The 72089-nt window shown below is 49.2% G+C and overlaps 1 long non-coding RNA gene across 1 annotated transcript; it reads left to right on the top strand.

Moving 5' to 3' along the window:
- Positions 1 to 13494: 13494 nt before the first annotated feature.
- On the top strand, positions 13495 to 56127 carry LOC140425809 (uncharacterized). The gene is made up of 3 exons (XR_011948022.1): positions 13495 to 13591; positions 30224 to 30323; positions 54805 to 56127. It is a non-coding gene; the product is annotated as an uncharacterized lncRNA (long non-coding RNA).
- Positions 56128 to 72089: the final 15962 nt, after the last annotated feature.

Below are 72089 nucleotides of genomic sequence, written 5' to 3'. Positions count from 1 at the left end.
CAACATACACAACACCACAGCCAATCACCAGTGAGAGCACACGCACTATAAAGACAGGGGACATCAGAGTTCCCGCTCATTCGAGTAGCAGCTAGTTAGGAGCACAGAGCTCACAGCCTGCAACGCAGACATTCACCATGTGCTGAGTGCATCAACTGGTTAGGACAAGGCAAAGGTCTTTAGTTAAAGCTGGTATCCTATTTACCCACAGTTCAAGTATGTTTAAATAGTTAACCTTTTAATAAAATAGTGTTGCACTACTTCAAGTGTTGGTGACCTGTATGTGATCCAGAACACCCAACACATCACTTACTGTATACATCTGAGCATGCTCCAGAATGAGTTTTCACCTCATTCTATAAACGCGATAATTGTTGGATCCTGGCGACCTTACATTCAAGATGGTAGCAGGCAGCAACCAGGTAGCGCTCTCATCTCTGAGTCACGAGGTTGTCAGTTCAAGTCCGATTCCGGAGCCAAAGCACTTTGTGGTGCCTTGAGGTTAAGAAAGGCAACATATAAATGCAGAGGATTGTTCATAAAGAGGATTGCTTTCATCTTACAAATAAGTCAGGTTAACGGTTCGGCATGCTAATACCGCCACAGCTTTGAAGAACAAATGCATGGTTAGTAGTTTGCTGTAGATACTTAAACATTTTGGGCAAGCCAAGCAAACAATTGGCTCTTCTTGCCATTTGGTTTTTGACAAAGCCTACATTTGAATGAAATAGCCCTTCTAGAAATTGTACAAAACTTTGTCAAGGGGCTGGTGTCAGCCTTGGCTCAGTGGCGACACGCTCTCCTCGGCATCCGAAGATTAGAAATTAAAAGTCCTCCTCCAAGACAACAGCACATAAACTGACATTCGAGTGCTCCTCTGAGGGAGTGCTGCACCGTTAGGGACACTGTATTTTGGATGTGAAATCAAACCGAGGCCTTGTCTGCTCTATCAGGCAAAGAAGCCAAGTTGTTATTCTGAAGAAGAACAGACCAGTATATAAAGTAAAAAGTGCTGGAAAAACTCAGTGTCGTGTTGGGTGTTCCGCTATACAAACGAACCAACACGGTTGTAGATGGTACAACTCTGTTTTATTATTCTGGATAACAACAACTGTAAACGTCTGGCTGTGGTTCGTACTTCACCAGTTAACCTGTGGACCCAGCCCTAGCAGTATCTTAGAGAGGCACTCAGCACATGGTGTATGTCTGAGTGGCACGCTGTGAGCTCTGTGCTCTGAGCTATCTCCTGCTGGAATGAGCGGGAACTGTGGTGTTCCCTGTTTTATAGTGCGTGTGCTCTCACTGGTGATTGGCTGTGATGTTGCGTGAGTGTTGATTGGTCCGTCGATCTGTCCATCAGTGCGTGTGTGTGATTGCACCATGATATGTTAATATGGATATCATGACATCCCCCCTTTTCACAAGAATATGTGCCTACATGGTAATAAATATTGGTGTGTACTGAGTGCATCTGAGTATGTGTGTGCAATATTTACAACATGTACATGAGGCTAAACTATATACATAGGAAGGTGTCAGGTGCAACAGAGCAACGAGGTTGTACCACAAACAAAACAAGTGCAATCATCAAGTATCGAAAGAGAACTCCTGGAATGATAAAAAAAGAGAAACACATTAACATTGTTGCACAACAATTCAGTGAGTCCAATGTGCAAACAGGCTCATAAGTCCAGCCTAGTAGGTGGGCGACGAATTCGGGTTCACCGCCTCAAGGGTGGGTCAGGATCCACCGGCTGAGGAATAGGCCTGGCCACGGGCGAGAGAGGAATAGGCAGAGTGGCAGGAAGCTCCACGAAGCCGACATCAGGGACAACAGGAGGGCGTGGCACCGGTGCATGATCACGGAGCGAGCGCGGAAGCAGCCGAAGGGCCCGCCGATTACGCCGGCGAATGGAGCCATCAGGCATGCGAACCAGGAACGAGCGGCGAGCCATGCGCCGGAGAACCTCGGCGGTTGCCGACCAACCACCTTCTGGTAGGTGTAAGCGAACGTTGTCTCCAGGCGCCAGGGCAGGAAGATCAGTTGCCCGAGTGTCATGTGCCACCTTATGCTGAGCACGCTGCTGTCACATCCTTTGCAGTACTGGAGCATGGTCGGGTTTGGGAACATGAATGGACAGTACAGTGGTCCTGAGGGTGCGACCCATCAACAGCTGGGCTGGTGAGAGGCCTGTGGACAGTGGGGCCGAGCGATAGGCCAGCAGGGCTAAACAGAAGTCAGATCCGGCATCAGCAGCCTTGCAGAGGAGCCGCTTCACAATATGGACGCCCTTTTCCGCCTTGCCATTCGACTGGGGATGCAGAGGGCTGGACGTCACGTGTCTGAAGCCATATGAAGCGGCAAAAGAAGACCATTCCTGGCTCGCAAAACCATAGAATAGAATTTACAGGGCTGAAGGAGGCCATTCGGCCCATCGAGTGTGCACCGGCTCTTGGAAAGAGCACCCCACCCAAGGTCAACACCTCCACCCCGTCCCCATAACCCAGTAACCTCACCCAACACTAAGGGCAATTTTGGACACTCAGGGCAATTTATCATGGCCAATCCACCTAACCTGCACATCTTTGGACTGTGGGAGGAAACCGGAGCACCCGGAGGAAACCCACGCACACACGGGGAGGATGTGCAGACTCCGCACAGGCAGTGGCCCAAGCCGGAATCGAACCTGGGACCCTGGAGCTGTGAAGCAATTGTGCTATCCACAATGCTACGGTGCTGCCCTATAGGGGCCCATTGTCCGACATGACGGTAAGCGGAATGCCATGGCGAGCGAAGGTTTCCTTACATGCTCTGATTACAGCTGATGATGTCAAGTTGTGCAGGCGTATGACCTCCGGATAATTGGAGAAATAGTCAATTATGATGACGTAGTCCCTGCCAAGCGCATGAAAAAGGTCCACACCCACCTTTGCCCAGGGGGACGTGACCAACTCATGGGGCTGAAGTGTCTCAGGGGGTTGCTCCGGCTAAAACCTTTGGCAGGTGGGGCAGTTGAGCACCATGTTGGCGATGTCGTCGCTGATGCCCGGCCAGTACACAGCTTCTCGGGCCCTCCGCCTGCACTTTTCAACCCCGAGATGGCCTTCTTGCAATTGTTCGAGGACAAGCCGGTGCATGCTGTGTGGGATCACAATCCGGTCCAACTTTAGGAGGACACCGTCAATGACAGCCAAGTCGTCCCTGACATTGTAGAATTGTGGGCACTGCCCCTTGAGCCACCCTTCCGTCATGTGGCGCATCTCACGTTGTAGAACGGGGTCAGCTACAGTCTCACGGCGAATACTGGCCAGACTTGCATCAGTAGCCGGCAGATTGGCCGATGTGAAGGCCACATGTGCTTCGACCTGACAGACGAACCCCCCCCGATTCGGGCAGTGTGCTTACTGCTCTGGACAGGGCATCCGCGATGATGAGGTCCTTTCCCGGAGTGTAGACCAGTTGGAAGTCGTACCTCCGGAGCTTGAGCAGAATGCGCTGGAGGCGAGGGGTCATCTCATTGAGGTCCTTTTGTATAATGCTGACCAGGGGGCGACGGTCGGTTTCCACGGTGAACAGAGGGAGGCCATACACATAGTCGTGGAATTTATCTATGCCGGTTAACAAACCCACGCACTCCTTCTCAATCTGCGCATAGCGCTGATCTGTGGGGGTCATGGCCCGCGAGGCATAGGCGACCAGGGCTCATGATGCAGTGTCATCCCGTTGCAGGAGTACCACCCCAATGCCGGACTGGCTGGCATCAGTCGAGATCTTTGTATCTCGAGTAGTGTCGAAAAACGCCAATACCGGGGCGGTGGTGAGCTTGATCTTGAGCTCCTCCCATTCCTTCTGGTGTGCGGGCAGCCACTGGAACTCCGTAGTCTTCTTCACCAGGTGGTGAAGAGCCGTTGTGCAGGAGGCAAGGTTGGGAATAAACTTCCCCAGGAAGTTGACCATCCCGAAAAAGCGTAGCACTGCCGTCTTGTCTGCCGGCTGCGGCATGGCTGCAACAGCTGCCACTTTGTCGGCATCCAGACGCACCCCTGACCGGGATATGTGGTCCCCCAGAAACTTTAGCTCAGTTTGGCCAAAAGAACACTTGGCTCGGTTGAGGCGCAGGCCGTGTTCTCGTATCCGTGCAAAGACACGCTGGAGACGACTGATGTGCTCCTGTGGTGTGGTGGACCAGATGTTGACGTCGTCAACATAGACGCGCACCCCTTCGATGCCCTCCATCATCTGTTCCATGATTCGATGAAACACCTTGGATGCCGAGATAATGCCAAACGGCATCCTATTGTAGCAGTACCTGCCAAAGGGAGTGTTGAAAGTGCACAGCTTCCTGCTGGACTGATCCAGCTGAATCTGCCAAAAACCCTTTGAGGCATCAAGCTTGGTAAAAATTTTAGCCCGGACCATTTCGCTCGTGATTTCTTCCCGTTTGGGTATGGGGTAATGTTCCCTCATGATGTTATTGTTCAGGTCTTTCTGGTCGATGCAGATCCGGAGTTCGCCAGAGGGCTTTTTTACGCACACCATGGAGCTGACCCATGGCGTAGGCTCCGTGACCTGGGAAAGCACTCCTTGGTCCTGGAGATCCTGCAGCTGCTGCTTGAGGCAGTCCTTGAGTGGTGCTGGGACTCTACGAGGTGCGTGAATGACCGGGGTGGCGTCCAGTTTGAGCCGTATTCTGTAAGTGTAGGGTAGTGTGCCCGCGCCCTCGAAAGCTTCCTGCTTGTGGGCGAGGAGCGAGTGGAGCTGTGCCCTAAAGTCTGCATCCGGGAAATCGGACGTGCCTTCTGGAGACAGAGTGTGTACCCGCTGAACGAGGTGGAGGATCTTGCACGCCTGTGCGCCTAACAGAGAGTCCTTCGAGGATCCAACTATCTCAAAAGACAGTGTGGCTGTGTATGAATTGTGTGCAACCTCGAGCTGGCAGGACCCCATGGCTGGGACAACATTACCGTTGTAATCGACCAACTGACAGCGGGATGGCCGAATCGGTGGTTTGACCTTCAAGGTGTGGAAGGCTGACCATGTAATGAGATTGGCGGAGGCACCAGTGTCTAAACGGAATGTGATTGGTGATCGGTTGACCGTTAGGGTGGCACACCATTCATCGCCCAGATGAATGCTGTGCACTGGCATCGGCTGGTGGGTCCTACTTGGGGACATCCGATTTCGGTCTATTACCGCAACGCAGAAGGCTTCCCGGTCGTCGGTATCGCCGGTCTGTACGTCGTCAGGGCATGACTCGGTGTATGGAGGCTGAATGGCCCGCACGTCCCTGCAAGGCTGGCGGAGTTGGGGAGCGTTGGCAGGTTGAGCTGCTCGACAGCAGGCAGCGTAGTGGCCCACCTTGCCACAGCGGAGGCATTGTCAAGTTTTGGCTGGACATTGCTGCTTTAAGTGTGCGGATCCACAGTTGCCGCGTGTCGTGACGTCATGGCGTTCATTGCGCCACCACGCATGCGTAGTTCAGTCCAACGTAGAGCGCGCCTGCGTATCACGTCCCTCTGCGTCAATGTCTCTTTTGGCGCGTACAAGCGCGCAAAATGGCCGCCCTCATCCGGGCCGCGGGCCGGGAGGAACACGATCGACTGGACCCGCTCGGCCTCGTAGGGTCCCTGCAATGCCGATTCAGCTGCCTGGAATTGGGAGTACCGGCTGGTCGCGTTTTCGTGGAGGACGCAGGTTTCGATGGCGGTGGCTAGGGTGAGGCTCTTTATTTTGAGGAGCTGCTGGCGTAGGGTGTCCGAGGTAATCCCAAAAACTGGTCCCGAATCATGGAATCGGAGGTGGCCTCATAGCCGCAGGACTGCGCGAGGATACGGTGTCAAAAAAGATTGAAAAGGCTCATCCTTACCCTGTAGACGCTGCTGGAAGAGGTACCTCTCGAAGCTCTCGTTCACCTCGATGCTGAAGTGTTGCTCAAGTTTTAGAAGGACCGCCTTGTACTTTGTCTTGTCCTCGCCTTCCGCGAATGCCAGGGAGTTGTAGATGTGGATGACGTGTTGCCCTGCCGTGGAGAGGAGGAGGGTGATCTTCCTGGTGTCCGATGCATCCTCCCTGTCTGTGGCTTCTAGGAAGAGCTGGAAGCGCTGTTTAAACAGCTTCCAGTTGACGCCGAGGTTTCCAGCGATTTGGAGCGGCTGCGGCGGGCTGATGGTGTCCATGGCGCAGGATGGCGGATCTCTGAAGATGTGCAGGTAGGTCTCACAGTTGCTGGGTTCCAATCCTGGTACTATGTCGTGTTGGGTGTTCCGCTATACAAACAAACCAACACGGTTGTACAACTCTGTTTTATTATTCTGGATAACAGCAACTGTTAACTTCTGGCTGTGGTTCGTACTTCACCAGTTAACCTGTGGACCCAGCACTAGCACTATCTTGGTGAGTCACTCAGCACATGGTGTATGTCTGAGTGGCATGCTGTGAGCTCTGTGCTCTGAGCTATCTCCTGCTGGAATGAGCGGGAACTGTGGTGTTCCCTGTTTTATAGTGCGTGTGCTCTCACTGGTGATTGGCTGCAATGTTGTGTGTGTGTTGATTGGTCCGTCGATCTGTCCATCAGTGTGTGTGTGTGATTGCACCATGATATGTCAATATGGATATCATGACACTCAGCAGCTCTGGCAGCCATCTGTGGAAAGAGAATAAGAGTCAGCGTTTCTGGTCCAATATGACTCGTCATCGGAACTGCGGTTCGTAACTTTAGTCCTGATTATCATAGAATTTACAGTGCAGAAGGAGGCCATTCAGCCCATCGAGTCTGCACCGGCTCTTGGAAAGAGCACCCTACCCAAGGTCAACACCTCCACCCTATTCCCATAACCCAGTAACCCCACCCAACACTAAGGGCAATTTCTTGGAGACTAAGGGCAATTTACCATGGCCAATCCACCTAACCTGCACATCTTTGGACTGTGGGAGGAAACCGGAGCACCCGGAGGAAACCCACGCACACACGGGGAGGATGTGCAGACTCCGCACAGACAGTGACCCAAGCCGGAATCGGACCCGGGACCCTGGAGCTGTGAAGCAATTGTGCTATCCACAATGCTACCGTGCTGCCCTCAAAGAGTTGTATTGGACTTGAAGTCTGAACTCTGTTTCCCTCATCTCAGATGCTGCCTGGGAGCTTGCCCAGCACTTTATGTTTTTATTTCGGATCTCCAGCATCTGCAGCATTTTGCTTTTATTTAAGTTTTCTGCAGTGCGCTGGCAATTATTTAACCCTAGGCAATCATCACTAAAATAGATTAATTATTTATGTATCAGGCATTGATGTTTGTGGGATCTTTCTGTGCACAAATATGCTGTCACATTTCCCCACATTACGACAAAGCACTTTGGCACATCCTGAGGTTGTGAAAGACACTATAGAAATGCAACATCTTTCTTAATTAACATTTGGAGACTTGTACATTGAGGTTCTATGTCAAATTTCCATGTAATCTATGATGTACAGTTAACTTGATTTTGTAACGAGTAGGAGCGAGTGTTAATGTGGGTTCCAGAGTCCAGAATCAGTACAATGAGTTATTCCTTCACTGAGGTTCGAAACCAATGCAGTACAATTCATTTTTCTGGTGATTTTGACTTCACACGATGAGATGGGCATGCAGAGATGAATCAGTCTTGTAGGCAATGGTACAGAATTCCCTGTAGTAGCGGCGTAGTGTCCAAACCTGGGAAGAGCTCCTTTTCTGTGAGGTTGCTCGCAGAATGGTAAACTGCAAGCTGAGATTTTGTAGTAGAGCAAGGCAAATTTACTGGTTACACAAGCTAGAGGTCCATGCCACATGACGCCCACATTGCCACACTATCTTTGGCAAGGGATGTGTGTCCCTCATCTGGGTTCACAAGGTGGTTAGATATCCCAACCACTAAGAATTGAAAGGAACATCCTTTGTCTTAGCAAACGAACAGACTCCGGTTAGCCAGCCTAATTATGAATGCAGGCGATCTTTGTGTAGCTTGCTTGGAATTTGGTCTCTCCAGCCAACAATGTTAGTATCACTTCAGAGATAGGGAGGTGCAAGTTTCTTTGCTACTGTCATGATAGTTCCCTTTCTACAAGGATCTCAGATTGACATAGCCTCAGCCATTTTAAAAGGTATTTGTCCAGTTTTGAAAATTTTAGAAATAGCCATGAGAATCTCTATCTATATTATAAAAATATACAGGGTGAGTTCTTAGTCCCCTCACAATTTCTACTGAAATTTCTGACATCAAGCAAAAATATGGCGTACGGCATAGAGTGCGTTGAAATAGTTGAGTCTGGAGGTTAAAAAGGCATAGGCGAGAGTTAAAGCAGCAATTGGGTTGGCACAGGGGTGAGAGTGGACGATGGTACAGAGATGGAAGTATTTGACGGCGATCCAGGGTTAAAAGTTAAGCTCATAGCATTGAAATTGTGAAGAGTCTTGCTCTCCCTGAGAAAATCCCTCCTCACACTTTATTTGCAGCAGCAGCTATCCACTACTAATGCTCCAAAGTTAGAGGAGCGCATGGATCAAGGCTGTAGCCGCTACACTTACATTGAATTAGCACAGTAAGAAATGGCTTCGAACAGGTAAACATGTTCACCAGTAACAAGTCTCAAGTCAGGCCAAAGGACCTGAGAGGAGCTGTCGTGTTCATTGAGATAAGGATATGGTGCTGCAACAGCGTAAAGATTAGGAAAAAAATTAAAACAATGGGGCGCGATTCAGTGGACTTAAAACAAAGTCCGCTGTCGGGCACGCTGAGCAGGGTGTTTCTCGGTGGCTCAGTCGCTGAGCCACCCCGCTATTCAACGAGACTGCACTTAAAGAGATTTCCTGCTGGTGAGTTGATCTCGCCAGCAGGAGTGCTTGCTCTCAGATCAGGACGCCATTTTGTCCGGCAGCCCCGATCACTCCCCCACCCACCCGCCTTTCAGGCCCCCATGCTTTTTGACACTACCACCCAGCCCCTCAACCTTCCTAGGGCCCCTGGGAGTACCCCCTGACCCCAAACCCTGGTTGTGCCAACCTTGCTCCCGGGCACCCTGGCATTGCCAGCCTGACAATATGGTCGTGTCCCTGGAACCCTGGAAGTGCCACCCTGGTGCTGCTGGGATACCCAGGTGGCACTGCCATAGTGCCAGGTTGGGTGTGCTAAGGTGCCCAGGTGCCAGGGGGAGTGCCAGGGTACCATCCTGCTCCACCACTGACCATCCAAGGGTCTCCAATTGCCTGGGAAACCCCTGAGGCAACATTGCACCTGGTCCACGTTTGTGTGGACCAGTACTAAATGGCACCCTGGAGAGGGCTCGTAGGTGCGCCTATTGTGTCCCAGGTACCGGGTGAATGTGGCCTCCTAGAATTTAAATGAGCCACTCGGTTCATTTAAATATACAGATCTGGATCTCGTTCAGCAAGGGCGAGGTACAGATCGTGCCGGTGGAGCAAGTTGGGTGACTCACAATCGGCCCGGCACCCAGCACAGAGCCCGAATTTGGGTTCTTGTGCGATTCATTCTGGTCTGATATTTTTAAACTCTAAAGTGGCCTACTCACATTGAACTGTCTGTGCAGAGTCTGCACGTTCTCCCCGTGTCTGCATGGGTTTCCTCCGGGTGCTCCGGTTTCCTCCCACAGTCCAAAGATGTGCGGGTTAGGTGGATTGGCCATGCTAAATTGCCCTTAGTGTCCAAAAAGGTTAAGTGGGGTTACAGGGTTACGGAGTGGGGTGGAGGCGTGTGCTTGAGTAGAGTGCTCTTTCCAAGACCTGGTGCAGACTCGATGGGCCGAATGGCCTCCTTCTGCATTGTAAATTCTATGATTCTATAATTCTATGAACTGATCTGCCTGACAGCTGATGAGCAGATCAGACAGTTCAGTGAAGAATCAAGTCAGGAACGCTTTCCCTTTCCTCACATCTACTGCTCAGCCCTATGCTTTTGAAACAGTTGTCTTTTGAAGTGTGAGAGCCTTCTTAGGAAGTCCGTAATACTTGAACAGGCTTCAAACCCCCCCCAAGATCCTTTGAAATGCTAAACATTCATTCCATTTCACAGCATTGTACCTTTAACTTGCCTTTAATTGACAGCTTAATGGTTCAATCACAGCTGTGAGGAGATTTGTTTATCTATCTTTCCCTTCATGCTTGAATGCATCTGAAGTACATCCAATGATTGAAACCACAATGTCTATAAACATTCTTGTTATGGTTGACAGCTGCTGAGCAGTTTAAAGCAGCTAAGTGTTTTCACTTCCTCTTTTTTAACCACAAAAAGCACTTAGCATTGTTGAAGTGGTCAGTAGCGTTAATCATAACTGTCTGGATTGCCCATCAGCTGTCAGGCAGAACAGTTCAGAGTGAGAAGACCATTTCAGAGTTTAAGCAGGTCAGACCAAGATGAAGATCTTGAATAGAGGGTTGCCTGAGATCACTCTGCCAAGAATGATCTTCAGAGGCACATGGGATATGGGCTGACTCCACTAATCATGCCAGGGTGTCAGTGTCATAGTGCCAGGGGGCAGTGCACCATTGGCAATGCCAGGGGCTGGGCTCTGAAGGGGGACTGAAGAGGGGGTAGCTGAAGAGGGCTATGGCGGGCTTTGAGGGGAGAGCTGGGGGTTTCTGAGGGGGGACTGGATGGGGGGCTGAAGAGGGGTGGTTGAAGGAGCTGAGGAGGGCTGAGGGCTGAGAGGGGCTGGGGGGCTGAGTGAGACTGGGGGGCTGATTTGGGAGCTAGGGGATGGGGTGCAAGGGAGTCTGAGGGGGAGTCTGGGGGGCCTGAGGGAGACTTGTTGAGGGAGTCAAATGGGGGGGGGGTCAGGTCACCCTCATGCATGCGTGGTGTGGGAGGGTTGTCCCGTTATTCCCATGGTGGGAGTGAGGATGCCCATCCTTGATGAGGGGTTGGAGTGCTCCGCTTGTCAGCAGGGTGGGGTGGCCGGGGGGAGTCAACATTTGCTTTGCTGGGCAGGGAGTCTGTCCTTGGACGCTGGGATCGAGGTGCCCATTCAAAATGGCGGCCAACCTCAGTGAGTGCCGGGGAACTGGCGTGCTCGGCGCTATGTATATTTTTGCTCAGTGAAGCCGTGAGAATTGCAACCAAGCGGCACTCCTAGCGCCAGCGGAAAACAGTTTTGATTCTCCGCTGGCGGGAGCATTTAGACTCCAGAACAGAGAAGCCCAGCCATTGATTGCCTTTGTTCTGAAAGAATGTTATGCAAATACTTTGTGTAGATCTTGCCTCATATGACATGAAGTTCTACTCCTGTAATATCGTAGTCATTGAGTCATAGAGGTCTACAGCACAGGAAAGGCCCCTGGCCCATCGCATCTGCGTCAATCAAAAACAACCACCTAATTATTCTGATCCCATTTTCCAGCACTTGGTCCATAGCCTTGTATGCCTTGGCATCGCAAGCGCACATTAAAATATTTCTTAAACATTATGAGGGTTGAAAATGAAACTTCATCCCATCGTGAGGTGAATTCTACACGATCATAGAATCATTGTCACGTAGCCGATACTGCTATTTGTAGCGCCCGCCAGTTCGCCTCCATTCCTAACGCCATTGCGGCCTAAAAACCCTGCCCTTGTCTCTACAGTGGGACTTAACCTCACAACCTTTGAACTCGAATGCAAGAGTTCTACTAAGAGACATAACCGTCTGAGCCAATCACCATTTTAAAAATATGATCATACCCAAGCATTTAAATGTCACATTTTATCAGGTTCAGTATGCTGCTGTTTCTGCTTTCGAATGAATAATGTATTCAGCACTGACTGTGGCAATATTTGACTGCACTAGTTGCATATTGTTTAACAATACAATCAAGTTGCATAGTTTCACAGAGCACACCACCTGCACAAACGGAAAAAAATCACATGACCTTTTGAGGATTATCTTTTATCCACCTCACAGTGACCATTTTAATTCATTATCCATTATGTGTTCTCATAGAGAAGTACTCAATAACATGGCAGATAATTATAAATGGTACTGTCAGTTTATAAATAAGGACTGTAATAATATAGTGTTCATTACGAATAATTTTTAATTATAGCCTTTTATCAAATTGTAAAATAATTGCATTAATGGAATTCAATGTCTCTTTCATTACTGAAAAATATAATTAGTAGTTGGATTATCCACTTTATCAGTTCTGATTGGTTATCAAATAGACATTAATCCTCCAATGAGTCTGAATGAAACGACTAAACCTTGACCCTGATTTTAATTCTCCCCTACTTGGTGAGGAGGGGCAGTTACACTGATGGCAGCAGCTTGTTCACTATGAAATCCTTACCCTTTCGCCATGACTAATGTTAACCCGGGGATTTTCACAGTAACTTCATTGCAGTGTTCATGTAAGCTTACGTGTGACACTAATAAAGATTATTATTATTGCTCTCGTGAGCAGGTGATTGGACATCTGTGGAAAGGCAGTGGGATCCTGCTTTTCATAATGATGGGAGAATTTATGAGACTGCAGAATGGCTTGAACCTCTCAGCTAGGACCGGGTGTGCCACCAGCTTCAGGGTTCAAGACGTTGTTCCCTCAACCCCATCAACATCCCCTACTGAATGATTTGAGTTTGAAGCCTGTATTGCGAGCAAGCTGTCCTCGATGTTCACATCCCAGTCTCCAGTAAATAACTAAAAAAAAGCAGACTGTACCCTCCCTGGATGGAAACAGCCATTGGTATACTGTTCGTCTATTATACACCTTTCAATTCACATAGCATACTGGGGACAGCTTTCTCCTAACGCAGGGCCCAATCAAGGATTAGGTTCCTCACCGTCTAAGCATTTGTCAGATCCAGTACAGGTTCTACATCCCAATCACTTTACTGAGTAATGAGATTCCCCTTGTATGGGAACCACATATCCATGTTGGTTGATACGAGATTACACTCCCTGTATAGCAGTCATTCACTGGGGCAGCAAAACCCATTCCTTTGATGTACTGTCTGTCTTTTGGAGCTTGCAGTTGAAATGAAAAAGGCTCATTATACTGTTCAGAGTTTCTGCTCAATGCAATTTTTTTTTGTCATTCCCTTAATTGCTCCAACTCTTCATTAACTTTTGGAAGGGTATAACATCCTGAGGATACAACTTATGGAACAAAGGAAGCAGCAAAATAAAAAAAATCAAAGATAAGAAGAAAAGAATATCCACATGCACTCATTTAAGTATTTTTGCAATTCAAAGTGACCTGAATGAGAAACCCCCCTCTCCATTTTGGTGACACAAGAGCTCCACTTAGAGAAAGGAAGTTCTGCTCTTTAGGGCCATTCAAATTCTCAGGCTCCGCTTTGTGAAGTCCCAGTGGGGACTGTCACTGATCTTTAAGCCGCACAAATAGATTTTCAATGGCACCAAGATGCAGCAATATTACTGGCAAGATGTTGGAACGAGTACAAAAAAATTGACTGCGCAGTAATGCAGCAATGAATCATGAACCAATTGCGCTGCCACCAGCAAGTCAGAGAGAACAAAACCCTGTCTAGGTTCCCAACAAACTCCCGCAGACACTGTTGTTCCGTTAACATTTTGGTGCCGCCACACAAAACAGAGAGAGAGAGAAAAAAAGGACACAGCACGTAAGTAGTAAAACAATTTGCCTCCTGTTTCTTTCCTTCAGATACCCTGTCACAGAGTTTCCTCCGTGACCTAAATCCTCCTTATTTCTGTAACCTCCTTGAACACTACGAGAACTCTGTTTCCCAAATACAGACTGTCTTCATTCACCCATTGTCAGCCATGCCTTCAGCTAGGCGAAGATCCAAAACTTTAGAATTCACCCTCTCCATCTCTACCTCGCTTTTCTTAAATCTTTCCAATTAAGTGGCAATTTAGCGTGGCCAATCCACCTTCCTTGAACATCTTTGAGTTGTGGGGGTGAGACCCACACAGGCACGGGAAGAATGTGCAAATTCCACACGGACAGTGACCCGAGGCCAGTATTGAACCCGGGTCCTCGGCGCCGTGAGGCAGCAGCGCTAACCACTGCTTCACCGTGCCATCCGACCTTTCTCCTCTTTAAAACAATCTTTAAAATTTTACCATTGGAGCAAGTTTTTGGTTATCTCTCCAAACGCCTTCTTTAGCTCGAACCACCAGAGGAGGTTCTCAAGAATGATCCCTGGAATGAAGAGCCTGTCGTATGAGGAACGGTTGAGGACTCTGGGTCTGTACTCGGTGGCGTTTATAAGGATGCAGGGGGATCTTATTAAAACTTACAGGATACTGCGAGGCTTGGATAGAGTGGACGTAGAGAGGGTGTTTCAAATTGTTGGGGAAACTAGAACCAGAGGACACCATCTCTGACTAAAGGGAAGATCATTTAAAACAGAGATGAGGAGGAATTTCTTCAGCCAGGGGGTGGTGAATCTGTGGAACTCTTTGCCGCAGAAGGCTGTGGAGGTCAAATAACCGAGTGTCACTAAGACAGAGATAGAAAGGTTCTTGAATAATGAGGGGATCAGGGGTTATGCGGAGAAGGCAGGAGAATGGGGATGATCAAAATAACAGCCATGATTGAATGGCGGAGCAGACTCGATGGGTCGAGTGGCCTAATTCTGCTCCTATGTCTTATGGTCTTATGGATGCTAACTTTTGTCGAAGATAATGCCCCTGTGATGCATCTTGGGATGGTTAACTATGTTAAGATGCTGTATACAGCCAAGTTATTTTGCATGTGGAACTGGCTTGTCAGAAAAAACACCGAGATCTTGGTGAACTAACCCATTTAAAAAGAAAATTTGAATATCGGGTCAGGATTAGAACTGAAATTTATAGGGCAAGTATAAATATAGATACCATGGAAATGCAATGATTCCTATGGGTTGGGATTATCTCTGGAAAGAAACCAGATATGAACAAAATGAATTTGACCTGCTGAAATAAATGGGACAAAAAATTGTGTCAAATTGGATAGTTTCATTATTTTTTAAAAAATAATATTTTATTAAGGTATTTGAAAATTTTTATAACAGTAACATAAACAATGACATCAACAATGTAAAATAAACATTTCCCCCCCCAGCCCAATCTTCATGCACCTCAACCATACAACAACAATCCACCCGCACCACCCCCCCTTTGGAATACTGCATCGGCTGACATTTTAATTTTCCCCGAGAAAGTCGACGAACAGCTGTCACCTCCGGGTGAACCCTAACATTGACCCTGTTACGGTGAACTTTATTTTCTCGAGACTGAGAAACCCAGCCATGTCACTAACCCAGGTCTCGACACTCGGGGGCTTCGAGTCCCTCCACATTAACAAGATCCGTCTCCGGCTACCAGGGAGGCAAAGGCCAAGACGGCGGCCTCTTCCGCCCCCTGAACTACCGGATATTCCGACACTCCAAAGATCGCTACCTCCAGACTCGGCACCACCTATATTTTTAGCACCGTGGACATTGCCTGAGCAAAGTCCTGCCAAAACCCTCTAAGCTTCGGGCATGCCCAAAACATGTGGACATGATTTGCTGGGCTTCCCGCACACACCTATCCTCTACTCCGAAGAACTTACTCATCCTAGCCACTGTCATTTGTGCCCGGTGGGCTACCTTAAATTGTATCAAGCTAAGCCTGGCGCATGATGATGAGGAATTAACCCTGCTTAGGGCATCCGCCTCTATCTCTCCTCCTAGCTCGTCTTCCCACTTGCCCATAAGCTCCTCCACCGGAGTTTCCTCCGCCTCCAAAAGCTCCTGGTAAATATCCGATACCTTCCCCTCTCCCACCCAGGTACTGGAAACTACTCTGTCCTGTATTCCCCATGGTGGCAGCAGCGGAAAGGCCGGCACCTGTTTTCTCAGGAAGTCTCACACACTTGCAAATACCTAAAACCATTCCCTGCTGGCAATTTAAATTTATCCTCCAAAGCTTTCAAGCTGAGAAAGCTCCCATCTATAAAGAGATTCCCCCATCCTTCTAATTCCTGTCCTCTGCCAAATCCGGAACCCGCCATCCAGCCTACCCGGTACAAAACCTGTGTTTTTTATGAATCGGGGTCCAAATCGATGCTCCCTCCACTCCGTATATCTCCTCCATTGCCCCCAGAACCTCAGAGCCACCATTACCACCGGACTTGTTGAGTATCGGGCCGACAAGAACGGCAGAAATGCCATTACCAATGCTCCCAGACTGGTGTCTTTACATGACGCTGCCTTCATCCACTCCCATGCCGACCCCTCCCCCACTCCCCACTTCCTAATCATGGCTATATTAGCCGCCCAGTAGTAATTGCAACGCCAACCCACCCTCCCGCCTACTGCACTCCAGCAACACTTTCTTCACAAGATCCGTCTCCGGCTACCAGGGAGGCAAAGGCCAAGACGGCGGCCTCTTTCGCCCCCTGAACGACCGGATATTCCGACACTCCAAAGGTTTTACTCGCCCACACAAAGCCCGAAATAATCTTATTCACCCGCTTGAAAAAGGCCATAGGGATGAAGATGGGGAGGCACTGAAAGACAAACAGAAATCTGGGGAGGACCGTCATTTTCACGCTCTGTACCCTCCTCGCCAGTGATAGCGGGAGCATGTCACATCTCTTAAAAGTCCCCTTCCATTTGATCTACCAACCGGGATAGATTTAACTTGTGTAGTCCCTCCCATTTCCGGGCCACCTGGATTCCCAGATATCGAAAGCTCTTCCCTACCATTATAAGCGGCAGCTCTCCCAGTCTCTTCTCCTGTACACTTGCAGGATTGCAAACATCTTGCTTTTCCCCATGTTCAATTTATACCCCGAAAAATTTCCAAATTCCCCCAAGATTCGCATTACTTCCTCCATTCTCTCCAACGGGTCCGCAATGTACAAGAGCAGGTCATCTGCGTAGAGCGAGACCCGGTGCTCCAAACCGCCCCCCCCCCACCGAACCAGCCCTTTCCAGTTCCTAGAGGCTCTTAATGCCATGGCCAATGGCTCTATGGCCAGAGCAAACAGTAACGGGGAGAGGGGACACCCTTGCCTAATCCCTCGGTGTAGTTTAAAATACCCCGACCTCAGCCGGTTCGTACGCACACTCGCTACTGGTGCCTGATAGAGCAACCGCACCCAGTCAATAAAGCCCTCACCAAACCCAAACCTTCCCAGCGCCTCCCACAGGTAATTCCACTCCACCCGATCAAAAGCCTTCTCCGCATCCATCGCTACCACCACCTTCTCCTCCCCTCCTTCTGAGGGCATCAAAATAACATCTAAAAGCCTTCGAACTTTGGCCTTGAGTTGCCTGCCCATTACAAATCCCGTCTGATCTTCCCCTATCACCCCCGGGACAAGGTCCTCTATCCTTGTGGCCAGTATCTTAGCCAGCAGTTTGGCATCCACATTCAGTAGAGAAATCGGCCTGTATGACCCGTATTGTTCTGGAACTTCTCCCATTTCAGGATCAATGAAATCGAGGCCTGCGACATTGTTGGGGGGAGGACTCCCTTCTCTCTTGCTTCGTTAAATGTCCTCACCAGCAATGGGCTCAAAATCTCTGAAAACTTCTTATAGAATTCCACCGGGTAGCCATCAGGCCCCGGGGCTTTGCCCTACTGCGTGTCCTCCAGCCCCTTGATTATTTCCTCAATCTCAATTGGGACACCCAGCCCCTCCACCAGGTCCTCCTCCACCCTCGGGAACCTCAACTGATCCAGAAATTGCCTCATCCCCTCCACCACAGCCGGGGGTTCCAACTCATATAATTTACTGTAAAAGTCCTGAAACACCTCGTTCACACCCGCTGGGTTCAGGACAGTGGGCGAGATTCTACGACCCCCCGCCGGGTCGGAGAATCGCCGGGAGCTGGCGTGAATCCCGCCCCCGCCGGTTGCCGAAGTCTCCGGCACCTGAGATTCGGCGGGGGCGGGAATCGCGCCGCGCCGGTTGGCGGGCCCCCCCGCGCGATTCTCCGGCCCGGATGGGCCGAAGTCCCGCCGCTAAAATGCCTGTCCCACCGGCGTAAATTAAACCACCTACCTTACCGGCGGGACAAGGCGGCGCGGGCGGGCTCCGGGGTCCTGGGGGGGGGCGCGGGGCGATCTGGCTCCGGGGGGTGCCCCCACGGTGGCCTGGCCCGCGATCGGGGCCCACCGATCCGCGGGCGGGCCTGTGCCCTGGGGGCACTCTTTCCCTTCCGCCTCCGCCATGGTCTCCACCATGGCGGAGGCAGAAGAGACTCCCTCCACTGCGCATGCGTGGGAAGCTGTCAGCGGCTGCTGACGCTCCCGCGCATGCACCGCCCGGAGATGTCATTTCCGCGCCAGCTGGCGGGGCACCAAAGGCCTTTTCCACCAGCTGGCGGGGCGGAAATTCGTCCGCCGCCGACCTAGCACCTCAAGGTTGGGGCTCGGCCCCCAAAGATGCGGAGCATTCGAGCGATGCCCGTCTGATTTGCGCCGTTTTGGGCGCCAGTCGGCGGACATCACGACGTTTCCGGAGAATTCCGCCCAGTATTCCCGTCTCTACTCTTTACTTTACCTATCTCCCTGGCCGCCTCTCTTTCCTGAGCTGGTGCGCCAACATTCTGCTTGCCTTTTCCCCGTACTCATAGATCGTCCCCCTTGCCTTCCTGAACTGTTCCACTGCTTTCCCTGTGGTCAACAACCCAAACTCCAACTGTAACCTCTGCCGCTCCCTCAGTAGCCCTGCGTCCGGGGCCTCCGAGTATCTCCTGTCCACCTGGAGTATCTCCTCCACTAATCTATCCCTCTCAGCCCATTCCACCTTTTCTCTGTGGGCCCATATCGAGATTAATTCCCCTCTGACTACTGCCTTCAAAGTTTCCCAGACCATCGCTGCAGAGACCTCCCCAGTATCATTTGTTTCCAGGTACTTCTGGATGGAACTTCGTCCGCTAGCAACCCCACATCCAATCTCCAAAGCAGGCGTTGCCCTCTCTCCACACTAACCCATAGATCCACCCAGTGCGGGACATGATCCGACACTGCAATTGCCGAATACTCAGTACCCACCACCTTCTGCATTAGCGCCCTGCTCAGAACAAAAAAGTCGATGCGAGAGTATACCTTGTGGACATGTGAAAAAAAGGAAAACTCCTTTGTCCTCAGCTGTGCAAACCTCCATGGGTCTACTCCCACCATCTGTTCCATAAAACCCTTCAATTCCTTTGCCGCAGCCGGCCTCCTCCCTGTCCTAGATTTTGACCGGTCCAATTCCGGATCAATGACTGTGTTGAAGTCCCTTCCCATGATCAGGTTATGTGACTCTAATTCTGGGATCTTACCTAACATCTGCCTCATAAATTCCACGTCGTCCCAATTTGGAGCATAGAGGTCACAGGTACCACTCGCAACCCCTCCAGCTTCCCACTCACCATTATGTACCTACCCCCCTTGTCTGACACGATTCCCCCTGCCTCCAATGCCACTCGTTTGCTGATCAAGATCGCTACCCCCCTGGTCTTTGAGTCCAGTCCTGAGTGGAACACTTGACTAATCCACCCCTTCCTCAATCTCGTCTGGTCTGTAACCTTTAGGTGTGTCTCTTGTAGCATTGCCACGTCCGCCTTCAGTTCCCTCAAATGCACGAACATGCAAGCCCTCTTGACTGGCCCATTCAGTCCTCTCACGTTCCATGTGATCAGCCTGGACGGGGGGGGCTTCCAATGCCCCCCCCCCCACCCCCTGCCGACTAGTCATCACCCTTTTTAGGCCAGCCTCGAGCTCACACCCTCCGCTTCCTCGAGTCCCCATTTGGGCTGTCGCTGTTCCCGAACTCCCATTTGTCCCTTCGTAACAGTTCCTCCCCTGTCAGCAAAGCAGCACCCCCCTCCCTCCTCGCCTAGCAACTAGAAACCTAATCCCCCAAGTCAAGCTCCAACTTAACACCTGCTCACCCCCTACCGCGCTTCCAAGAGTCAGCTGACCCATGTTGACTCGATAGCTCCCGCCCCTGGCACCAAGCAGTCTGTCTCCCTATTGTACTCTCTTCTCTCCCCCCCACATGAATAAACATTTTAAAAGCATCACATTCCCCAGTAAACAAACAACAGAAAAAACAGTGAAGAAACAGTCACTTTAGAAAAATAGTCACCCAAAAAGCAGAACTAAATTCAAAGCCCCCCCCCCCCCCCACACACTCTAACAAGATCCCTGCAAGACAGATCAACCTTTAACCATACACACAGCCCATTATTTCACATAGAGCTACTTAAATTTATACAATCCAGCAGCACAAATCGCTGCCACAGTACTTCTCCAAGGCTTAAGTGTCTTTTAATTCGCCTCGAGCTTCATTTCTTTATTAAAGGTCCATACTTTGTCTGGCGTTTCAAAGTAGAAGTCCCGTTCCTCATGTGTGACCCACAGACGGGCTGGGTACAGCATCCCGAACTTCACCTCCTTCTTAAAGAGGGTCATTTTTGCCCGATTGAACCCAGCTCGCCTCTTGGCCAAATCCGCTCCCAGGTCCTGATAGATGCACAACTCACAGTTCTCCCACTTGCTGCTCCGTTCTTTCTTGGCCCACCGCAAACGAGTTCCTTGTCCATAAAACGGTGAAAACATACCACCGTGGCCATCGGCGGTGTCGTGTTATTCACCCTGGGGTAACACGGACTGCAACAGGATGCGATGAACGGTAAAGCACACACCAAACGTAGGCATTGGTTCAATACGATTTATTGAACTTCTGTAACAATGAACACTGCTGGCTGTGGGTTGACACTCTACTACTCTAAATGTACTAACTCTAACTTACTAGTTCAGGCTAGCTCTGATCCATGTGTAGAAGGTGCTGACTGATATATACAACCTGACTGTCACTCCAGTTATCACCAGTGGAAAGAGGCAGAGTGCTGATGCCTCGTGTGTTTTATAGTTGGAAGCCCTCCTCTGGTGTTCTGTCTGGTGATTGGTTGTGTTCTGTCCTGTATGTTGATTGGCTAACCTGGGTGTCTGTCACTGCCTGTTTTTACCTCATGATGTGCATGGGTGCATATTATGACATTCCCCTTTTCAAAAAAAATTTGTCGGTTGCTGAGAGCATAGACGACATATTTACAGATATAACTATTTCCAGCAAATGGCGAGTGAATGCATATGTACATGTAAGGTGTCTAGAGTGCAGATAAAGAATAATATGTACAAAGGAAATATTTATAAGTCCAATCTCTGGGGCTGGCGTCGGATCCTTGTCGACCGCCTGAGAGGTGGAGGTGGGGACAAAGGTGCCTTGACAGGCGGGATTGCAGCCAGATTGGTGGCCTCATGGAGCGAGGTGTCCGGAAAAGGCAGAACGACAGCTGGGAACGTGAGATCCGGTGGTGGGCAGGTAAGTTTGCGTAGTGCCCTTCTGTTGCGCCTGACAATGGATCCATCAGCCATGCGAACCACGAATGACCTGGGAGCAGCCTGTCGAACAACAACAGCTGGAGCTGACCAATCTCCACCAGGCAACTTGATGCGAACAGCATCTTCCGGAGAGAGCACAGGCAAATCAGTAGCATGAGCATTCTATGTCAGCTTTTGCCGGTTTCTGAGTTGCTGCACCTTTTGCAGCACTGGGAGGTGATCCAGGTCAGGTAAATGAATGGCCGGAACAGTCGTCCGCAGGTCACGATTCATAAGGAGTTGTGCCGGAGACAAACTGGTGGACAGAGGGGTTGCCTTGTACGCCAGGAGCGCGAGGTTACAGTCAGAAGCTGAGTCCGCAGCCTTGCAGAGCAGTTGCTTCACGATATGGGCCCCTTTTTCGACCTTCCCATTAGATTGCGGGTAATGCGGGCTCGAGGTGATGTGCTTGAACTGGTATAGCTTCGCAAAGTTGGACCACACTTGGCTGTAGAAGCAGGGACCGTTGTCGCTCATGGCCGTGAGCGGAATACCATGCCTGGCAAATGTCTCCTTGCAGGCCTTGTTGACAGTCCTTGATGTGAGGTCAGACAGTTTCATCACTACGGAGTAACTCGAGAAGTAGTCAATTATAAGCACGTAGCCACGCCCATTGGCGGGAAAAAGGTCGATTTCCACCTTAGACCATGGAGAGGTCACAATCTCGTGTTGCTGGAGTGTTTCTTTGGGCTGAGCAGGCTGGAAACACTGGCAAGTCGCACAATTGAGGACCATGTTGGATATGTCCTCGTTGATGCCAGGCCAATAGACAGCCTGCCGGGCCCTGCGCCTGCATTTCTCGATACCGAGGTGCCCCTCGTGGATCTGTTTAAGCACTAAGCTCTGGAGGCTGCGAGGAATAACGATACGATCCAGCTTGAGGAGGATGCCCTCGACAACTGTTAGGTCATCCTTGACATTAAAGAACTAGGGGCATTGCCCTTTCTGCCAAACATTTGCAAGGTGATGTATGACTTGCTGCAGAAGAGGGTCCTTGGCAGTCTCTTCTCGAATGTTGACGACTCGTTCGTCTGAGGCCGGGAGGTTGCTGGCACACAGTTGCACCTGTGCCTCAATTTGGTGGATGAAGTCGACCTGTTCACAGGGCGAGGTGATGGTGCGAGACATGGCATCCGCAATGATTAGCTCCTTGCCCGGTGCGTAAACCAATTCGAAATCATACCTGTGGAGTCGAAGGAGAATGCGCTGAAGCCTGGGCGTCATGTCATTCACGTCCTTGTGAATGATAGGGACTAGGGGTCTGTGGTCAGTCTCTACTGTGAAGGTTGGAAGACCGTAGACATAATCATGGAACTTTACAATACCGGTGAGGAGGCCCAGGCACTCTTTCTCTATCTGAACATACCTCTGCTCAGTGGGAGTCATGGCGAGATATGTGTTCCTCTGGGGTCATGGACCATATAATGACATCATCACCATAAACTCGCACACCCTCAATGCCCTCCAGCATCTGTTCCATGATCCTGTGAAAGATTTCAGAGGCTGAAACAATACCAAACGGCATGTGGTTGTAACAGTACCTTCCGAAAGGTATATTAGACGTGCAGAGCTTCCTGCTAGACTCATCCAGTTGTATCTGCCAGAAGCCACGCAATGCATCGAGGTTCGTGAAGAAATTGGCATGTGCCATCTCACTGGTTAGCTCCTCCCGCTTCGGGATCGGGGAGTGTTCCCGCATTATGTTTCGGTTAAGATCCTTGGGATCTATACATATGTGCAGTTCTCCAGAGGACTTCTTCACACAGACCATCGAGCTGCCCCAGTCAGTCGGTTCCGTCACTTTAGAGATTATACCCTGATCTTGGAGCTCCTGCAGCTGCGCCTTTAAATGGTCCTTCAGAGGAGCCGGCACCCGGCGTGGTGCATGGATCACAGGCATGGCATCAGGCCTGAGTAAGATTTTGTAGCGGTACGGCAGCGTGTCCATCCCACTGAACACATCCGGGTATTGTGACAGGATTTTGTCAATGTCAGCCTGAAGATTCATATTGGCAGAGGACATGGCATGTACGCGCTGGACGAGATTGAGTAGCTTGCATGCATGGGCACCAAGCAGGGAAGCCTTGTCAGGCTTGACGATTTCGAATCGCAGAGTGGCTTTGATGGCCTTGTTGGAGACATGCAGGTGACAAGACCCTAACGCAGTAATGGCATTGCCATTATAATCAAGCAGCTGGCAGGCCGGCGGAAGAATTTCTGGCTGCCTTTGGATGCGAGCAAGATCTGCTTGAGATATGAGATTGGCTGAAGCACCAGAGTCCAGCTTGAACCGGATGCTGCATTGGTTGACAAGTACGACAGCACGCCATTCGTCCGCAGAATCCATGTTGAGGATGGGTAGGCGTGTTGCTGAATTTGAGGAGGCCTTGTCATACGTGGTAATGATGCCCACACGAAATGGGGGCTCCAGGCAGTCGTCCTCTGGATCCGCGGTGTTACCAGGTTCCGAATCCAGCAGCGCTTGCTGCACACTTCAAACTCGGCCCACGATCGGAGGTGCAGATCTGCGCAAGGCTGCACAATGGCCAGGCTTCCCACAATTTAAACATTGCCTGCCTCTTGCAGGGCATTGCTGCTTTAAGTGGGCGGTGCCGCAGTTCGGGCACGTCATGACGTCGTAACGCTCCGTGCGTCGTCGCACATGCGCAGTGCAGTCAGCGCCGCTCGCACCTGTGCAGTGTGGTCTTCGGCCGCTTCGTTCTCCCGTCTGTGGTGCGCATGCGTGGGACCCCGGGAAAAACGCGTGAAATGGCCGCCTTCATCGATGCTAAGGCGCCGCATTCGGGCGATGGCCTGTACACTCTCTGCCTCGTGGGAGGCATGTTGGTCCTGTTCTGCCAATTTAAGGTGGGAGTAGCACCCTTTCGCCTGTTCATGCACTTTACACATCTCGATGGCTAGTGGCAGGGTCTTGTTTTTTATTTTTAGGAGCTGCTCCCGCAGGGCGTCAGAGTGGACCCCAAACACGATCTGATCCCTGATGAGGGAATCAGCGGTGTCACCGTAGTTGCAGGATTGCGGAGATGAGTTAGAGAGGATTGGAAAGGCTCATCCTTACCCTGAAGGCGTTGCTGGAAGACATAGCGCTCAAAGCTCTCGTTCGTTTCGACTTCACAGTGACTGTCGAATTTGGCTAACACGGTCTGGAACTTGGTCTTGTCCTCGCCATCGGCAAAAGTGAGCGAATTGAAGATTTGGATGGCCTGGTCCCCCGCAATCGATAGGAGCAGCGCGATTTTTCTGGCGTCGGACGCATCCTCGAGGCCCGAGGCCTCAATGTACAGACTGAATTTCTGCTTGAAGACCCGCCAGTTGGCGCCGAGATTTCCGGAGATCCGGAGCTGTGGATGGGCCTGGATCTTCTCCATGCCGCTGGAAGGCACTTGCTGGGCGTCACTGAATTATTCAAGGTAAATTACTTAGATGAAGTAGACTCCTGGTATCATGTCGTGTTATTCACCCTGGGGTAACACGGACTGCAACAGGATGCGATGAACGGTAAAGCATATACCAAACGTAGGCATTGGTTCAATACGATTTATTGAACTTCTGTAACAATGCACACGGCTGGTTGTGGGTTGACACTCTACTACTCTAAGTGTACTAACTCTAACTTACCAGACCAGGCTAACTATGATCCACGTGTAGACAGTGCTGACTGATATACACACTCTGACTGTCACTACAGTTGTCACCAGCGGAAAGAGATGCCTCGTGTGTTTTATAGTTGGAAGCCCCCTCTGGTGTTCTGTCTGGTGATTGGTTGTGTTCTGTCCTGTATGCTGATTGGCTAACCTGGGTGTCTGTCACTGCCTGTTTTTACCTCATGATGTGCATGGGTGCATATTATGACAGGCGGCCCGTTCGCTCTGGGCTTCCTCGCGAGGGCTCTGTGGGCTCTGTCCAATTCAAGGGGTCGAGGGAACGCCCCAGCCCCCATCAACTTCTCCAACATGTCCGTCACATAGGCCCTCTCATCCGATCCCTCACTGCCTTCAGGGAGGCCGACAATTCTGAGATTCTGCCTCTGGACCTATTCTCCAGGTCCTCCAGCTTCTCCTGCATTCTTTTCTGGCGGTCGTTCATCATCTCCACCTTGCTTTCCAACACGGTTATATACTCCTCATGCTCGGACAACTTTTGTTCGACCTCCTGGATCGCTCTCCCGTGGGTTTCCTGATTCTGAACCACTTGATCAATCGAAGCCTTAATCGGGTCCAGCATGTCCTTCTTCAGCTTGGCGAAGCAATCCTCGAAAAACTTCACCAGCTGCTTCGTCGCCCACTGTGCCGTCTCCCCGCGGCCCTTGCCCTCCGCCAGGCTGTCCCATGTTACCAGCTCTGCTTGCTTCTCCCTTATAGGACTTTGTCTTCTCACACGGCCACTTCTGGTCTAATTCTCCACACACCGGAGGGGGATTTCTCCTTACTGTCTCACTCTTCACTAATTTATCGCATAAAATCCGAAAAAAACCTGGGGGAAAAGGTCCAAAAGTCCGTTACAGGCGGGAGCTATCAAATGTGCAACCTACTCCTCTATGGCCACCATCGGAAGTCATAGTTTCACTATTAGCCACTCAAATTAGTGCAAGTATTAAGTTAGAACCATCAGTGTATTTATGGAGAAGGTTGCCTGAGGAGTAGGGTAAAGCCTTAGTCAGAGCAGATTATACATGGCCGAGAAGCGAAGTGGGTGAATTAAAGGGCCTTTTCTTGTTTTGTACTCTGCTGGGTGCTTTCATCCCACCTGAAGGCCCTTGTTATATAATAGTATGTCACTTCAAAACATCATTCATGGGAACATATTTCAAAAGTCCAAAAATAATTCAAACATACCAAACTTGGAGGTGTGGCAAACCGTGAGAGTGATACCAATTGTACTGCGACAGGACATGGATCAGCTAGCAGTATGGGCAGTGAAGTGGCATGTGGAATTTAAGATGGAGAAGTGCGAGGTGATGCGTTTTGGCAGAAGGCAATTTTGAATAAATGGCACAGTTCTAGATTCTGTACAGGGACAGAGGGACTTGGAGGTTCAAGTGCATGAACCTTTGTAGGTGGCAGAGCACACAGGAAAAGTAGTTAGCAAAACAGATGGGATTCATCAATACAAGTTATGTGAACCTTTGGTTCGGCCATACTTAGAGGTATTGCATTCAATTCTGGTCACTACACTTTAGGAAAGATGCGGAGATTCTTAAGAGGGCGCAGGGAAGAATTAACCAGAATGGTTCCCGAGATGAGAGATTTTAGCTCCAAGGTTAGGTTGGTGAAGCTGTGCTTGTTCTCCTTCGAATTGTACAAGTTTCTATAAAGTAGACAAAGAGGTGTTCCCGTTAGCTGATGGTAGAAAGTCTGAGGGACACTCAGTTTTGGACAGGACAAGAGTGATGGAAGTCAAGATAACAGGAACATAGGAGCAGAAGTCGGCAATTCAGCCCCTCAGGCCTGCTCCACCATTCTATCAGATCATGGCTGATCTCTTCCTTGTCTCAAACCCATTCCCTACCTGTTCTCCATATCCCTTTAACCCATCTTTAAAATCAGAAATATATCTATCTCCCTCTTGAAACCATTTAACAATTCTGACTCCACCGCACTATGGGGCAGAGAGTTCCACAAATTCACCACCCTCTGCGAGAAGTAGTGCCTCCTCATTTCAGTTCTAAATTTACCGCCTCTCAACCTATATCTGTGACCTCTTGTTCTAGGTTGTCCCATAAGGGGAAACATTTGGTATACATTTACTGTATCAATCCCTTTTAGTATTTTATACACCTTGATCAGATCCCCTCTCTTCCTTCTAAACTCCAGCGAGTGTAAACCCAAACTGTTTAATCTCTCCTCATACACCAATCCCTTCATCCCCTGAATCAATCTGGTGAACTTCCTCTGAACTGCCTCCTATGCCACCACATCCTTCCTCAAATAAGGAGACCAAAACTGGATACAATACTCCAATTGTGGTCTCACCAACACCCGATACAATGGCAACAATACTTCTCTATTTTATACTCCAGTCCTCAATTCTTTAAACAATTCTTTCATAGAATATCATAGAATTTACAGTGCAGAAGGAGGCCACCCGGCCCATCGAGTCTACACCGGCTCTTTGAAAGAGCACCCTACCCAAGCCTCCACCCTATCCCCACAACCCAGTTACCCCACCCAACACTAAGGGAAATTTTGGACACTGAGGGCAATTTTGCATGGCCAATCCACCTAACCTGCACGTCTTTGGACTGTGGGAGGAAACCGGAGCACCCGGAGGAAACCCACGCACACACGGGGAGAATGTGCAGACTCTGCACAGACAGTGAACCAAGCCGGGAATCGAACCTGGGACCCCGGAGCTGTGAAGCAACTGTGCTAACCACCATGCTACCGTGCTGCTAAATTTTCAAAGGAAAATTGTTTGGGTACTTGAGAGAAATATGCTTACGGGGATAGGGTGGGGGGAGTGAGATTGACTGGATTGTTCTACAGAGAACCAGAATGGAGTCGGGACTTCCGGTGACGGCGGGCGGGAGGCGGCCGCACAATGGAGAGCCCCCGCTCGGGAACGGCAATTTCGGGGCTTTAAGCCCGGTCCCAGGGTCCGCAGAGGCGGCAGAAGAAGGGAGAAGGCACGGAGGAGGCACTGAGAAGACACAGGAGGAAAAAAAGAACAAAGAAAAATGTCGAGGGTGAGCAGAAAAACGGCCGAAAAAAAACCAGCTGGAGGTCCGTCGGGGAGTGGAAAGGTCACCGCGGGGTCACCAGGAAAAATGGAGGCTGGAGCACCAGGGAAGGCCGCACTGCTTACGGCTGAAGAAATAACCAATGTGATGGCTGCGGAATTTGAAAAGCAGTTGGCACAGATTGCGAAATGCATGGAGACGGCGAGGAAGGAGATGAGTGAAGTTTTGCGTGTGCTGGTGGAGGAGGCGGTTTCCCCGGTGAGGATGGAGGTGGCGAGCGCAGTGGCGGAGGTGCGAGAGCAAAGGGAGGCGCTGAAGGAAGTGAAGGAGACGTTATTGCAGCACGGTGATCAACTTGCCTCGATGGGCAAAGAGATGCGGAAGGTGATGGATACTAACAAGGATCTGCGAGGAAAAATGGAAGACCTGGAAAATAGATCCAGGCGACAGAACTTGAGGACTGTGGGGCTGCCCGAAGGAGTTGAAGGACCGAAGCCGACTGAGTATTTTGCCGCGATGCTGGCAAAACTACTGGGGAAGGGGGAGGACCCCTCCCGATATGAACTGGATCGGGCTCATCGGTCGTGGAGGCCTGTACCAAAGGCGAGTGAGCCGCCAAGGGCAGTGACTCTATGCTTCCGTAAGTACAGGGTGAAGGAGAAGGTCCTGAGCTGGGCCAAGCAGAAGCGGGTGGTGCAGTGGGCTGGAGCTGGTATATGTGTATACCAGGACTTTACGGTGGAGCTGGCAAGGAGGCGGGCTGCCTTCAACCGGGTGAAGAGGGCACTGTACATTAGCAAGGTGCGGTGCGGCATTGTATATCCAGCGAAGCTGAGGGTGACTTACAAGCTCGGGGACTTTTATTTTGGAACGGCGGAAGCAGCGGAGGAGTTTGCGAAAGCAGAAGGACTGTGGCAGAACTGACAAACTGAGGAATGGCCATGTGCCGATGTAACCTCATGACTGTATTTTCTTCTTTTTTGTATCACTGCGCGCGGGTGTAGAGATTAAAGGAGCCAAGGTGGTATATATTTGGACGAGGGAAGGGACAGGACTTTCACGCGAAATGAGAGTTCTTTGGGGTGTAGGTGGATAGGCGGGGTTTGTGTGCTAAAAGGGGATCTTTGGGCTTTCCTGGGGCCGGGCAAGTGGGAAAGGGACCCGGGCGGGGGCCTCCACACTGGCCGGTGTGTGCCGGCCAGTGAACGGGAGTGAGGTGGGGGGAGGGGCTGCGGCCATCGGAGCCTGGCAGAACAGGGTCCAAGTGGTCTAGCCGGGGTGGAAAGTTGGGGGGGAAGGAACTGAGGGTAGGGGGAGGAGTTTTACAAGAGGCAGTGGACGGGAGGAGCTTGAGGCCTGGGGTGGTGGGTGGGGGGGTGGGGGGGTGGGAGATGTGTAAGATTAAGGGTGACTACGGGTAATCCCTGATTTATTTTTGTCATTTGTTTATGTAAACATGCGGGTTGAGGTTTGGGGGTTGGTGGGTAGATGGGATCGTTGTTGTTATTACGGGGACTGACATATCTTGCTGATTATTGTTTATCGTTGATGGATGTAAATGTGGGAGAAAATGTGAAAATGGAGGAGAATTTAAAAAAAAGAGAACCAGAATGGAGTCAATGGGCTGAATGGCCTCCTTCTGGACCATAATTAGACTATGGTCAAGATAGGGGCTGGTTTAGCACAGTGGGTTAAATAGCTGGCTTGCAGAACAAGGCAGCAGCGCGGGTTCAATTCCCGTACCGGCCTCCCTAAACAGGCGCCAGAATGTGGCGACTAGCAGCTTTTCACAGTAGCTTCATTGAAGCCTGCTTGTGATAATAAGCGATTATTATTATCATTTCAGTGGAAGGGACTTAAAATGACAATGGCTGCCTGACCCGCTGGCCCCATGAAGACAGGATTTTTATTAAGACACTTTGGAGGCTAATCCTGGCTGGAATGTTGGTAGGATATAATTTACTCCCAATTGTGCGTCAATCCCATCTGCTGTCAACCCATTGTGTGAACATCAATACTGGTATCACATGACTGAAACTGGGTTAGAGATAGACAACACCTTATTAATCTATAAGGACAGCCTAGCAGGTCAGTCTGGGATATGAAGTCTGGGATGGGAAGCCATCGCTTGCCCAGCATAAGGTTACCTTAGAACTGGAGTTATTCATTTTTCCTGCAGGATTACATTTCTTCATTACATTGGCTTGACCATAGCTGCCTGAAAAACCAGAAACTTCCAGCCTTCATTTTCTTCAAAGAAGCAGGAGAGAATCTTTCAGGTCTGTAATATTTCAGCCACCATCTTAAGTGCAGTGTAAATAAGTGACCTGTTTCCTTTTTTTAACCCTTCAAATAATTTAAGTGGATGTTGAACCTTTAACAATCATCCTTTCTTTAGTGTGTGTGTGTCTGTGTGTTTGCAGAGTCCATATTGTTGCATTTATGCTTTGGGTGTTGTGATAAATAGATTTAAACTTACAAGAAAGCTTGTTTTGTGTCTGTTCTTTAATGTCTTAGCACTAAAAAGTGCAATAAAAACTCCTTTTCAAAATTACATCGGGGGCAATTCTCCAAAATGGAGACCAAATGTTTGCGCCGTCGTGAACGCCGTCGCGTTTCACGACGGCGTGAAACGGGCCCGGGTACGACTGATTCTGTCCCCCACAGGGGGCCAGCACGGCACTGGAATGGTTCATGCCGCTCCAGCCTCCCTTCCCGGCGCCAAATGGGCGCCGCGCAGTTGGGCCGAGCCGGCCCCGACTCAACATGGCGTCGGTGTTCAGGGGCCCGCCGCGCAGGGATGTAGGCCTGGGGGGGGGGGGGGAAGAGGCCGGCCCACCGATTGGTGGGCCCTGATCGCTGGCCAGACGTCATCGCAGGCCCCTCCCGGTGAAGGATCACTTTTCCCCGCCTCACAAGCCGCCCCCACGACCCTCCGCGCAGAGTTCCCGCCAGCAGCGACCAGGGGTGAACGGCGCTGGCGGGACTCTGTCGTATCTGTGCGGCAGCTCGGCCTATCTGGGCTGGAGAATCGGCGGCCCCACTGATTACAGCGGCCCGCGGCCGGCGCCGCGTCAAACACGCCGGCGCAAATGGCGCCGATTCACCGCACCTCGGAGCGGGCCTCGTGGTGTCGTGGCGCGATTGCGCCGATTCTCCGGCCCGCGCGGGTCTCGGAGAATCGCCCCCATCTTGTTGCAGTTAGCTGAGAGGTAAGAAAATGAGGAAAATCATTCCATATTCCCCCTTGTCTATAACACCATTGAATAGGTTAATACCTCCATTCACATGGCGGGCAAAGGGATTCAGTGTGGATAGATTAAACACACAAATGCTAATATTCATACAGGGTAATCTCATAGAGAGCCAATATTCTGTTTTGCAACAGTAACATTCCTTCAAAGAACTATCAGTTTAAAAATCCATTGAAATCTATTGAAATATCTCAATCCTGCATTGAATGAGTAGGACAAATCGATTGTCCTGTGCTACATTTACATTTGCAATTAATGTCACTCAGACCACAGGCTGATCTCATCAAGTTCCAAGCAAGAAAATCTGCAATTGCAGCTTCCAGTTGTGAAGTACTCAGCACAATGGTTATAATATTCTTGTATTAGGTAAATGAGAGGTTCTTACATGGATTGCAGAAAATCGTCACTGTGATTTGTTTGAGTAATTGTAGATACTGGCGGCACTCAAAAGCTCATTACCAGGCTAAGGGAGGCAAGAAGGTAGAAGTAGGGATCTTAAGGACTGGTTCTATAATCATAAAGACTGAATAAAATAATGTGATCTCTTAGTCAAGTTTTCAGCACATTAAGGGTCTGAAAGTATTCCTTTTTGAACTTGTTTGAAGCCCAACCTGTTTGATTACAAGCACTGCATATATCTGGCAGTTGTTGTTCTAATAAAATAGGTCAATGTTTTTCTTGGAAATGAGAAACTAGCCTATTTTCCACTCAAGGACCTGCCTCACAGTCCAATTATTCAAAATGGCCACCGACTTGTTCGATTCCTTGTGTCGTCTGTCCTGAGACACAGAACCAGTAAAAGATTTGCATTTGTGGAAAATGTTGGGTGCGCTTAAATTAAATGGGAACGAAGGCGCTCGTAGCATCAAGAAACACTTGGCTATAAAACACCACTCACGTTAGATAAGGGGCCTCAACAGGGAATGCGCGGCCGAGGCCGCACATAGCCCTGTTTTTTACACTGAGGAGCTCCGCTCAGTGTAGCGAAAGATTGGGACTTCATTTTTAAATTTCCAAGGCCTCCGACCCCCCCACCCCACCAGCCCCAACATGCTATGGGAGGGTCCCCAGCCCCCCTCGCACCTCCCAAAACTCGTTAGAGCTGGAGGTTGAGACCCTTCACCTTGCCGCTTCCTCTCTTGATCGTAATCTACTCGAGGCATTGTGGTAACCATCTGAGTGGTCGGCTGGTCTGGCCAATGAAGGGCTTCTGACGCCTGTAACAAAAGTGGACAAACCTGCTTTGCAAAGAGAGAAGACAATTCAGAGCTAAAGTCCAAGTCGAGAGAATCTTATTGGAGTTCTCGTGAATGTAGAATTTATGACAGCGTTTGTATTGTCATCTCCACAGACATTTCTACCCAAGAGAGAAAAAGACTGGTTATGGATGATGCATATCCGTTTGATCTTTGTTTGCTGCCATACCTTAATGATTCCAGAATCGTGCCTATGAGCTGAAGATAGATTCCTTTAGGCTCATAAAGTGCTGTGCCTGTTGTTTATAGCCGGAGGTCTCTCAGCCACAGTTTTTTGTCTGATAGGCCTGAAATGCTGGCTCTTGTATCCAACTCAAAGTTTGTAAGGTGGCCATTAACCGGGACGTCCTCATTCCAGAACAAAGAGGATCTTTGACCACACCCAAAAAGCAGGGTTGTGTGCCCTGGTGTGCTGTCTCATCCTTGTGAATTATTCTGGGATCTTCATTGCGTTATAATGTTTTGGCTTTGCACAGCTTGCCGCTGTGCCATTTTCAGTTACATTGAAAGTATTGAGCTTAAGTTGCAGGACATTGATCCTGCCTGTGGGGGTCACTCTATTGGTCAGTTAGGGTATTGCTTCCCTTGCCCTGGAGCATCCCTGCTTCTGTACTGTTTCACAAACTGGACAGTGAGGGTTTACTTTATACCATTGTTTGCTTTTTCCACTTAATATGGGTCTAAGCTGCAGATTTCAGAATACCTGACAATTTGGATGGCCTTCTCAAGGGTTGGATCTCCCTTCATTTGAAGTATGTCTGAGAGTATGTTGTCCACCGCTGCTGCAACTATTCTGTCCCTGGTTCCCTCAGATGTCAGGTGACTGTGCTCACAGCCTTCAGCCATTCTGTACGGTTCATTAATGAAAGAGTCACCAAGCTCTCCCAGCTGCTGGGCACATTTATTCAATTCAGCCCTTTCAAGAATTTATTACATTACTTCTGAGGTTAAGCATTGAACGATTTTAAAACTTGGTAAAATTTTGCAGATGATTTGTTGATTCCTTGTCTAACTATTATGTTGTTGGCTATCGGGCCTTTTGAATAAAACAGTGTGTTAACCTCTGCCATTTTATCCAGACGTAAAGCAGTCATGTATCTAAGGAATCTCTTTCTCCAAGTTTACCAGTTTTGTGATTGATCTGGTTGTTGGGTAAATTCAAACTGATCTGTAAGAGTGTATTTCTAATCCACGGTTAACATTTTTAAGTTGCAGGTTCAGCTTTAAAGAGGTTTCTGAAAATCCAAGATGGCGCCGCTGTACATTTCTGCTCAAAGGGTTTTCCTGTGCTTGCTGGTTTTGCTGGGTTCCTCCCGTGATGGTGTTCGCGATTTCTTTTTTCAAAATAAATTTAGAGTACCCAATTCATTTTTTCCAATTAAGGGGCAATTTAACGTGGCTAATCCACCTACCCTGCACATCTTTTGGGTTGTGGGGGCGAAACCCACGCAAACACGGGGAGAATGTGCAAACACCACACGGACAGTGACCCAGAGCCGGGATCGAACCTGGGGCCTCGGCGCCGTGAGGCAGCAGGGCTAACCCACTGCGCCACCGTGCTGCCCCGTGTTCGCGATTTCAGCGGCAGATACTTTTCAACGATGGCTGCCTGGATCGACTGGCGAGAGTCTATCCTGATTTAGTACAAGGTTCTCAGGTCTTGGAAACATTGAATCCTGGTTTTTCTTGGGTTTTTAAAGATGCCTATTCAGCCGCAATTCATCTCTTAGTTAGTTATTATATTTTTCTTTGTTTGGAGTGAGCTCGGACGCCACGTGTTCGAGCGTCAATTTGGAGATCAGATTTATCAGACTATGATTTAAAAGGCAATTATTGACCACTGTAGTGTTTATCTTTCTTCAGGACTTATACTATCCAGGAATTTTAAACTTTTAGCTCACTCTTGCTGGATCTGCTGACTCTTCACACTCTGGGTATTGAAGCTGGACTTAAATGGCATTCAGTGGAGTCTTCTGCTGCAGTGAGGAAGTCATGTTCTGCCTTCAGCTTCAAAGATGACCTTTCTGCAGCTTTTCTCTTGCAATTTCCTTCTGCATCTTTGCTTCATGAGCTTTCCTTCAGGCCAGAATGCTTCCCTTTTTCCCCCATCTGTTTCTCAGGAATTTCATTTCCTTCTGAAGTCTCTGCAAGGTTCTGCGTTGCTCCACTTTCTGCACTATGTTGCCAGGTGTTGGGTGTAATTTAGTAGGTGTTATTAAAGTATTCGTAGTCTTGGGTAATTCAAAAGTAAGTATTTATTAACAACGATATGCATTGGTACAGTAAAGGTCCAAGGTCGGAGCTTAATTTCTCCATGCTTGCTTCTACACACAGCTCTGTTCAACACTACACTGCCCCCTAAGTGTGGGTCATGTGTTCTTTTACATCACTGCATGGGCTCAGTGTCATGTTAACCTTTTACATTATATGACATTATCTGCCTTATTCCCAGAAATTCCCTCCCTTAACCCTTCTGGTGGTGGACTGGCATGCACTGCCAAGTGAGGTGGTTGAGGCAGATGCGTTAGCGACCTTTAAGACTTATCTGGATAGGCACATGAACAGACGAGGTATAGAAGGATACAGACGGTTGGTCTAGATACGACACGTGGGGCGGGATTCTCCGACGCCCCGCCGGGTCGGAGAATCGCCGGGGGCCGGCGTGAATCCCGCCGCCACCGGCTGCCGAACTCTCCGCCGCCCGGGTTTCGGCGGGATCGGGAATCGGCAGCAGCCCCGCCCCCGGTGATTCTCCGGCCCGCGATGGGCCGAGTGGCCGCCCGTTTTTGGCGGCTTCCGCCGCGTAAATCACAACATGTCCTTACCGGCGGGACCTGGCTCCACGGGCGGCCTGCAGAGTCCTGGGGGGGGGGGGGGGGGGGGGCGGGGGGGTGGCGGGGGAGATCAGGCCCCGGGTTGCCCGGCCCGCGATCGGGGCCCAGCGATCCGCGGGCGGGCCTGTGCCGTGGGGGCACTCTCTTCCTCCGCACCAGCCGCTGTTAACCTCCACCATGGCCAGTGCGGATAAGAACCCCACTGCGCATGTGCTGGGATGACGGTAGCACACTCTGGCGCTCCAACGCATGCGCCAACACACGCCGGCCGGCGGAGGCCCTTCGGCACCAGTTGGCATGGCGCCAAGCACTTCCGCGCCAGCTGGCATGGCGCCAAACACTCCGGTGCCAGCCCAGCCCCTGAAGGTGCGGAGGATTCTGTATCTTTTGGGCAACCTGACGCCGGAGTGGTTCACGCCGCCGGTTCGTGGAGAATCCAGCCCGTGATCGGTGCAGGCTTGAGGGGCCAAAGGGCCTGTTCCTGTGCTGTATTGTTCTTTGTTTGTATTTCCCCTTCTCTCTCTTCTTTCAAAGACCTTAAAGCAAACATTTTTCAGTCTGAAATTTTGAAGACCTTTACTTACTAACCTCTCACATATGTTTGGAATTTCATTGTCCCATTCACCTCCATTTATGAAGCACCGTGTTGTCTATGTTAAAGATATCGGGGGAGAAACGGCGCGAAACGGGCACGGGGACGGGGACGACCAATTCTGTCCCCCACAGGGGGGCAGCACGGCGCTGGAGCTCCAGCCTCCCTTCCCGGCGCCAAATGGGCGCCGCGCCGCGCCAACCCGCGCATGCGCAGTGGGTCCACGGCAACCTGCGCATGTGCGGGGGACTTGTTCAGCGCGCCGGCCCTGACGCAACATGGCGTTGGTGTTCAGGGGCCGGCCGCACAACAAAGTATGCCCGGGGGGGGGGGGGGAGAGGCCGGCCCGCCGATCGGTGGGCCCCGAGCGCGGGCCAGACCCCATCGGAGGCGCCCCCCGGTGAAGGAGTGCTTTTCCCCGCCCCACAGGCCGCCCCCCGACCCTTCGCGCAGAGTCCCCGCCGGCAGCGACCAGGGGTGAACGGCGCCGGCGGGACTCTGTCGTATCCGCGCGGCCGCTCGGCCCATCTGGGCCGGAGAATCGGCGGCCCCGCCAATTACAGCGGCCCGCGGCCAGCGCCGTGCCAAAACGCGGTGGCGCAAATGGCGACGATTCTCCGCACTTCGGGGAATTGCGTGCCGGCATCGTGGCGCGGTTGCAGCGATTCTCCGGTCCGGTGCGGGGCTCGGAGAATTGCCCCCATCATATAAATATAGATTATTATTGTTGATCACAGAGACTAAAGTATTCTTTGGCAGCTGTGTTCTGTTGGAGTGCACTTCATTACGAAATGTCCTTTAGTCAGTCAGTGTCCTTGCCTACCCTCCTGCCCTTCTCTGACAACTGTTTATAGGGGTCATTGTAGCTGCTGGAAATTTGAATATTTGATGCAACTCGTATTAATTCACTTGACATTATTAAGCATTTCACATCAGAAATTCTAATGTGTTTCTTAATGCATTAAAGAGCTCTCATACACCCTTGCCATTTGTGCTGGCTATCTCCTGCATTTAATTCTTTTTTTTCGTTGTTGTGCATTTTTCTGTGCTTTGTATCTTAAACATTGCCTAACCTCGTAAGTGCTTCTGGTTGGTCCTGGAACCTTCGTTACACCTGCGAAAGTATGCACGGCTCTCGTTTAGACCTTAACAGGCAGAACGCCTGGTCGCAGCAGGTGGTGACTGCATCGAGCCAATGGTACAAGAGGAGGCGGCAGTACATTACTTCCAATAACAGTGCAAAAGGGCGGAGCAACAATAGGCCTAATAGTTTTCTATGTCAGTTGGGGAAATTACCCTGTGAAGGGAAAGAACATAGAACATAGAACATAGAAAATACAGCACAGAACAGGCCCTTCGGCCCACGATGTTGTGCCGAACCTTTGTCCTAGATTAATCATAGATTATCATTGAATTTACAGTGCAGAAGGAGGCCATTCGGCCCTTTGAGTCTGCACCGGCTCTTGGAAAGAGCACCATACCCAAACTCAACACCTCCACCCAACACCAAGGGCAATTTGGACATTAAGGGCAATTTATCATTGGCCAATTCACCTAACCCGCACATCTTTGATGTACTGCCGATAATACTGTCGTTTCAAATAGGCCTCAGGACTTTGATCTGCAGAAGAAAAAAAAAGATAAAGCAGCCCATGAGTCATTTCCTGCAGCAATACAATCTCGCCTTCGTATATTTGGATGCAAGAAGTAGCAGACGGAGCAAAGGCTTAGCACCAAGGCAACATGCTGCAAATGCCAACACAAAGGCTGTTTGTGCGGTGAAACCAATATGAAAATAGGCCTGCAGGGGTGAAAATTACGCTCACATTCCTGGAGGAATATGAAAAATCTGCCTGTGTGGTCCAAAGGCAAATGCCTAAATGTTCTGCGGAAAGGGAAAATACTGCCTTTCCGGCCTAACTCGTGAGTGGAGCTTCACACCCTGGCCACCAGCAGGACTATTCGCCGTTTATCTCCAAGGTCTCACTTGAATAGGGTTGGCAGCAATGTTGTCCACGGCCTGTTGGTTGTACTGCGTGGGCCCTTCAATATTGCCATCATAAAGGAACTGCTCTGGTTGGCCGGCCTATGTTTGATCCCTGTTCAGCGCGTTCCTGATTGTTCCGTGCTCGGGCACCCACTCATCTCTGAGGGAAAGGGGCTGCCGACTCTTCAGAAGTACCCTGGGCTCTCGAGGAATTAAAGATTAACCTCCTGGACACTGTTGCAAGGACCAGGGAGAAAAATCGGAGGGGCATTGCAAGGCGATTGGTTTATTTTTCTTTGTTAAATTCCTCTGAATGGTTTTGTGTATTAGTTGTGAGAATGTGGGAGGTGGGGGGGGGGGGAGGGAAGGTTTTTTGACCACATGGGACAGTTGGAAGTGTGAGGTCATGTGTGAGGTCATGTGCTGAACTCTTCAGGAACACACCCACCAGAGTTGGCAATCCTCAGCCTCTCTCCCACATCTTACTTTCTCCCACAAGATCTTAATCCATCTCCTGCCTTGGCCAATCCAATGTTCAACCCAACTGCCCAATTCTGCCGAAACTGTAATTCATCCAAAATCGTGGGGTGAATTGTTAGGCCCCAATGGAGGGAAGCAGTGGGCGGGTGGGCACACAAAGCTTGCCATTTCGCAGCTCTATCCTGATATCCGGGGTCATTTCGTTGGAGGTGGGATGGGATTGGGAGGTGATGGGGGCCGGGCAGCTGGGATACCCACTCACAAGTGGCAATTGACCTCGTTAAAGACCTATTGAGGGTCCTCCCCCCCCACATCTTTAATTGTACAGAAAGCCCACCCTCAAATGACCAATTGGCCATTGAAAATCCTGGCTGGCTGTTTCCCAACCTGTAGTCATAACAGTGGTGTTCTGGGGCCCATGGTGAAAACCCTGCTTCCCATCACATACATCCTTTTGCACATCCCATCACCCAATCCCATCACCTTTGTCCTCCTCAACGTACTTTGGCTCCCCACGCCACAATGCAACACATTTGAAATCCTTTCCTTCATCCACATTCCTCCTCCCTAAGTCATGGCCCCTCAAACTTACACTTTCATTCGTCTGATTTTGGCCTTTTTTATAACATCTTCCTTGCTCCATGCAAGTGAAACTTGAAACTTTAGCTTCTTCAGGCTCACATGCTAAACTCTCCCCCTAAATGTTATAACCGTCTTTCTCCACCTGCAAAAATCTCATTCAAACCTACCTTTCCCACTTTTGGTGAGATTTCTTATCAAGTCTCCTCTTTTCTTTGCCTAATGCACAAAGTGCTTCTGGGAAATTTATCTTGTGATAACTAATTACCAAATAAGTGCCATTGTGAGCAATCCTTTCATGACGGTGTGAACGGGCCGCTGGGCTTACCGATTCTGGCCCCTACAGAGGGCCAGCACGGCACTGGAGTGGTTCACACTGCTCCGGCCTCCCATCCTGGCATGAACTGTGCGCCGCGGGATCCACGCATGCGTGGTGACCTCCCTCAGTGCACTGGCCCCGACGCAACATGGCGCGGGAGTTCAGGGGCCGTCGCGGAAGAAAATAGGCCCAGGGAGCGAGAGGCCGGCCCGCCGATCGGTGGGCCCCAATCGCGGGCCAGGCCCCATCGGAGTCCCCCCCCCCCCCCCCCCCCCCCCCCGACAGGCCGCATCCTGACCAGGTGTGGATGGCGCCAGCGGGACTCTGCCTTTTTAGAGCGGCTGCTCGGCCCATCCCATGCCGGGAATCGGCGGCCCGGCCGCGTACAGCGTGCCGGCGGTGGGGCGGCCTGGCTCAGTTGCGAGATTCTCTGACCGCCCCGCCCCCCCCCCCCCCCCCCACCCGCCGGGCCGGAGAATCGCTGGGGGGCGGCTGCCGAATTCTCCGGTGCCATTTTTTTGACGGGGACGGGAATCGCGCCCCGCCAGTTGGGGGCCATTGGCAGCGCCCCCCCCCCCCCCCCGGCGATTCTCCGCTCTGCAATGGGCCAGGTGGCCGCCCGTTTTTGGCCAGCCCCGCTGGCGTAAATTACGCAAGGTTCTTACTGGCGGGACCTGGCTCTGTGGGCAGCCTGCGGAGTCCTCGGGGGGGGCGCGGGGGGATCTGGCTCTGGGGGAGTGCCCCCACAGTGGCCTGGCCCGCGATTGGGGCCCACCGATCTGCGGCCGGGCCTGTGCAGTGAGGGCACTCTTTCCCTCCGTGCCGGCCGCTGTAAAGCTCCGCCATTGCCGGCGCGGAGAAGAACCCCCCTGCGCATGCGCTGGGATCACGCCTGCGGTTCTGGGAACACGCTGGTGCTCCTGCGCATGCGCTGGGATCACGCCTGCGGTTCTGGGAACACGCTGGTGCTCCTGCGCATGCGCTGGGATCACGCCTGCGGTTCTGGGAACACGCTGGTGCTCCTGCGCATGCGCTGGGATCACGCCTGCGGTTCTGGGAACACGCTGGTGCTCCTGCGCATGTGCTGGGATCACGCCTGCGGTTCTGGGAACACGCTGGTGCTCCTGCGCATGCGCCAACTCGCGGCACTGGCGGAGGGACTTCGGCGGCGGTTGGTGCGGTGCCAATCCGGCGTGATGCCGGAGTGGTTCACGCCACTTTGTGGTGCCGGTACGGGCCGCCCGCCGGATACCGGAGAATCCCGGTCCATATCTCTAAGAACTAAATGCTTTTTTCAGAGAAAAGAAAAGATATTTAGTGGGATTCTCCGACCCCACGCCAGGTCAGAGAATCCCCGGTGGGCAGCGCGAATCCAGTCCCGCCGCCCCAATGCCGGCAGCCATATACTCCGGCGCCGGTTTTCGGGCGGGGGCGGGGTTCACGCCACGCCGGTCGGAGGCCCCCCAGGCAATTCTCCGGCCCCGATGGGCCAAATGGCCGTCCGTTTTTGGCCAGTCCCGCCAGTGTGGATTAGACATGGTACCGCACGGCGGGCCCTGGCAGGTAAGTCGGATGGTGTGGTTCTCGGGGGGGAGGGGTGCGGGGGGAACCGAGCCTGGGGGGCCCCCCAAGGTGGCATGGCCCACGATCAGGGCCCACCAATCTGCAGGCGGGCCTGTGCCGTGGGGGCACTCCTTCCTTCCGTGCCGGCCCCTGTAGGGCTCCGCCATGGTCAACGCGGAGAAGACAACCCCCTGCGCATGCTCAGAATATGCCGGCGGATGCGCGGAACCACGCTGGCCCTTCGCCGCATGCTCAAACCCACGCAGTCCCTTCGCCGCCTGTTGCGCGGCACCAACCCCTCCGGCGTCCACCTAGCCCTCGGAAGTGCGGAGAATTCGCACCGGTTTTCCCACCGGCGTGGGGACTTAGTCCCCGGAAAGGAGAATCCCGCCCTAAAAATTATTTGGACACTCGCCAAGTGTTTTTTAAAAGGCTGCAAGTTCACTTGGGTGTGTGAGCAAGCTGCTTTTTTCAAGAGATCACATGACTTCCGTTAGATGACCAGCAAGACACCTGGGGAGATTGTGTTGACGTAAAAAAAAAACTGCTGTTGCCAGGCCGTGGGCTGTGGCTGAAAACATCTGGCCTGGAAGATGTTCTCTATGAACATTTTATTTCAAACTCAGAATCACAAAATGACAGAATTATTGTTGTGCAGAAAGAGGCCATTTGGTACATCCTGCCTGCACTGGCTCTCCCAAAGTGCATTATGACTCAGTACCATTCTCCTGCCTTTCCCTGTAACCCTGCACATTGCTTTGATTCAAATAATCATCTAATGCCCTCTTGATTACCTCGATTGAACCTGCCTCCATTACACCCCCAACCGATGCATTCCAGACCCGAACTAATGGCTGTGTGCAAAAGTGTTTTCTCACATTGCATTTGCTTCCTTTGCAAATCACTTTGAATCTGCGCTCTTTCACTCAATCTTTTTACAAGCAGGAACAGTTCCTCCCCATCTACTCTCTCCAGCCCCCTAATGATTTCGCTTTTGAATAGCTCTATCAAATCTCTTCTAAGTCTTCTCCTCTCCAAGAATAACAGTCCTAACTTCTCCAATCTATCTTCCCAACTGAAATTTCTCATTTCTGGAACCATTTTTGTAAACCTCTTCTGCACGCTTGCCAATGCTTTCACATCCTTCCAAAAGTGAGGCACCCAGAACTGAAAACCGTCCTCCAGCTGAGGTCTACTTGATGTCTTATACATGTTCAGCATAATGTCCTTACTCTCATACTCCATGCTCCTATTTATAAAGCGTAAGGCACTGTATGCTTTATTAACTGTTCATTCCACCTGTCCTTCCACCTTCAATGACTTATGCACATACACACCAAAGTTTCTCTACTTCTGCGCATCCTTTAAAGTTGTACCCCTTATTTCATACTGTCTCTCAGTGTCCTTCCTACCAAAATGAATCACCTCACACTTCTCTGCATTGACCTTTGTCTGATGTCTATCTTCCCGCTCATCAACTTGTCGATATATACCTTTTGAAGTTCTACACTGTCCTCCTCACAATTTACAATCCTTCCAAGTTTTGTATTACCGCAAACTTTTAAATTGTCCCCTGCACACCAAGATCCAGATCACGAATATTTATCAGGGAAAGCAAGTGACCCAGTACCAACTCCTGGGGACCTCCACTACAAACCTTCCTCCAGCTTGAAAATATCCATTAACCATTACTTGCTGGTTCCTATTACTCAGCCAATTTGGTATCCATGGTGCTATTGCTATTCTCCCTCTGTATGTGACTTGGGGACAAACTGTGAAGGAAGATTGCTTCTTCTTTTCTCTCTCCCTCTTTTCCTGTCTCTCTTCCACCCCCCACCCCCCTCCTCCCTGCTCCTATATTTCTTGCAGTCAAGGTGAGTGTTCACCTTCAGCCAGAGAAATCTCATCTGAGTATAACTCATCTGAATTTGAAAGCCAGCGAAACTGTGGGAGTTAACTAAGGCAGTGTTTCGCCGAGGATCCATCTGAGAAAAACTCCAGATCATTCCTGTGACCAGCGCTCTGTCAGACCAACAGCGTCAAGGCCTTTTTGAACGTTATCCTTTTTAAGGTGCTCTCTTACACCAACATCTGCGCAGATCCTGGGCTGGATTACACATTTCAGTGGCTAAGGGCCAGCTCGAACAGACAATTCCAGGGTGTCTTACGACAAAAAATTTGGCGCCGGCCCTCACCAGTTCCGGGACAGGTGAGGGGCTAGCAGCGGCACTGGATGTAAATCCCGGCTCCTGCGCCGAAAGCGGCTGGAGAATGGCCAGTTCTCTGGCAATGCATGCGCACGACGACGACCTGCAGCGGTTGCGCCGTACAACATGGTGCCGGCCGTGCGCGGACCCGACCCACCATCCGTGGCCCCAGAGGCCACCCCCTGGCCACCCGCTGGCCATCCAGTCCCCCCAGCCCTCACGGAAGCCCCTCCCCCAGCCAGCTGCACGGATCCGGCCGAGTGTGACGGCACTGGACACAGTCTGCAGCCGCCACGCCGATTCCTGACCGCTGAGCCCACACGTGTCCTGCGCAGTTGGGAACTCGGCCCATCAGGGGCAGAGCATCACGGGAGGGCCTATTGACGCGCCAACGCGGTTACAACGGCGTGCGGCGCGTGATGCAATGACGCCATTTCAGAGGGGGCAGAGCATGGCTGGCAGGCATCAAACTGGCGCCGGCCCCGATTTGGGTGTCGGAGGCGATTCTCGGCCCGGTCGCCGATTCTGATATTGCTGTCGGGCAACGAAGAATCCCGCCCCTAATTTGTCTTGTCGTTTGTTTGGTGCTTGTGTGTGTGCATATGTGTATGTAAACTGTTACACTGCCGGATCGCAAATTGTATGTTAACCAGTTTTGCAATTTGTTTTAAAAATAATTTGTTTCATAATAAATCAATTATTCTGCATTTATTGAAAGAAGCCTGGTTGAAGTCTCTTTTATTCTGGGCCGAGCTGTAATGAAGGTAAACTATTGGCCATTTTTGAATTAAACAGCTACGCTTATGGTGCAACCCATGGAGTCATGAGGCTAGAAATAACTGTGCTCTCCTCCATCCCAGTTGCAACACGATATTAATGCAACGATTGTTGGTGCTATTGTATTTAAGTCCACTCGAGCATACTTAATGAGGAGAATTTGGACCTGGAGGAGCACATGAGTTCAGGTTGGATGAGGGGTTATTGCTGGTAAAACTAGAAATTGGGTTGGTGGTTGTGGGGCAGGTTTTAGTGATGCGGGCAGGCGAGGGGTTGGGTTGGAGAGGGGGGGGAATAAAGAGTGGGTTAAATGATGGGAGACTCTGGGAGTTTAGTGAGGTGGGGACAGTGATCGCAGGGGTGTTGGGGGGGGGGGGGGGAGTTGATAATAATGGGAGAAGGGTCATTGATGGAGCATATTAGGGGAGTGCAGGTTGCAGAGTTGGGACGGAAGACGAGGGGCAATATTTACAGTGTAGCTTGTTGATTCTGGAGGAAATATGTTTGCTTCACCTGCCCAGCGTTAAGGCACTTCCTTGAGGGGTTGAATCCTTCTCATCCTGATTTATTTGTTCCCTGTTCCATATTCCCCTGAGGTCAGAAGACCAGCCGATTAGGTTAACTTTGTTCAAATAGATACACCCAACCTCCTGAAATGGTTTCAATGACCATTTCACCTCTTGGGAGCCGATTGTCCCTTACCCATCATCCCAACCCTCTAAAGACCGGATGAGGGTGGGCTTGAGGATGTTTAGGTTCCTGTTTCAGATTTTTAACATTTTAACCTCCTTTTTGCAATTCTGTACTGTCATATCAAAGCACTTCTCGAATGTCTTTTTCTTTTTATTCAATTTTCACTACTGACCTCTATCTATGGTCCCCAATAAATAACTTGCATGATTTGCATTTTGGCAAATTTACCATTGAGCAGAACCTGACCAGAATTTGGCAAGTGTCGAGCTCAGACAGAAAACTAGCGTGTTCGGAATCTTGAGTCACTTTGCCAAAAGAAAATGAGAGGCCGTGGTTTATGGTGTCAGTCTGATGGGGGCGGGTCTTCTTGAGCCAGGAACTGTCTGCAAAGAGATCAAGGCACCATCTTTAAAGGGCACTCCAATCAGCGTTCTAGCCTAACCATCCCCAGCCCTCATCACAGAGGTATGGGGGGCTCTTCCCCACCCACCACCTACACTCATTGCCTGCAAATCCCCCGCCGCCCTACTTGCATCGCCGGTAAACCAAGCCCCCCAGACATTCATCGCCAGCAACTCCACCCCCCTCAATGTCCGCTCTCCTCCTTGCCCACCACACATTAACGCACCCCCTCTGCAGTGCCAGTGCCAAACTGGCAGTGTCGACCTATGCACTGGCACTGCTTGGGCATGTCCCTCTATCCCCCGTGGGTTATACCTACCTCTGTGCTCCCAGAGGGATCCCCATGACTGCCTCATGCCTGGCCAAACCTGTTGTAAACCTCGCCTACGTGACGGCAGGTCGGCAATATATGAATATCTGTTGAAGGGTATAATTTGGCAGGTGGGCCACGAATAGCTCAGTGGGCTAGACAGCTGGTTTGTAATGCAGAACAAGGCCAGCAGCACGGGTTCAATTCCCGTACCGGCTTACCCGAACAGGCGCTGGAATGCGGCAACTAGGGGCTTTTCACGGTAATTTCATACTTGTGACAATAAAAGATTATTATTATTAATAGCATTCATGGCTTCCAGATTTATTAATATGAAGTTCACACCTTTGTGGGCATGAATCCCGTGACATTGGCAGCGGCACACAGAGAAAATCGGAAAATGTGCAGCGGAATTCTCCGTTGGCGGGATCCGCTGGTCCGCTGGCAGTGCACCCACGCCGGCGGGTTTCCCGAAGGCATGGGGTGGCCACAATGGGAAACTCCATTGGCCGGCTGTGGAAATAGAAAATCCCGCTGCCGGCAGGGGTGCACCGCGCCGGAAAACACGGCTGGTGGACTGGAGAATCCCGCCCCGTGATCTCTCCGGCGAGAAATGCGTTTCCCGATTCTCGCAATTCTTTCCACCCGCGCCGCCGATCCTGCGGATGGTGAGTGCGGGTTCAGATCACTGCCCCTGTTTCTCGGTCTCTGGTTTTTGACTGTTTCCACCCTCCCCCCCCCCCATTTAGCTGCTTTGGTTCCATGAAATTTCCTCGTAATTTGCTCTTTTCCAATTAATTATCTTAGACTTTGTCCAACTTATTTCACTCTTGATCATAATTCTGAACCTTACTATACTGTGATCAATATAAGGCCGATCTATAATATGTTAATTCTCGGTTGGGTCAGTGGCAGGGGTCACTAATGGTCATGTTCTGGTGATGACTCCCAGGACTGTGGCATGGTGATGGCTTTGGCTCAGTGGGTAGCACAGTGGGTTGTTGGGTTCAGGATCCATTCCAGAGACTTTAACACAAAATTTAGGCTGACATTTCAAGTCAGCATTGCTGGAGTGTTGCTTTGTCAAAGGCATAAATAATGTTAATAAAATATCTTTTGGATATGTTATTAACCTGAGATCCTGTCTGCTCCCCCAGATGGACAACAAAGACCTTCAATGCGAAAGCTGACGGGTTTTTCCTGGCCTCCAGGCCAATAATTATCCTTCAACCACTGACACTAAAACAAAATACTGTAATCTTCTCATTGTTGTTTTTGGGGCCTTACTGTGGGCAATTTGGCTCCCATTTTTCCTGCCTCACAATGCCAGAGACCCGGGTTCAACTTCTGCCTTGAGCGACTGTGTGGAGTTGGCACGTTCTCCCCATGGTTTCCTCCGGGTGCTCCGGTTTCCTCCCACAGCCAAAGATGTGCTGGTGCGATGGATTGGCCATGCTAAAGTGTCCAAAGATGTGCAGGTTAAATGGGGTTTAGTGGTTACAGGGATAGGAGCTGGGGAGTAGGCCTAGGTAGGGTGCTCTTTTGGAGGGTCGGCGCATACACAATGGGCCGAATAGCCTCCTTCTGCACTGTAGTGATTCCTTGGCACTGTTCTGGTACTATGGTCCTATTATAACAGTGACAACACTTTAAAGGTATTCCATTGGCTGTAAACTGCTTTGGGATGATCTGAGGCCATGGAGGACACCAAATAAATGCGAGTTCGTTTTTTCTTGAACAACTTTAGTGACATTACTTGTTCATTTCCGTGAGGAAATGATGAAGCTCGCACTGATGACAGATGCAACACCAGCAATGCTGACAGCAGATCCATCTCTCTACTCTGGAAACACTTTCGCGACTTCAGAAAATTACCCTGTCCACCATCGCCCCATCTGAAAACAAATTGTTTCTATTCAAATTCATTGTAGTTCTTCGATTAATTTTGTGAAAATAGTAGCCACTTACATCAGCTTTTTCCCACCCATTTCATTTCTAGTTCAAACAGTCTTTTCTGAGCTAACCTGAGAACTGTCTCGGAGATTGCAGTTTGGAAAACTGATGCAAACAAAAAAACATTGTGATGATTTTTTCTTTCTCCTTGTGCCACACGAGCAGAGCCGTAACATTGATCTCCACTCAGGTCTTACAGAAAATGCTTTTGTGAAGGGCAACAGTATTACGCCGAGCACTTCAATCAAACTGTTTTCGCTTCTATTCTCTTCTGCACCAGCTCCGTGCTCATCGCTCCTTAAGTGAAAAAAAAATGTCCAGCTCTGTATTGCAGTCATCCTTCATCTTAACGAGCGTACGCACTCAAGCAGAGCCACAATAAAGGAAATAAAATAACACAATGTGTGAGCTTTAGCAGCTTAAATCAAAGGACTTGTTCTGCAGTGTTAGGTTTGATAAGCAGCCAGAGGTAGCTCAGCAGAATTAGGAGAGAACTCTGTGGCATTACGTCTCTGACCCATATGGGTGGGATTCTCCACTCCCGCGCCGAAGTGCCCATGCCGTCGTGAACGCCGTCGAGGTTCACGACGGCGCAAAACGGCCCCTATCCCAACCGATTCAGGGCCCGATAATGGGCTAGGAGCGGGGCCGCGTCATTTACACGCGCCAAGCCTTGTTGCCGCATAAAGGCGGCGCTGCATACATGACGCAGCCGGCGCCGCATAACTGGCGTCACCCGCGCATGCGTGGTTGCCGTCCTCTCCGAGTCCGCCCCGCAAGAAGATGGCAGACGGATCTTGCGGTGCTGGGGAAGAATGGAGGTCCTCCTTCAGAGAGGACGGCCCGACGATCGGTGGGCACCGATCGCGGGCCACCCCACATTTGAGGTACCCCCCGGTGCAGGATTCCCCCCCCCCCCCCCCCGCAGGCCGCCCCCCCCCCCAGCATTCCCGCGCTGTTCCCGATGGCAGTGACCAGGTGTGGACGGCGCCGGGGGGAACCCGCCGTTTTGGGCTGGCCGCTCGGCCCATCCGGGCCTGAGAATAGCAGGGGTGCCAGAGAATCGCCATTTTGGGTGTCTCGGGCGACTCTCCGGCCTGCGGCCCGCGGAACTCGACGGGGCCGTTCCCGCCGCTTGGGAGCGTCGGATCGGCGTCGCGGGAAATTTTGGCGGCCCAGGCGATTCTCCCAACCGGCGCGGCAGTGGAGAATCGTGCCCACTGAGTCATCAAGTCTCGCTGCACATATTCCTGGAGTTTTCGTCAGATGTCCGTCTGCCTTCAATTGCCCATCCCTTGTCCTGCAGCCATCGACCACACAGCACATCTCACCTCACGGGGAGCTGATTTCCTAACACAGTTGGAAAGCCATTTGCTTGATTCCTGACTGTCATTCAAAACAACCTTATTCCCCATCCTCAATATTTTTACGATTGTCCAAAAAATATATTACAAAGTGATTTATTTTAATGTCCTGTGCGCGCATTCTCGTGAGTAGCTCACAGCAGTGTCCTGGAGATTAATCTTCAATTTCTATTGGCTTCAGGATAATCCTAGAGGGTTAAGAAGTCTACTTGGAAGTGTCTTTGATTCATATGTCCCTGACTTGCTCAGCAATATCAGGATGGATAAATGTGCTCAATAAATGTAAAATAGGGAGATGCATTGAAATATATTTTAATGACAAATCCATATTATACACAAGGTGGAAACCCCTCCCTATGGGAAAAATTGTTATTACATCAACACTCAAACTTGAAATATGAAGATTATGTTTATTGGAATTAGTTGTACTCGGTGCTTTATATTACACAATAAACTACCACGCCAGAGTGGGGCTCCTGAGGCACATCAGGCGATGCTTACCACAGAGTTGACCACCATCGTCTCACAAGAGGGAAGGCAGACAGTCAGGACTGCCAAAATACCGCACAGCAAATTAATTACCTATGAAGTTCACTGACTGATGTTTTGCGGACAAACACAGCAAACGTTTTGCAAAGAGCAAGGCCCCTCAAACAGAAAATGAATGAATGTCAGATACTTAGCAGTTTGGTTGAACAATATTGATCAGGATGCTTGAATCTTTTTAAATAGTACCATGGGATCATATACATCCACCTGAGCAGGTGAATGCTTCATCCAAAAGATGTCAGGTCATGTCCAATAATTCCTCTGCACTGAACTATGTTTCAACTTAGATTTATTGCTCAACTTCTATAATTGGGGCTGAACCAGCAAATTTCTGACTCATCATTAAGATCTAATTTAATCTAGTTTACAAAAATTGACTTAATCGGCTCCTGACTCAAGTCATTGTTCATATCATAGAGAGCACTCAAATTGCATCAAAAGCAATTGAATACAACCCCTCAGAGTTCACCCTATGACTTCTGAATTTCAGTTCACGCATTAATGATATTAATTTGGTCTCACAGAGCACACTGGAGTTTAATGCACTCTTCTATAAGGTGCTGATAAGCAGGGTCACGCCATTCATTTCCCATATGGAAGTTCTAGATTCCAGGTGGACAGACTGTGACACATTGTGACTGGAAAGGAGAATTAATTCCCTCACATGGGAAGGAGAAAAAGAACAAAGGGGAAGTCATTCAAACCAGCTGAGTCTATGCCTACCAAAAGGCGGCTGAAAAGGAACCTTCTGAAGACCAGTCTTTCGTCCCTAACCTGGTACAAATATTCTGTTTAACAGCTTGATCAGATCCCAGTTCAGGTTGATCCCAGCTTCCAATTGGACTGAACTCCTTTGTATCATTTTCTCCTGGGCACTCATTTCACAGCAGCTGCAGATTTCTGTACAACAGGAATTGGTAATTTGACGACAAAACAGGGAGAATAAATATAGTTTTCATGGTTAGTACAAGAAGAAACCAGTCTGTGTTCATTAAAGCTGCACCCAGAATGACTGTCACACAGTCACGCATGCCAAACAGTTTATTTTTAATCCATGTCACGGTATGGGGACAAATGGCGAGGCTGATATTTATTGCTCATCTGGGTGGCTTGTTAATTGTCTTAATGCAACTGAGCGGTGACATCTGAGTGGCTCGCAAGGCCACCTATGGTTAAAATGCAACCATGGTAACATGGGATTGGAGCCAGATGTAGGCCAGTTCAGGTGATGTCGTCAGGGCCAGGATATTTTGGATGGCTGGGTTTCCCTTCCCTCCATCTGAAGAGTCGGCACGGAACACTCCCCTGCCGACTCTGCTTGCCTACCAACCATTTCACACTCGAATGAGCGTGACTTGGCTGCAGAGGGGACTTCCACCCCTCGCTCAGGAGGAAGTCCTGCCTTAGAGAGCTGCTGGTCAATCTGGCTGGCCAGCAATGGTCCAATCCCTGCAGTGGAAGAAGAGGAAGTGCATGACGATGTGGGAAACCTGAGTCCCAGGACTGGACAGAATTGTACATTTTCAGGGTCCCAGGGCAGGGAGGTTAAGGAAGGCCTGGGGGTTGGAAAGTGTTTGATTGGGGCATCAGGGGAAAGACCAGGGGTGGAGGGAGTTCCAGCAGCCACGGGACAGGGGAAGGGGAGGGGGGTGGGGGGGGGGGGGTGCCTGAAGTTAGAAGGATGCTTTTAAAAAATAAATTTAGAGTACCCAATTCATTTTTTCCAATTAAGGGCAATTTAGAGTGGCCAATCCACCTAACGAGCACATCTTTGGGCTGTGGGGAGAAACCCATGCAAACATGGGGAGAACGTGCAAACGCCACTCGGACAGTGACTCAGAACCGGGATCGAACCTGGCACCTCGGCATCGTGGGGCAGCAGTGCTACCAACTGCACCACCGTGCTGCCCAGAAGGAGGCTTCTGATCAGAATGCCTCACCCATTCCCGCCCAAGGCCTAAGCCCAATCATTTTCAGGCTTCCCCAACGCCTTGGAAATCCTCCGCCAGCCGAAAAATGAAATTTAGTGAGAAATGGCCCTTAAATGGACAATGATTGATGTTAAGTGTCCAACCTGGGGAAATGGGGAGCATGGTGGGGTGGTGGGAAGCAGCCCGTCTGAGGCTTTTCCCGCCTAAGTGCCCACTTCTGTGGTGGGGAAGTTGCTAGAATCAATCATTAAGGAGGAGATGACTTAACATTTGTAAAGACAAAGTTCAATCCACCATTGTCAGGATGGTTTAATGAAGGGTAAATCATGCTTGACAAATTTGCTTGAGTTCTTTGAGGACTGTAGCCATCTGGGATGGCCACTTCCTGATTACAAAATGGACACTTTGCAAAGATTGCAGGGAAAATGGACAGTACTGAGAAAGCAAGCAGGTGCAGGGCTTGTCTGTTGATTGGAGCCGTAGCTCCCAGACAAGACCGATACTGCGAAACCATTACCATACTAATGAGTCATCCCCGGGGACAAAAAGGTAACATTTAAGTAAACAATACCAAGACAGACACCGCGGCGCCAGAGGAGACCAGCACAAAGCAGGCCAACGGCCACCTAGGACACGCCCAGCAATCAGGGCACCCACCCCTCTATTGGAGGAAATCGATAGGAACGATTGGGAAACGGACCAATTCATTGGGGCCAAGTTCAAGGCCCGCTCAAAAGCGCGCGAAGCCCCTTTTGGGTATAAGAAGAATCCCCCAAGAGAGAATCACTCTCTTGGCTCCGGCTCTCACCAAGGAGAGACCTGCCCAACAGCAACATCAGAACAAGTAAGTCCAAGGTCAACGCACACTACGAGACAGACGCTCTTAGCTGTTATTCCATACCAATTCGACCCTAGCAGCCTCAGAACCGAACAGAACAGGAACCGAACAGAACAGACTCAGAACAGGAATTCGCTGCGACCAGTAGAGTAGGACAATGTCCCGTTTGGGAAGATGAGATCAGGAAATATCTCAAAGGGAAAGGATGGCCCCTCTGGAGTGAATTCTGCGATAATGAGGAAACAGGTCCCGGGAGTATAGGACGTACTTGGTGGGAGAACCTGTCAGAGATACACAAGAAGAGCTTGGTGAAAGCTTGCAAGCCGATGGCAATCGTGTCCTGCTTGGCACAATTTCAAGGCTCAGTGGAGGTCGTTAGGATGCTCCATAGAGAGATAGAGGAGAGAGACCGAACCAGTGAGGTAGACGTGAGCGAGGTAGAGAAGGAGAATCGAGATTTGAAAGAGCAGTTAGCAGCAAGGGACAGAGAGGTAGATGATGCCAAGTGGGCACATCAGTCTTGTCTCGCGCATTTGAACGGTTTTCAGATGCAATATGATAAGGCCTACCAGGACACACAATGTGCGGTCTTGGTAAGACAAGAAACAGAACAGCAAATTGCGAAATTGCAGAAACAGTGCAATAATTTAAAAGCAGCCCTACGAGCACTCCACACTTTCATGACGGAACAAAGGCAGAGCTCCGTAGACCACGCAAAGTGCCGGAAGCAAATTGCAGAATTGCAATCTCTGCTTTCCGTTCAAAATGGATTTCAAAGCACATTTGGACCACAATTAGATCAAGAAAACGGCCCCGATTGGCAGGAATTGAACGAGACTGCCCATAGATACGTACATGGGACATGTACGCAAGAAAAACTCCAGAAAAGGAAAGCGCCCCAACCCCCAATCGAACAGGCAGAACACACCCCCATGAACCCTGTAACCACACACCGCAGGGCCACAGCAGAAGGAGAAGCAGATTTCCTTTACACAACCCCGTTAACCGTGACCCAATTACGGGATGCGTGTGGAAAAATTACACCGTTCCTTCCCACTTCAGACCCCCACCAATTTTTCATGAAATTCAAACAGCAGGCAACCATGTACGGCCTGGACGAAAAGGAGCAAGTGAAGCTCCCAGTTTTAAGCTTCGACCCTTCAGTCGTGGCAGCCCTTCCCGACTCACAGAATGTAGGAGGAGGCACACTCCAAGAGATGCACACAGCGATCCTTGATGCGATCGGCTTTAACAGAGGAGACCCCGTAGAAGGCCTAAATAAGTGCAGGCAAAAGAAGACAGAGCACCCCACAGCGTTTGCTGGACGCTTGTAGATTCACTTCACCGCAGTTTTTGGACAGTTAGCCCGCGCCCATCTGTCCCCAGATAATATGGCCAAATGGACCTGAATTATGGTCTCCCACGCCACAGATGCAGGATGAAAAGCTAGCGCAAATTATGACCCCTCAGATGCAGCCCACAATGAAAAATGGGTTTTGAAGAGATTGTCCCGCGCTTGGGAGCAATCAGTCCAAGGCAAAACCGCATTTATAAAACCCGATGAAGAGCAGGCAGACATGCATCCAGTTAGGACGCACCAGAACCCCGCATGGGTAAACGAGGGAAGAAACAGCCCACAGCAGCCTAAATCCAACGAATGCTACAATTGTGGCCAATTAGGACATTACGCACGAGAATGTCAAGCCCCCCCTGAAACAGCAATGGAATCAGCCCACAAATGCCCCCAGAACCAGTGACGACACTAACAGCCCCAACCCCCCACCCAGGGAACCATACCCAAGGGAGCAATACCCCAGAGAGCTTGCTCCACCTTATGTGCCCCAGGGGTCATGTTACAACTGTGGGCAGCCAGGACACTTCGCCCGAGATTGCAGGAGACCCCCACCACCAGCTAGACTCGCCCCCAGATATGAAAGAGAACGCCATCCACAGCAGCTGCAAGCTCCCAGCTGCCCCATGCAAACTGTGAGCGCTTACCCACCACAACCCATGGCAGCGTTACCTCAGCAAGGCCACTTCATTTTTCTTTCGCTCCTCCTTCCTCTCTTCTTCGGTCACACTACACTGGCTCCATATGCTAGTTACACCCCAGTCCAAATGTGATTTACGATGTCCTTTCTGATGGAACCTGCACCATTTTCGTTGTATGTTTGTCCATTAGTGTTAACGTTAAGTATTGTTCGTAAACTTGAAAGTTTTCACGGCCCCACGTCACCACTCCTTTGACGCCCAGTGCCTGTTAGAGGAACTAGTTTGTCAACAGAAACCAGTTTAAAGGTACAAGTTTGTCGCCAGCCAACTGTTCAGAGGAACTAGTTTGTTGACAGAACACGGCTCATAGCTACTCTCCTGATTCGCGAGGAAGCCCCCACGACGACCACATTCTTACCCGTTCTTGCTGGTTGCTCAGGCAGTGGAGAAACGGCATTGGTCCCCGCCCTGCCTGAGGACCGGCCCTCTGGTCAGCTACTCTCGGGTACAGCACAAACGGCATTGATCACCGTCCTACCCGGGGATTCCACCCATTTCTTACCCGCCGCGGCCCATACGCACCCCATTTTGGGGCTCGTTACGTTCAATTTTCTTTTGTTTGGTTTTGGCAACCCTTAGGTTGCTTCCGTATGCTATTTACATCCTCAAACACTGGGATGGTAAATCACACAGGCTGCGAGACGGCTCGCAGTATGGCAGTATTTTTCTTAGATGTCTTGTCCCAACATCTGGTTTAAAAAAAAAAGAGGGAGTCACAGATGGTGACCAATTATAAAGGGAAATTGGCAATAAACGACAGACAGACAGACAAACGAGATCTTAAGCAAGATGATAACAGAAATTATGCTTGTGTTCACAGAACTCCGGAACCTCAGGAACCCCAGAGGAAGGCAAAGAAGTAGACTGACAAAGATGAAGACAGCCTTCGTGTTCACATGGATCTTAGCGGGATCCCTTCAGTTGCGTGCGGACGCTACCCCCCTGACCCCTACCACACAAACCATAAATGTTTCTCACCCCTGCAATACACGGAACCCCGAGATAACTAGTCCAGCAACTGCTAGCAATACCCCGACCTGGTGTGATAGGTTTATCACCTGGTACTCACTCTCATGTGTAGTCGAAGCACTCTTAGTGCAGGTGATACTTTGCAGTGCCGTGCAAACGTTTAGAGTTAGGAAATGGCAAAAGAGAGCATATCGCTCTCGCACCACGGTATACAGGTTTAGGTCCCCCATTTCCGGATTTCACCAGACCCCCGAACCCATTGGGGCGGATTAAAGTGCATCCATTTTTCTTTATGTATTCTGTAGAATAAAGAGATGTAAACCTCTGTGTCTGACTGCTAGGCCAGAGAAATGTGTGTGCGGCTATTTTGTACAGTTTAAGATGTATAGATTATTTTTGGATTGTTTAATGAGGATAGTTTATTGAGAATAGTTAGAGGTTCCAGTTTTATTATTTTTCTGTAATGCATGTATTAATGTCATAGCGCCCCGTAGAGTTTTATGATAATGAATGTATTTGAAATGGTTTAGGTAAAATTGTGTTTCATAGGATAGGACAGTGTAGAGCCTAAGTATGGGTGCCCCGTTTGGTCAGAGGATGAAGACGACGCAGTATGTGATCCTTCATGCTTCGCGTTGAGGATCACAAGGAGGGAGTGTAGCCATCTGGGATGGCCACGTCCCGATTACAAAATGGACACTTGCAAAGAATGCAGGGAAAATTGGACAATACTAAGAAACAAGTAGGTGCAAGGTCTGTCTGTTGATTAGAACCTTAAGCTCTCAGACAGGACAGAAACTGCTAAGCAATCTACATACTAATGAGCCATCTCCGTGGACAAAAGGGAAACATTTAGATACACAATGTTAAGGCAGACACCCCGGCGCCAGAAGAGACTAAAACAAAGCAGACCAACGGTCACCTAGGACACGCCCAGCAATCAGGGAACCACTCCTCTATTGGAGGAAAATCGATACGAATGATTGGGAAAGGCCCAATTAATTAAGGCACAGTTCAAGGCCCGCCCAAAAGCACGCAAAGCCCTTTTGAGTACATAAGCACTCACCAAAGAGAGAATCTTTCTTCTTTAGCCTTGGCTCTCAGCGAAGAGAGACCAGCCTAGCAGCTGCATCAGACCAAGTAAGTTCCAAGTCAACGCACGCTACGAGATAGACGCTCCTAGTTGCTATCCTGTAAACAGCTCAACCCAGCAGCCTCAGAACCGAGCAACGGCCATTGTTCCTCTGACTGAGTGGGCACCCGAAGCTAAGTATAGGCTTTTAGTAATAGTGATAGTTTAGTTTGCAGAGTTTATGCATGAGTAGATTTGACTGTGTGTAAATAAATGAGCATTGCTTTTGAACTTACTAACTGGTGTATCGACTCTTTGATCAGTATTTGGTTCTGAACCTTGTGGCGGTATCGAAAGATACCTGGCGACTCTTGAGCAAACGTAATTAAACAGAACCAAATTAAGAGACACACAAAGAGAGCAACAGAACGAGTCGGGTGGTCTACAATATAAGCAATTGGTGCCAGTTCTGTTGCCAGCGAGCCTAAGTGTCCTGGCAACTTTAATGAAATCTCATCTACATCCTCTACATAAATGCCGCAACCGGTAATTCTCTTTCCGTTCAAAACTGTGGAGGAGCCATCCACATAAATTTTCAGGGGTGCGCACGTGTCTGTGGGCTGGGGTCTCTGGGTGTATTAACTGCTTCCCTGGGAGCTGTCTTAGGTATAAATTGGCCTGTGTTGTGTTTTGTGGTGATGATCTCACACTCATGAGGGGTTCCTGCATATTTCAAATTATCGGCTAGGAAAGTGTGGGTCTTGGTTCTTTTGACTGTAATATTCCGTCCCTGTAAAAGAAGGGTCCAACGGGCTGCGCAGATTTGGCTGACTGTGCCATCTTTAAGTCAACCGTCTAACTATAGCTGTGTTGGGGTGTGGTCTGTGAGGATGGTGATGGGGTTGAGTCCTGTAATGTAGGCAAAGTACTGTACTGCCGAACAAACTGCGAGCAGGTGCCTTTCGCAGGCAGAAAATCCTTGCTCGACAGGATCTAACACGCATGTAATTGGTCATGGCGTTCCTGGAGGAGTAAGGCCGAAAGGGTTCGGTCGGTGCTTGCAACTTCGATTGCGTACGGGGAAAGTGGATCTCGGACCTGTAATGCGGGGGCTGTACTGAGGACTCTTTTTAAAGCATCCATGGCATCCATGTGCTGTGGAAGCCATTCCCAAGGTGCCTTTTTCTTGAGAAGGTCGGATAGGGGCGCTGCTTTTATGGGGAAACCATCGATATTGTTTCGGCAGTAGCCAACCAGTCCTAAAAATGACCGGAGGGCTGAGACATTGTGGGGAAGAGGCAATTTGACGATCGAGTCAATTCTCTTTTGCTCGATCTCGCGTTTACCAAGTGGTATTACTGTACCCAAGCAAATCACTTTTTCCTGCAAAATCTGGGCCTTCTTGGGGTTGACTTTTACATCCAATTTCTTTCAGGAGTGCTAGGAGTTCGGCGAGAAGTGAAATGTGCTCTCCCTTTGTGTCTGTCTGTAGTAGGAAGTCATCTACATTCTGGACCAGACAATCGGGGCGGGAAAATTTTACTCGTCCATTTGCCAGCTGTCGGTGGAAAATGGAGGGGGAGTTGTGGAAGCGTTGTGGAAGGCACGTCCACAGATATTGTTGTCCCTGGAATGTAAAGGCGAATTTGTACTGGCACGCTTTATCCAATGGAATGGACCAAAAGCCATTACTAATGTCCAAAACCGAATTTTGTTTGACTGGAGTCCCTGTTTGAGCATGGTCTCGGGACTTGTGGCTACGGTGGGGGCTGCTACTGGGGTTACTTTGTTCAGTTCCCGGTAATCAATGGTCAGTCGCCATGATCCATCGGGTTTCCTGACGGGCCAAATTGGTGCATTGTTTGTGGAGGTTACTGATCTGAGTACGCCTTGATCCAGCAAACTCTCTATTACTTTGGAGATTTCTCCCTCTGCCTCTTGGGGAAAGCCATACTGCTTTTGGGGTCTGGGGTCGGGACCTGTCATATTTACCAAGCCAGCTATTTTGCCACAGTCGTGCTTGTGCTCTGCAAATGCTGTTTTGCGTTGCTGCTGGAGTTCCCTAACCTGTTTGTCCTGACTAATGGCTCGAGGGTCGAACCAGAAGTCTCCTACTGAGCTAATCCTGTTTTCATAGTCTCCAACTGTGGGGGTTCGTGCTGCCTTTGTCATTCTCCAAAACACATTTATTAACTGGATCAAAAGAGAGGTTGTGGGAGCTCATAATTGATTCAAATTGATTCCTAGGATGTGTTCAGTTGTCTGGGGTAGATCGACCAAAACTACGGGGTGTTTAGTTGTAATTTGCCCTATTTGTATCGCTACAGGGGCTGTGATGTGTCCTTGTTGTAAATGACCTGCAAAGCCGCTGAGTGTGATGGTGTCTGTTGTGGGCCACGTGTCTCGCTGAAACATCGTGGAGGAATTGAGTGTGGTGCGGGACCCTCCTACGTATCTGCAGATACCTAAATTTGTTTCCTCTCGCCAATCCAAATTTCTCCTCCAGCTCTCTCAAGCTAGGAAAGCTCCCTTCTATAAACATATCCCCCATCCTCTCAATTCCTGCCTTCTGCCACCTCCGGAATCCCCGTCCATCCTTCCTGGGCAAACCGGTGGTTATTGCAGATTGGAGACCAGACCGATGCTCCCTGCACTCCCACATGCTTCCTCCATTGCCCCCAAGGCTGCCACTACCACGGGGCTGGTGGAGTACCATGCCGGCGGGAACGGCAGAGGCGCCGTTATCAACGCCCCCAAACTGGTACCCTTACATGGGCCTCAATTGTTTACAATCTATATAAATGACCTGCAAGCGAGGACAGAGTGTAACATAGCAAAATTTACAGATAATTCTAAAAGCAGGCAGTGAAGAGGAGACACAGATTTTACAGACAGATATAGTTAGGCAAGGAGATTGGGCTAAAATTTGGCAGAAGGAGTTTCATAGATCATAGAATTAACAGTGCAGAAGGAGGCCATTCGGCCCATCGAGTCTGTACCAGCTCTTGGAAAGAGCACCAAACCCAAGGTCAACACCTCCACCCTATCCCCATAACCCAGTAACCCCATCCAACACTAAGGGCAATTTTGGACACGAAGGGCAATTTAGCATGGCCAATCCACCTAACCTGCACATCTTTGGACTGTGGGAGGAAACCGGAGCACCCGGAGGAAACCCACGCACACACGGGGAGGATATGCAGACTCCACACAGACAGTGACCCAAGCCGGAATCGAACCTGGGACCCTGGCGCTGTGAAGCAATTGTGCGATCCACAATGCTACCGTGCTGCCCACGGTTTAATGTGCATTAGTGTGAGGCTATCACTGTGAGGCCGAGAATTCAGGGGGAATCCCATTTGTTGTATTCCAAGCTCCCCCTGCCTAAAAGCCCACTGGCCGGGGAGTGGAAAACTCAGGTTTCTTCATTAAAGGACATTAGTGAGTCATTGGGAGAGGGTTTCACAACAATCGGTCAGTTTTTCTCAATTTTGTTTTAGCAGATTTTTTTTAACTAAATGCAAATTCTCCAGCTGATGTTATGGGATTTGAACCCATATTGTCTGGATTACTCATCCAGTATCATAATCACTGCAATTGCATGATGGATTTGAATAAAGAGACTAAAATATATAAGTAGGTCTGTCGACAGCACATTCCCATTGATGAAGGAGCTTGTGATTGCCTTCATCTTGAATGTGCAAACGAAAGCAAACACAGCTGAATCTACCTTGTCCTCAATGTGCGGACAAGCTTGTTATTCCTCCAGGTGATTTGCCAAAAGGAGTGTTAGGTCATGGATAAATCGTATTGTTTCTCCTCCCCTCAGCCCATTTCATTCAATCCTGCCTCTGTCAATAGGTGGGAAGTAAACATGCCCTTGAATCAATTAACAGATCAAAACATCTCGACATTCCCATAAACAAATGTTTATTTTAGAAATGATTTATCCCTGCCAACCCCTGGCAGGAGATTTGCTTATGTGTGCTAATAATTGTTTAATTGTTTCTTACACCGATTAGCTCTTTCACACTCTAGTATCCAACAACCTGCATCTATCCATATTTCGTCTGATGGCTGCTGCAGTGACCTTTTCATCCAAATCTCGAAGTTTCCATTTAATGAATAGTGAGCCCAAACTTGTTTTTCTATTGAGGTTTTTATTTATTTAATTCAGTTTGCATTTGTCAGAAACAGTAGCATGGTGATACAGGGCATGAATTCAAATCTCACCACTACAAATGGGAAATTTATGTACAGATAAATCTGGAATAAAAAGCTTGTATTAGTAATGGTGACCATCAAATTACTGGATTGTTGTGAAAACCAATCTGGGATCTGTAATGTCCTTCAGATAGGGAAAGCAGCATGGTGGCACAGTGGTTAGCACTGCTGCCTCACAGCGCCAGGGACCCGGGTTCGATTCCAGCCTCGGGCGCCTGTCTATGTGGAGTTTGCACTTTCTCCTTGTTTCTACTTGGGTTTCCTCCCACAGTCCAAAGATGTGCAGATTAGTGGATTGGCTATGCTAAATTGCCCCTTGGTGTCCAGGGATGTGCAGGTTAGGTTACGGGGATAGGACAAGGTGGGCGGGGGAGTGGCCCTGGATGGACCTCTTTCGGAGGGTCGGTGCTAACCAGAATGGCCAAATGGCCTCCTTCTGCACTATGATCCTATGAACTCTTAACTTTCCCTGGTATCGCCTAGCAAGCCATTTAGTTCCATCTAGCCTAACAAAAAGGACCAATAAACACAAACCAGGACATACAACTTGGCATCAGTTCAGACAAGACAAAGGCACAGGATGTGATAAAGCCACTGCCAAGTTGACCATGTAAAGTCGTCACAAATATTTGGAACTTGTGCTAAAACTAAGAGAACTATCCCGGAGACTAGACAAGCAACAAGCTGACATAATAATTCAGAACATACCTTTCAACCAATGTCCCAGACTCACACATCACCATCCCTGGATTTGCCATTTCTCCTGGCAGGACGAATCCACTAAAAATGGAAGTTCAGTTGCATTCAGTTGGGATGGAGTGGCTTGGGAGCCCTCAATATTGACCCCGGGTGCCATCAAAGTCTCTTGCTAGCAGCTCAAACACAGGTACAGAAGCTTCCTACTGCCTTCCCCTTATCATCCTCCATCAATTGGTGATTCTTTACTATCAGTAACACTATTTGTTGCCAATTCTTTATTCCACTCACGGAGGTGTGGTGTGCTGCCTTCATGAACCACTGAAGTCTATGGGGTTTGGTACACCCACAATGCTGTTAGGAAGGAAGTTCCATAACTTTGGCTCATCAAGATGAATGGCAATAAAGTTCCAAGTCAGGGTGGCATGAGACAAGAAGGGAAAATTGCAGGTGGTTATAATCCCATGTGTCTGCTGTCTTTTTCCTTCCAGATGGTAGACAACACTGGTTTGGAAGGTGTTGTCGATGGAACCTTGGTGAGTTGCTGCAATGCATCTTGTGGACAGTACCACTGCTGCCACTGTGTGCTGCTGATGGAGGAGGTGAATGTTTAAGGTGGTGGATGAGTGTCGATCAAGCTGCCGGATTTGGCCTAGATGTTGTCAAGCCTTTTGAGTATTGGGTCTGCAGCCGTCCAAGCAAATGGGAAATATTTCATCGTACTCCTGATTTGTGCCTTGTAAATGGTGGACAGGCTTTGGGAAATCAGGAGGTGAGTTAATCGTGGCAGATTTCCCAGTCTCTGACCTACTCTTATAGCCACGGTATTAATATGATTGGTCCAGTTTAGTCACTGGTCAACGATAATGATGATGGTAGGGGATTTAACAATGGCACGGAATATCAAACAGAAATGGTTAGATTCTCTCTTGTTAGAAATAGTAATAGGCTGACATTTGTGTGGCATGAATCTTACTTGTCACTTATCAGCCTAAACTTTAATGTTACCGCACTCTTGCTGCATGTGTGCATGGAATGCTTCGAAAGTGACTAATTTGCATTTGTTGATGGGTGAATTTGTTAGCTTACGTTTAGTTAGCAGATTTTGCAATGCTATGTTGTGCCCAAGGGGAGGAGAAGAGAATTACCATGAACCCTTGGGTGAGAGAAAAACTAGGTACAGGCCAGTTGTGAATGTTGGCCGCTCAATAAGATGTAAACCTGGCTGGAATCGTTCATGATATTAGCGGGAAATTATATGCACGACGGGATGAGCAAGGACTGGATGGTTTTCTATGTATGCACCACAATACAATCCTGAAACCACTCCTGTGACTGGCGAATCAAAGGATTTTGGCATTTGCAGGTTGTTGCCTAATGATGACAAAAGTGTTGCTGATCCAAACGATGGCCCATTCCAGGATGAACATAGAACATACAGTGCAGAAGGAAGTCATTCGGCCCATCGAGTCTGCACAGACCCGCTTAATCCCTCACTTCCACCCTATACCCGTAACCCAATAACCCTTCCGAACCTTTTTTGGTCACTCAGGGCAATTTATCATGGCCAATCCGCCTAACCTGCACGTCTTTGGACTGTGGGAGGAAACCGGAGCACCCGGAGGAAACCCACGCAGACACGGGGAGAACGTGCAGACTCCGCATAGACAGTAACCCAGCGGGGAATCGAACCTGGGACCCTGGTGCTGTGAAGCCACAGTGCTATCCACTTGTACTACCGTGCTGCCCGTGCTGAAGAAACTGGCTGTGATACACATCTAAGTGCTTGCACAGGCTTTCCCTCGAACAACCGGCGGGGAGATGGTGGCATAATGCTATTGTCACTGAACTAGTAATCCAGAGACCCAAAGTAATTCCCTGGGGTCCTGGGTTCAAATCCCACACCTGCAGATGGTGAAATTTGAATTCAATAAAAATATTCTAATGATGACCATGAAACCATTGTCTGTTGTCAGAAAATACCCACCTGGTTCCCTGATGTCCTTTAGGGAAGGAAATCTGCCGTCATTACCTGGTCTGTCCTACATGTGACTCTAGACCCGCAGCAATGGGGTTGATCCTTAAATGCTGGCTCCAGCCAGCGACTCCCATGTCCCATGAATGAATTTTTCAAAAACCCCATTGGCCAACTGTGTAATAATGGAGGTTGGAGACAGATGTTCCATTGCACGCTCTCCAAATTGTGTGGTGTAACGGTTTGAAAATAGGTTGTAAAATGCCAGACGATTGGCGATGTCTTTTCCTGCGCCAACCAGGCTAGCTGATGAAGGAGAGAAATTGTCAATTTGGTTGGCCAGATCTGGGGAGAAAAATCTTTAATTTGGTTAACCAGGTTGTATAACCCCATTATTTTAAATTTACGTACGTGGAGCTCAAGACCAGCCCTGATTGGACGAGCAGGCTCAAAGGGCCACATGCTCCATTCACTCTCCCATTTTCTGTGTCATTGTGTGAATTTCAACCTGAAATTCTCCACTGAAATTCTCGGTTATGTTGGTCTTGCAAAAAATAAATTTAAAAATGGAAAAATAAACATGCACCTCACATGGATTTTCATTTTGAAAATGGGAATGTTTCCAACCCATGAAATAGGCACTTGGGAATATTGCGAGTTAATTGATTCTCATCTTCAGTGTCATAGGTGTAAACGCCAGGCAGACACTCTGTTTGGCTGCAGAGACTATGGAGATCTCCCAAAGTCAGGGGAACATTTTTATTTGGCTGTCAACCTGTCAATGAGTTCCATTTAATTCAGCAGCTTCATTATTTTATAAGAGCCAGTAACAGATTAGTGTACACTTGCAAACATTCCAGCACAGTTCGCCCGCTGATGCGGTTTTCCACAACCCAGCGCCATTCTGTATTTTCTTGACGCTATCGTCGTTTGATGCTGTCAGCAAGGGCCTTCCTGCACTCGCCGAAACACTAGCGGCTGAGGGCAGCATTTTATCTTTTTTCTCTGGCGGGTTTGTAGCAGGAAGGCGGAGTGAGTCCAGCAAAACTCCTTCCCACAACCCTCCCACCTACCCCAATCTCCCACCCCAATTTGATAGCCTGGATAAGGCCAATGCCAGCCCTTTCCCCAATTACTTAAAAAAAAAATGTAAAGTACCCAATTGTTTTTTTTTGCAATTAAGGAGCAATTTAGCGTGGCTAATCTACCTACCCTGCACATCTTGGGGTTGTGGAAGTGAGACCCACAGAAACACGGGGAGACTGTGTAACTTCACAGGGACTAATAACCATGGCCTGGATCGAACCTGGGTCCTCGGCGCCGTTAGGCAACTGTGCTAGCCACTGTGCCGCCGTGCCCCCCCCCCCCCCCACTTTTCCCTGATTATGACCCTTAAGTGATCAATCAATGACCACTTAATTGCTGGTCCCGCGCAGCCTGACTTTTCAGCCTGGCAGGTGTCGTAATATCCACTCATGTATATAATGAGATACAGACAGGCAGTGACTGACACACAGAATAACCAATAAACACACAGGACACAGAACAACCAATCACCAGACAGGACACTGCAGGGGACACCACCACTATAAAACACACAAGGCATCAAGACTCTGCCTCTTCTCACTGGATACAGCTACAGAGATAGTCAGGGTGCACAGTGCAGTGAGCACCGTCTCCATGTGACAGAGAGCCAGTCTGACCAAGCCAGACAGAGGTTATCAGTTTAGATTAATAGAGTGTCAACCCACAGCAGATTATGTACAGCAATCAGCAGGTTCAGTAAAACAGTGTTGAACCATCTCCTGTGTCAGAAGCCTGTTTCTAGTCTTACTACATCCAGTTGCAGTCAGTGTTAAACCAACTCATATAACACATCAAGAGGGGTTCATGAAAAGCAGGTAAGCCCAGAAGGTGACCCTGCGTAGGGAAGGGAGTTGGGGTGGGGGTGGCTGTTGTGGTTGCTTTTCCATTAAGTAGCCTTTCAACATTGCCCGCCCCACCATGACAAGGTGTGACCCCACGGATTCCCCCTCCCACCCGGCTTCTACGACACCCTCAATCTCACCCTCTGCCCACACCCCAGGCCTTAGATCCCCTCCCCACTCTGAGACCCACAAACCTAACTAGGGTGGAATTTTCCATTTTGGAGACTAAGTGTGGAGGTGGGAGGGTTTTTCGGCACATTTCCCGCTTGGTGGCGGGGAGGGGAACCGCACCCGATTTCACGGGTTGGAAGCTCATTAATGATGCTTGGTTGAGCAGCTCTCCAAATCACATGATAGGGTGAGATTCGTCCATCCCGCCATCACCGATTGGGGTCAAAGGTCCGGTCACCATATTTAAACACCACCCGAACGCACATTCACTCTCGCCTGGCTAGCTGTGTGCCTGAAACGTCATGATTATGGCTCTAACAAAGGAAAAAGCTGCTCCCACATTCAATAATGTTTCCCCTGAGACCCTCATCCATGGATTTCACCAGCATTGGGAGGTTTTCAACCCGCGGGATGGCTCCAACAGGAGCACCAGCCTCACCTCACCGGCCTGGAAGGCAGTTCCATGGGAGGTCAGCTTGTCAGGCAACCATTTAGCTCAGTGGGCTAGACAGCTGGTTTGTGATGCAGAACAAGGACAGCAGCGCGGGTTCAATTCCCGTACCAGCTGAGAATTCTGAATTCTCCCTCCGTGTACCCGAACAGGCGTCGGAATGTGGTGACTAGGGGGCTTTTCGCAGTAACTTCATTGCAGTGTTAATATAAGCCTATGTGTGACAATAAAGATCATTTAACGTAATTCAATGCAGGATGAGGATGAGTGATCCCATCCCCTCTGCCAGGGGAAGTGACCCTTCAGCTCACACCAATCTCATGCTCTCCTGGTGGCATCATGCAGTCAGAAGGTTATACTCAGCACTTTAACATCTCCAATGTCTCATCGATTATACTCCACAAATTCCACCCTCAGCCCTCAGTGAGGAGGGCTCGGCACACAGAGTCGGCATGCAAGCTTCCCAACCTCTGCTCCATCCCGTCTCATTACATTCCATCCATTTGTCTTCTTGCAAGCAAAGCTGGCCCACAACAGGTTGGAGCTATCCCAGAGTGGTTGAGGGATGGCTGGCAACCAGGAACCGTCCAGATTTGAGGAGGATGCTGCAGGGGCTCAAGTGCGGCTCCAGCGACCCGGGTTCAGGTCTGGCCTTGGGTGACTGTCTGTGTGGAGTTTGCACGTTCTCCATGCATGGGTTTCCTCCGGGTGCTCCAATTTCCTTCCACAGTCCAAAGATGTGTTGGTTAGATGCATTGGCCTTGCTAAGTTGCCCATTAATGTCCAGAGATGTGCAGGTTAGGTGGGGTTGCTGGGGTGGAGCTGGGGAGAGGGCCTAGGTATGGTGCTCTTTCAGAGGGTCGGTGCTGACTCAATGGGCCTAGATTGACCTCCTTCTGCAGTGTAGGGGTTCATTCTATGGGAGGACATTGATAGCTCCCGTGGGGAAGGTTAGATCGGCCTCTCCCAGAAAGCCAGTACGGATGAACCCTCCATGAGTTGATCACATCCTAACATTCAAAGTGAGTGACATGCAGTGTTGTATTCAATCTGTTCATGAACTATCTATCTTCTCTCTCTTACAGGCAGCATCAGATACAGACAGATCAGAACAGGCAACATATGCCCCAGCTATCTCTGCTGGGGATCTAGTTGAAGACCTGTCACTGCATTCACTTGTACCCTCCACCAGCTCAGAGACACACACCCTAGTGGATCATAGATCTAGATTAAGCTTGGGGTCACATTTTGGGGAACACCTCACTGACATGTCTCTCCAGCAGTCAGAGGCAATGACTGTCCAGGTCTCTGGCACTCAGAGGACTATTGGAGATCAGGCATCCCTTAAGTCTGAGTCAGATGATGAGCCTCTGGAAGTTGCCGTCTCTGACATCATTGGATTGCAAAGACAGGGTGGTGGAAAATCAGGTAGAGTTGTGAAAGACGGTCAACAGACTAGAGTGAAGGATGGAGAAGTCTATCCGCATTCTGTCTAGAGTATGTTTTAAGCTGCTTATGGATAAGGACAAGTGTGGTCCTCAGGTGAAGGTGTTAAACTGGGGGAAGGCTAATTACAACAGCATTAGGCAGGATCTGGAGAGTGTTGACTGGGCGAGGCTGTTTGAAGGAAAATCAACATCCGGCATGTGGGAGGCTTTCAGATGTCAGTTGATTAGACATATACCTGTGAGGACGAAAGACAAGGGTGGCAAGTATAGGGAATCCTGGATAACAAGGCATATTATGAACCTTGTCAAAAAGAAATAGAAAGCAGTCATAAGGTCTAAAAGTACAGATGAAGTTCTTGAAGAATATAAAGAAAGTAGGAAGGAATTTAAGATTGTTAAGTAATGGGTTAAGAGACATTGCAATTAGTTGTCTCATTTATGTTATTGTCCATTAATTGACACTGATATGTAAAGGGGCTTCAGGTGGCCTCTGTGAGGTGGTGTGTTAAGAGTTTTTTGCAGACGATGTGGAAGTGAAATAAAGGGTGTTTGGTGAAAAGGAACAAGAACTTTAGACTCTTCATATCACAGCAACTAAAGCGTCTAACAATTGGTAGCAGAGGATGGTTGCTGTGTAAATGTGAAGGTTTGAAAGATACAACTTTTCCAGATCAAACCAAGGAGTGAGTGAGAAAAAAAAAAAAAGGGATATATGGCTGAACCGAGGATATAGATGGCTGGATATGACTATCCTCCCTTATTTTCTGAAAGGGAATCGTACGACCAATGGAGAAGTGCAGTAGTTATGTGGACTAAGGTAACTGCTTTGGGAAAGAGAAAACAAGGTATGGCATTGGCTCTTTCTCTACCATATGGCAGTAAAATCTGAAACAAAGTGCTTTCTGAGCTGGAATTGGAAGAGTTAGACTCAGAAGAAGGTCTGGAGATTTTATTACAATATATGGATAAGATTTATAAGAAAGATGACTTGTTAAGTGCGTATGAAGCATGGTCGGATTTTGATAAGTTCCAGAATATCTCCATGAAGACTATATAATGGAATTTGGCAGACTATATAAAAGGCTGCAGAAACACAACCTAGAATTTCCACAGTCTGGGTTGGCCTTTAAAATACTTGACTGTGCTAGAGTGAGCAACATGGATAGGCTCCTGGTTTTGACAGAAGTTCAGTTTACTGATAAGGATACCTTATTCGAACAGATGACAAAAGCTTTACAAAGGTTTCTGGGGAAACATTCGATTCCGATGGCTCTGATGACCCAAATAGGTCAGCCTGTAATAAGGCAGAATATGGAAGATACACTAGTAACAGGATGGCGAAATTGTATGTCTACGAACAGGGCTCAAGACTATAGACGGAGACCGAGACAAGGAAATTATGAAGACAGAAACCCAGTTAGAACCTACAATAGGAAGATGAACCCCAGAAATGCACGGGGCATGAGAAATCGATGATTTCGATGTGACTCTCAATACCATTATGCTTTCAACTGTCCAACTTGTTATGATAGAGTGTTTGAAGTGACACATGACACGGAAGAGTCAGAAGAGGAAAAAGATAGTGACCAGAAAGAAGGCATTGTCCTATTGACAAGCAGTTTTACGCCGGTAATCATAGAATTTACAGTGCAGAAGGAGGCCATTCGGCCCATCGAGTCTGCACCGGCTCTTGGAAAGAGCACCCCACCCAAGGTCAACACCTCCACCCTATCCCCATAACCCAGTAACCCTACCCAACACTAAGGGCAATTTTGGACACTAAGGGCAATTTATCATGGCCAATCCACCTCACCTGCACATCTTTGAACTGTGGGAGGAAACCGGAGCACCCGGAGGAAACCCACGCACACACGGGGAGGATGTGCAGACTCCACGCAGACAGTAATCCAAGCCGGAATCGAATCTGGGACCCTGGAGCTGTGAAGCAATTGTGCTATCCATAATGCTACCATGCTGCCCCAGTAATGAGGGTGTTGGTTGCAGAATCCTTCAACTGTGCTATATTGGACAGTGGCTGTACATCTACTGTGTGTGGAATTGACTGGTTAAAATGTTACCTGGACTCTTTGAATGCTGAAAATCGTAACAAGGTTAAGGAATTTGAAAGTTCCACAAGTTTCAGGTTTGGGGATGATAATACTCTGAAGTCGCTGAAAAGAGTGGTGATCCCTTGCAATATTGCCGGAGTGAATCATTTCATTAGCACGGATGTTGTATCAGGTGAGATACCTTTGCTTCTGAGCAGACCGTCGATGAAGAAAGCACACATGAAACTGGATATGGAACAGGATAAGGCAACAGTTTTTGGAAAGACGGTGGACTTGCAATTTACACAGTCGGGACACTATTGTATTCCATTATTGACAAATAATTTTTCAGATAGAGTGGTAATGGCAGTTGAAAATGGGACTTTAGCTGATAAAAAGCTTGTGGTATTAAAACTGCATAGGCAATTTGCACATCCGTCTCCTCGGAGGCTGAACATTTTATTAAAGGATGCAGGGGTAAGGGATGACGACTATACTAAACTGATAGAACAGGTTAGTGACTGCTGTGAAGTTTGTAGGAAATACAGAAGGACACCAGCACGACCGATAGTAACCCTACCTTTGGTCAGGGATTTTAACGACATTGTGGCCATGGACCTTAAGATCTGGGATAAAGCAAATAATATATTTATTTAGCATTTTGTAGATTTAGCAACCAGATTTAGTCAATCAACGATTGTACGAAGTAAAGAAAAGAGAGTAATTCTGGATCAAATCGTGGAAAAATAAATAGGGACAGGAATGGAGCCACCGGCAAAATTCCTTACGGACAATGGGGGAGAATTTGCTAATGATGAGTTTAGGGATATGTGTGAAAACATGAATATCAGAGTTATGAATATGGCTGCAGAAAGCCCATTTAGTAATGGTGTCTGTGAAAGAAATCATGCTGTCATCGATTACATGCTTCAGAAAATTTTGGCAGATCGACCAGATTGCAGGCTAAATTCAGCTTTAGCATGGGCAGTACATGCAAAGAATTCATTGCAGATGGTTGGGGGCTATAGTCCTTATCAATTAGTGTTTGGTAGAAATCCTAAAATTCCGTCCATTTTGGATGACCAGCCTCCAGCTTGGGAGGGGACTACAATTAGCTCTGGTTTTGCTGAACATTTAAATGCATTACATAGCAGTATAAAAGCTTTTCTGGAAGCAGAAGTCTCTGAAAGAATTCGCAGAGCTTTAAGACATAACGTACAGGCACCAGATGCCGTTTTTCAGCAAGGAGGCATGGTATACTATAAGAGAGACAATTCTAATGAATGGAAAGGCCCAGGGAAGATCATAGGCATAGATGGCAAAACAATTATTTTGAAACATGGTATTCAAACTGTTAGGGTCCATTCATCAAGGACAATGGGTACACATTACAAATTTTCAAATTTAGACAGAGCAGACAGACATGACGAGGAACCAGTCATCTGGTATGCATGTGTTACAGAACTATGAGGATCAATTAACTGATATAGACAGGGTTTCTGTGGATGAACACAACACTTCTGGTGAATTAGAACAGGCCATTTTTCCGAAAGGGCAACTGACAAAAGTTGGTACAAAAGTGACATACTTGCCTGAAGGGTCTAGTCAATGGAAGGATGCAACTGTTATTAGTAGAGCAGGGAAGGCCACTGGAAAGTATAAACATTGGTTGAATGTACAGCATTCAGGGGAAGGAGTCAAGACAATGGATTGGGAAAACGAAGTTCAAAAATGGAGGGCACAGAAACGCAGTGCCAGTTCAGATAGTACATTGGATAGTGAACAGGTCCGCAGGAAAAGGTCGCGAACTATTGAAAGGACATCCCACAGCAGAAGGGAAAGATCAAGCAGTAGCAGTACAGAACGAGATACCAGGTGGGAGAGGGGACGTAGTTTGTCAAGATCTCGGAACATGAGTAAGACTAAGAATACTAATAGGAGTAGAAGCCCACATGCACGTGAGATTTTGGTGGCTTCAAATAAATTAGATGAAAAAGTTATTAAAGAAGCTAAACAGCAAAAATTGCATAGTTGGAGTGAATTTGGGGTATACACGGAAGTACCGGATAGGGGACAAAGAGCTCTATCCCACAGATGGATTTGCACGGTAAAGGTTCATCCGGATGGAACTTATAAGGCAAAGGCCAGGCTTGTGGCACGGGGATTTGAAGAAAACTTAGAAGATCAGGATTTAAGGGTAGATTCACCTACAGCAGGAAAGGTTATTTTCAAGATCTTTTTGGCTCTATTAGTCACAAAAGCATGGGAATGCAAATCTATAGATATAAAAGCTGCCTTTTTGCAGGGGCATCAGCTCCAGAGAGACATTTTTCTCCGTCCTCCTAAAGAAGCAGCTAACACAGAAGGGGTACTCTGGAAGTTGAACAAATGTGTATATGGATTAAATGATGCATCTAGAGTCTGGTATTTTTCGGTAAGGTCAGTTTTGTTAAAGTTAGGCTGTTGCCAGTTGAAAGCAGATCCTGCAATGTTTTACTGGCACTATAAAGGAAATCTTTCTGGCATTTTTATGATGCATGTCAATGATTTTTTGTGGGGTGGGACTAGAGATTTTGAAGCTATTGTAATCTCTGGTTTGAGGAAAGAATTCAGGGTTGGAAGTCAGGCTTCCGGTGCATTTAAATATATTGGACTGGAAATTGGACAGACTAAGTTAGGGGCAACTTTACGTCAGCAGTCTTATTTGGAAAGCATCACGCCAATAGCAATTAGTCGTGGCCGAGTTTCACAAAAAGACGCAATGGTTTCAAAGATAGAAAAAGAGCAACTGCGAAGTTTAATTGGGCAACTGAACTGGTTAGGTAGACAGACTAGACCGTACGTGAGTTTTGGTGTCTTAGAGTTGAGTACAAAAATGAATGATCCCAAAGTGGAAGACATAATAAGAGCAAATAAAGCGTTGGCCAAACTAAAAATGCAGGAGTGTGTTTTGAAGTGACCTTAAGCACTTGAAACTCATAGTTTATAGTGATGCATCCTATGCAAATTTATGTGATGGGGTTTCAAGCGCAGGAGGTTTTATAATTTTCCTTTTGGGGAACAATGGTTAATGTTGCTCGCTTGTGTGGGAAACAAAGAAAATAAGGAGAGTGGTAAAAAGCA

This window comes from Scyliorhinus torazame, chromosome 6 (genome assembly GCF_047496885.1).
Source record: "Scyliorhinus torazame isolate Kashiwa2021f chromosome 6, sScyTor2.1, whole genome shotgun sequence".
In the NCBI taxonomy this organism is placed as follows: Eukaryota; Metazoa; Chordata; class Chondrichthyes; order Carcharhiniformes; family Scyliorhinidae; genus Scyliorhinus; species Scyliorhinus torazame.
The sequence above is the reverse complement of the archived record's forward strand: the minus strand, read 5'-3'. Positions and strand labels throughout refer to the sequence as shown.